This window comes from Triticum urartu, chromosome 7A (genome assembly GCF_056163025.1).
Source record: "Triticum urartu cultivar PI428250 chromosome 7A, HENAU_Tu73, whole genome shotgun sequence".
Taxonomy (NCBI): Eukaryota; Viridiplantae; Streptophyta; class Magnoliopsida; order Poales; family Poaceae; genus Triticum; species Triticum urartu.
In genome coordinates this window covers 156,490,453-156,562,541 of record NC_141879.1, presented here as the reverse complement: position 1 = coordinate 156,562,541, position 72,089 = coordinate 156,490,453, and the positions used below count along the sequence as shown (strand labels likewise).

The 72,089-nt window shown below is 45.1% G+C and overlaps 3 protein-coding genes, 1 non-coding gene and 1 pseudogene across 4 annotated transcripts; 2 read left to right on the top strand and 3 right to left on the bottom strand.

Annotated features, from left to right (window-relative positions):
- Window positions 1–562: 562 nt before the first annotated feature.
- TRNAW-CCA (transfer RNA tryptophan (anticodon CCA)) lies at window positions 563–634 on the bottom strand. Its single transcript has one exon. It is a non-coding gene; the product is annotated as a tRNA-Trp (tRNA).
- A 13,387-nt stretch (window positions 635–14,021) lies between these two features.
- CSI1 (binding protein) lies at window positions 14,022–26,990 on the top strand. Its single transcript, XM_048684617.2, has 8 exons — window positions 14,022–14,298; window positions 14,686–14,818; window positions 16,115–16,170; window positions 17,832–20,880; window positions 22,349–24,887; window positions 25,206–25,660; window positions 26,398–26,514; window positions 26,623–26,990. Exons 2-8 carry the CDS (start codon window positions 14,765–14,767, stop codon window positions 26,761–26,763), a joined length of 6,411 nt encoding a protein of 2,136 aa, XP_048540574.2. The 5' UTR covers window positions 14,022–14,298; window positions 14,686–14,764; the 3' UTR covers window positions 26,764–26,990.
- A 17,895-nt stretch (window positions 26,991–44,885) lies between these two features.
- Window positions 44,886–46,127, bottom strand: LOC147958719 (protein FAR-RED IMPAIRED RESPONSE 1-like; annotated as a pseudogene).
- A 48-nt stretch (window positions 46,128–46,175) lies between these two features.
- On the bottom strand, window positions 46,176–47,125 carry LOC147958718 (protein FAR1-RELATED SEQUENCE 5-like; the record flags this gene model as incomplete). The annotated part of the gene is made up of 1 exon (XM_087532262.1): window positions 46,176–47,125. A coding segment is annotated over exon 1 (900 nt), but the record flags the coding sequence as incomplete, so codon positions are not given.
- A 22,452-nt stretch (window positions 47,126–69,577) lies between these two features.
- On the top strand, window positions 69,578–71,118 carry LOC125522459 (uncharacterized). The gene is made up of 2 exons (XM_048687516.2): window positions 69,578–69,997; window positions 70,626–71,118. Exons 1-2 carry the CDS (start codon window positions 69,717–69,719, stop codon window positions 70,759–70,761), a joined length of 417 nt encoding a protein of 138 aa, XP_048543473.1. The 5' UTR covers window positions 69,578–69,716; the 3' UTR covers window positions 70,762–71,118.
- Window positions 71,119–72,089: the final 971 nt, after the last annotated feature.

Genomic DNA, 72,089 nt, shown 5'->3' with positions numbered 1-72,089 from the left:
TTGTCTTTTTTTGACAAGCTTGTTTGACAAAAAAAGTGGACAGACCTAAACTGGCACAAGGCCAACATCTGTTCCCAATCCTTTTATTTACAACAAACAAATTATTTACAAAAAACAATAAACAAACAACTAAGCCCACAAACACAACGCCCAGGCCCAGGAAAGTGGAGGTGGGGGAGGGTCACGGGTGCAGCCCAGACTTGGAAGCGACAAACAAGATGACGAGGCCCAGAGGGAGGAAGCGCAGGATGACAAACAATACACGAGAGAACAAACAGATCGATCAGGAGGGCAATAGAGGGTGACGTCACATCTAGATGTGTCCTAAACAGACATCAAAAATTATACTGCAATAAAAGAAAATAAAAAAACAGATATTTGTTCAGGATTTTGAACCCTACATGAATCGAACACGCAACCTTCTGATCTGGAGTCAAACACGCTACCATTGCGCCAAGGATCCGATGTAATGTGTTGCTATAATTAACATTTTTAACACATAGTCTAGGATTTAAATTATAATACAAAAAGAAAAAAAGAATCGGATATTTGTTCGGGATTTTGAACCCTACGTGAATCGAACACGCAACCTTCTGATCTGGAGTCAGACGCGCTACCATTGCGCCAAGGATCCGATGTGCTATCTACTACAAACTTACGTATTTATCAGCAGGAGCGTCAGTCTGGGGGAGGACTCCATGGGCCCCCTTCGTGGCTCCAATCTGTCCTAATACGGCCCACTACAAGTAGGATATCATACTTTCGCTGGCATGGGCCATCATTTAGCGTACCGCTGCTGTTAGCACACAGCCCATGTACTTCGGCACCAGTAAAATGCGCTTACTGCTGGCCTCTGGCGGTTGGAGACATCCATCATGAATTGCAAAAGCTGCATGCGCAGCGCAGGCAGCACGCGGGCGGAAGATTCTATTCGGCGCTGCTGCGGCTGTCACCGTCAGCTGTACCTGCACGTTCCACGAGGTCGGTGCGGTGGCCGCCGGAGCCGCGAGGCCCCCACACCACATGCACACAGATGCTACTCTACTCTATTTGCTCATCACAGGGAGAAAAGACCAGAGCAGCAGCAGCAGGCGGCATCAATCAGCGGCCACTGCTGGATCCTGGAGCGGCGTACAGTTTGGCCACGTTTAACAGACAGGCACGCGAGAAGAGATGACCTGGAGTGCATGATACTCACTATTGATGCTCTCGCAAGGAGATGATCGATCTCGTGTCAGCGGAATGTTTTGGGGCAGGGGTTCTCTCGGTTCAGATGCGTGCGTGCGGAGCAAAGGATGTCCCAGGCCGAAGCGGGTGATGTTACTGCTGGTCAGCATGTCAATTCTTCGGTATGGCACCTGGGCCTCATTCGATTTGAAGGATTTCTATAGAAAAAACGTAGGAATAAGGATTTATAGAAAAATTTCCTATAGATGCATTTGGTTTGTAGGAAACGCATACAGAAATTTCATAGAAATACTATTCATTTCCTCCATTTTTGGAGGAATCTACACATCCAGTCAAAGCTCATTTTATACATAGAAACGAGGCAAGACAATTTCTTAGAATGGCAAGTGCCATTCTATCAAATTCTTATACTACTACTAATTCCTACATTTTGGTTTTCTCCAAACCGAATAAGGCCCTATACTCCAACGACGGGGATGTGATGACTCTCGTATGCAAAGTTCTTCTATTTGTTGAGAAACAAAATGTCCCATCATGGAACTTCCACGAGTCCGATATATGTCAATTGGTCTGAAAAGGGGACGGTACATATTGCTAACCTCTTAACAAACTAGCTTAGCACATACTCCAGTGTTGCATCACAAGAAGCTCGAATTGATCTCTCGCCGTCACGCGCAAGGAAGACTTGGAGTCTGTGATGAACTAGCTAGATACAATTACCTCGGTCCAGGTTTACTAGGTTCCCTTTTATTTCGGGCTAAACTTTGATCATAAATTCAACTAATAAAATGCAAACTATATGTCACAAAAATTACACTATGAGGAAGCTCTTCCAAATACAAACCCAACAATATTTTTTATTATATAATTTATATTTTGTTAGTTTTATAGATGGTCAAAATTTGACCCAGAATTCGAGGGGCTCAATAAACCCAGACTAGCTCATGCAGTCAATGAGTGTCATGTTTATGCATCGCAGATGATCCCCTCACCCGGATTTACAAGGCACAATTCACATGTATTATTAATTCAATTCTTTTAAAATTTAATTGAGTTAACACGAATAAATTATACAATAGAATATATACTTCGGTATAACTATCTAGAGTTATTGTTTATTTTTTTTCTCTTGATAAACTCACTCAAACTTTTTAAATTTGTCTTTCTTTTAAATGTGGTTCAACCATTTCACTATGGCTTTCTTCCAATTTCTTCCAGGGAATCCGGATCAAAACTTATAAACCTGACTAGGGGAAACAAACTCAACCCATAGTTAATTTAAGCTAGCAAATCTTGCTTTCCGTAGGTAGACATTATTGGGTCAAAAGGATTTTAATTTATGCTAGAACATTATGGATCTTAATTTATACTATCATTTTTTGTAGAAACCGCGCAGAGTGTGACCATAAAATAGTTCATTATATTGTTTTCCTACACTAAAATTTCTTAGGATTCAGTGCTGCTTCTGCAGGAGCTCTCGCTTGGTGCCAACAATCACAAGCCGATTTAGCGTATTTTTGTTGAGCAAGCTGCGGAATAGATTTGGAGAATTTTTGTTGATCAAGCTTTGGAATAAATTTGGAGTATTTTTGTTGATCAAGCATTAGTATATTTAATTTGTGGACCTCGTATCCAGACATCCAGTACTCTTCCGTCGGCACTGGCCGTCACGGTTCGGCCCTTCATGCTGCTCCTCATTTTGTGGAAGATTTGGGATGCTATAAACAAGAAAGCGTTCCAATTTAATTAAATAAGACACTATGAGGATGCACCGGTTTGTAGCGCGAATTCCTCTCTTCTCGCAATCTGTAACCCCCCCCCCCCCCCCACCCCCCCCCCCCCACCCCCAACACACACACACACACAACCATTTCAAAAAGAAAATCTAGAGGTCTCGAGGAGTCTACTCCCTCTACTTCTAGTGTGCACCTAAAGATGCTGCTAGTACAACTCAAAAGAAAAATGAAGTGCGGCATTTCGGTGCTTAGACTCATCTGCATCCGGTTAAGAATTACTTTCTTTTTGCAGAGTAGAAAATTTATTGCATGAGGTCCGCTTTAATTTTCAGATCATTTAGACATCTGAATAGTTTTCAGCAAAAAAGACAAATCAGGTCTGAACAATAAACATTTTTACAGGCTCCAAATTTGTCTTTTTTACCAAGAGCTACTCAAATGTTTAAATGATTTGAAAATTGAAGCGGATCTCATGCATCAATTTATCTACCATGAAAAAAATATTTTTTTAAAATTAATATTTGTTTTGATTTTTTTCCGCAAAAAAAAAAGTAGGATGGATGCAGATGAGCTGGACTCAAAAATGGATTATGGAGCAAAATGCTGCTAGTACTACACTCAATGTACTAGTACCCCGTGAAATTTAAAATCCGTCACCCTCTATCGTCTGGACTGCCGAAGCTGGCGGCCGTCGCACGGCGCGGAGTCAAACGCCGAACCGACATATGCATGCCCTCATAAACACACACAATCAAGTCCATCCACAAATAATCAATCCGTTAAGTACGCGCAGCTGATAAGCTAGCCATGCATGCACTGGCAGTTTAAGCGGTTGCGCCGTCGCATTCGGCCGAAGAAACAACGTCGCCACCGGCCGCTGCGCCGTCGACGTCCTGCCGTCGTGAGAGAGCAGGAAAAACGCGGTGGCTTCACCGTCAATCCTCACCCAATCTCTCCCTTTTCGGCTTTTCCCCGTGGATCGGGGATTCTCCCATTTTCCGTCCACTCAACAAAACACGCCGCATGGCAGGACAAAACTAACACCCGCAGAACTCAAAAGGATCGATCGAGCCGGTCTCGAGTTAAAAACTTGCACCGAAGGGCGTTGGCCACTGGCGCTTGCTTTCCGTAGATTAATCTGGAGCTGTCGTCAATAATTGGGTGATCATCCTGCACATGGGGGGTGGGAACGCCGGTTGCCAGGTCGGATTGCAGCTCCCGGGGGCTGCGTCGTCTTTTTACTCTGTGTGGTCCGAGTTGTCAAAAAAGAAAAAGAAAAACACACACTCTGTGTGGCCCGAGGCGCATAGTAGCCCGCTGATTAGGCAATCCCAGCAAGCATATGCATTGTTACATGTGTACATGTGCGTACGTCTAAGTTTTGTATGCAGTATTTGTAGTGTCTGTCTTTCTTTGTATGTACGTGTATTTTAGAAGACAAGATACTGATCGCACCCCTTATACATATATATATATAGTGTTACTATTCATCACCCAAGGTGCAGAATAAGTTATTCTTCACCCGAGGTAATCTTACGATCATTTCATAATTAAATTACATTTGGAATTCAAATAGTTACATTTCTATTGATTCACTACGTAAAATTTGACATAAGAAAATAAAAATATAGGTCATAAGACAAGAAAATTTGCAGTTTATGTGTATTTTAGACTATGTTTTTACGTTTGTAATTTTACATAGCATAAAATATTTTTTACGGCGAATATATATTTTCTTACGATCTCTTTTTGCGTCAGAAATAAGACAAAAACTTACGGAACGTAAAATTACAGTGCATTGATGGTAAAATAGAAAGGGGTGAAGAATAACTATTCCCCACCCAGTGTGACGAATAGCGCGACCCTATATATATGGTATCTGTCGCGTGTGTGTGCGCGCGCGCTTAATGCACGATTAATTATTATCGATGCACCAAATCATTCTCTACATGGTATCTGTCGCAAATTGATCCTCTCCCGCTTCTGCCTAACCCTAGCCGCCGCTGCCCCGCGCCGTGCATCCCCTCCCACGCCGCGCCCGTCCGCTCCCGCTAGCCGCTAGCTCGATCTCAGCCTCGCTAACCCGTCCGTGCGCCAGCCCGCCTCGCTCCCCCATCCCGCCTTGCTACCCGCGCCGTGCGCTAGCCCGCCGCTTCCCGCTACGCCGCTCGCCCCGATCCTGCACGCCCACTACGTCGCTTGCCTCGCCAGCTGCCAAGCCGCCCCGCGTACGCATCACCCGTCGTCCCGCCATCTTCGCTGCTAGTGTCGATCTTTGGCACGTCCGCCTCGGCCATCCCAACTCCACCGTTATGCGTCAGATTTTTCAAAGTTTTTCTTTCTCATGTAATAAGGTTGACGACCACTCTTGTGAGGCTTGCCGCCTTGGCAAGCACGTTCATCTTCCCTTTAGCGAGTCTACAAACATTTCCACTTTTTCGTTTCAGTTATTGCATAGTGATGTTTGGACGTCCCCAGTTGCGAGCAACACGGATTATTTATACTATTTGGTGATATTGGATAATTTCTCTCATTATGTGTGGACATTTCCTCTCCGTCGCAAGTTCGATGCTTTTGCCACATTCACAGCTTTTTATTCATATGTCACCACACAGTTCAGTCATCCTATTCTTGTCTTGCAAACTGACAACGGAAAGGAATTTGACAATGTCGCCGCCCGCAATCTTCTTGCGGCGCACGTCACCATCTTTCGCCTCACTTGCCCCTACACGCCACAGCAGAATGGTCGCGCCAAGTGCGTCATTCACACTCTTGATGTCTGTGTCCGCACGTTGCTCTTCCACTCCTACATGCCTCCTTGGTTCTGGCCGGACGCGCTCGCGACCGCCAGCCTCCTCATAAACATTCGCCCGTGTCGTCCACGTTGGAACTACACTCCTCACCAGCTCCTCTTCGGTGCGGTTCCATCTTATGATGGTCTTCGCATTTTCGGGTGTCTTTGTTATCCTAGCACCGCGTCCACTGCACCTCACAAACTCGCTCCCCGATCGCTTCCTTGCATCTTCCTTGGTTATCCTCCCAACACCAAAGGTTACCGGTGCTATGATCCAGTGTCCCACCGCGTTTTCACCTCGCGGCACGTGTACTTTGATGAGGTGGTGTTCCCGATTCAGCAGGTACCATCACCCTCGGCATCCCCCGCGGCGCGGTTCGCCCCTGCCTCCACCTCTGGCGAATCGCCCTGCCGTGCATCGGGCTTGGTGCCTGCCCGCGCTCCCGGCGGCGGCGGCCCCCGTCGTCGCGGCCCCCTCGGCCGTCCCCGCCGTCGCGGCCCATGGCGCCCCCTCGGCTGCCCCTGGCGCCGCGGCCCCACCGGCCGCCCCCAACGCCCCGGCCCCTTCGGTCGCTCTGGAGACCGGCTCAAGCTCATCATCGCCGGTCCCCCTCTTCGCTCCGCCGGCTGCCGCCACACCTCTCACCGGTGTGGTCACTCGGGCTCGGACTGGGACGTTTCGTCCTAGCACGCGCTACACCTTCAGCGAGTACACGTGTGCCGCGTCCACCTCGACCCCGTCCCCGCTCCCCACCTCTGTTCGCATAGCCCTTCGGGATCCGAACTGGCTTGCTGCCATGCGTGAGGAGTTCGACGCCCTGCGGCGCAACCGTACGTGGCAGCTTGTCTTGCGGCCTCCCCATGCCAACGTCATCACTGGCAAGTGGGTCTTCCGCCACAGGACTTGCCCCGACGGTTCCCTTGAGCGCTACAAGGCGCATTGGGTCGTCTGCGGCTTTCGCCAGCGCGCCGGCGTGGACTTCATCGACACCTTCGCCCCATTTGTCAAACTGGGCATGATTCGCGCTGTTCTCCAACTCGCTGTCTCTCGCGCCTGGCCCGTTCACTAGCTCGACGTGTCCAATGCTTTTCTGCATGACCACCTCAACGAGCAGGTGTCCTGTCAGCAGCCTACTGGTTTCGTCGACATCGATCATCCAGACCATGTGTGCTTGCTCTCCCGTTCTCTCTACGCGTTGAAGCAGGCGCCTCGGGTCTGGTACCAGCGGATCGCGGCCTTCCTTTAGTAGCAGGGGTTCCGGTCCACACGGTCCGATGTCTTCCTATTTGTTTATCACCAGGGCACCGCCACCGCGTACCTCCTCCTCTACGTCGACGACATCATCCTGACTGCGTCCTCGCCAGCGCTGCTTCAACAGATCACAGCTCGCCTCGGCACCGAGTTCACCCTCAAGGACTTGGGGGCTCTCCACTACTTCCTCGGCATCGAGGTTGTTCGTCGGGCCACTGGCTTCTTCCTGCATCAGCAGAAGTATGCCTACGAGCTTCTAGAGTGAGCCAGCATGCTTAACTGTAAGCCTGCTCCTACGCCGTTGACAAGAAGGCTAAGGTGTCTGTCGTCGAGGGTTCTCCAGCGTCTGACGCTCCCTTCTACCGCTCCATCGTCGGTGCTCTTCAGTACCTCACGCTGACGCGTCCGGACATTCAGTACGCTGTCCAGTAGGTGTGCCTTCACATGCATGCTCCTCGTGACACTCATTGGGCTCTGGTGAAATGTATTCTCCGATACATACGCGGCACCACAGCTATGGGTCTCACCCTGACGGCATCACCTGACACCAGCCTTGTCGCCTACTCTGACGCCGACTGAGCTGGGTGTCCCGACACTCGACGCTCCACTTCCGGCTACTACGTCTACCTCGGGCCCTCTATGATTTCGTGGTCGTCTAAACGACAACCCACGGTCTCATGATCGAGCGCCGAGGCTGAGTACAGGGTTGTGGCCAACGTCGTCGCGAAGTGCTTTTGGCTACGACAGCTACTTCAGGAGTTGCTATGTGAGGTTACCAAGGCGACACTTGTCTACTGTGACAACGTCTCCGCGGTGTACCTCGCTGCCAACCCTGTCCATCACCAACGGACGAAGCATATTGAGCTCGACATTCACTTCGTCAGGGAGAACGTCGCCCTTGGTCGTGTTTGCGTTCTACATGTGCCCACCGATCAGCAGTTCGCCGATGTTATGACAAAGGGACTACCCACCTCGGGCGACGCTTCGACTGCGGGGGGGGGGGTGTTGAACATGCGTACATGTACGTAGGTCTGGGTTTCGTATGCAATACCTGTAGTGTCTGTCTCCCTCTGTATGTACGTGTATCTTAGGAGACAAGATACCGATCGCACCCCTTGTACCTATATATATGTGCCTAGTGCACGATCAATTATTATCGATGAACCAAATCATTCTCTACATGCATAACCACTTTCCCCTCCACCTTTCTTTCTCATTATCGACTTGAGAGTCACCCGAAGCTCCCCCCTCTTCCTCGGGTGGCGTCGCCGGCGACGGTGGTTGAGAGAGGTGGTAGGGTTTGAAGGAAATATGCCCTAGAGGCAATAATAAAGTTATTATTTATTTCCTTATATCATGATAAATGTTTATTATTCATGCTAGAATTGTATTAACCGGAAACGTAATACTTGTGTGAATACATAGACAAACAAAGTGTCACTAGTATGCCTCTACTTGACTAGCTCGTTAATCGAAGATGGTTATGTTTCCTAACCATAGACATGAGCTGTCATTTGATTAACGGGATCACATCATTAGGAGAATGATGTGATTGACATGACCCATTTCATTAGCTTAGCACCCGATCGTTTAGTATGTTGCTATTGCTTTCTTCATGACTTATACATGTTCCTATGTCTATGAGATTATGCAACTCCCTTTTACCGGAGGAACACTTTGTGTGCTACCAAACATCACAACGTAACTGGGTGATTATAAAGGTGCTCTACAGGTGTCTCCAAAGGTACATGTTGGGTTGGTGTATTTCGAGATTACGATTTGTCGCTCCGATTGTCGGAGAGGTATCTCTGGGCCCTCTCGGCAATACACATCACTTAAGCCTTGCAAGCAATGCAACTAATAAGTTAGTTGCAAGATGATGTATTACGGAACAAGTAAAGAGACTTGCCGGTAACGAGATTGAACTAGGTATTGAGATACCGACGATCGAATCTCGGGCAAGTAACATACCGATGACAAAGGGAACAACATATGTTGTTATGCGGTCTGACCGATAAAGATCTTCGTAGAATATGTAGGAGCCAATATGAGCATCCAGGTTCCGCTATTGGTTATTGACCAGAGACGTGTCTCGGTCATGTCTACATTGTTCTCGAACCCGTAGGGTCCGCACGCTTAACGTTATGATGACAGTTTCATTATGAGTTTATATATTTTGATGTACCGAAGGTTGTTCGGAGTCCCGGATGTGATCACGGACTTGACGAAGAGTCTCAAAATGATCGAGACATAAAGATCAATATATTGGATGACTATATTTGGACACCGGAAAGGTTCCGGGGTAAGATTGGGACAATACCGGATCACCGGGAGGTTATCGGAACCCCCCGGGAGGTATATGGGCCTTATTGGGCCTTAGTGGAAAGGAGGGGAAAGGAGCAAGGGAGGGGGCGCCCCCCCCCCCAAGCCCAATCTGAATTTGGAGGCCCCCCTTTCCTTCCTCCCTCTTTCCTCTTCCTTCCCTCTCCTACTCCTAATAGGAAAAGGGGGAGTCCTACTCCCGGTGGGAGTTGGACTCCCCCCTTGGGCGCGCCACCCTCCTTGGCCGGCCCCCTCCTCCACTCCTTTATATATGGGGGCAGGGGGGCACCCTAGAGACACAACAATTGATCATTGATCTCTTAGCCGTGTGCGGTGCCCCCCTCCACCATAATCCTCGATAATATTGTAGCGGTGCTTAGGCAAAGCCCTGCGACGGTAGAACATCAAGATCGTCACCACGCCGTCGTGCTGACGGAACTCATCCCCGACACGTTGCTGGATCGGAGTCCGGGGATCGTCATCGAGCTGAACGTGTGCAAAAACTCGGAGGTGCCGTAGTTTCGGTGCTTGATCGGTCGGGCCGTGAAGACGTACGACTACATCAACCGCATTGTTATAACGCTTCCGCTTCCGGTCTACGAGGGTACGTAGACAACACTCTCCCCTCTCGTTGCTGTGCATCACCATGATCTTGCGTGTGCGTAGGAATTTTTTTGAAATTACTACGTTCCCCAACAGGGTTGTCGCGGTAGACGTTAGGGTGAGATTTAGGTCTAGTTTAGGATTGCCCTCAAGCCGTTTGGTGTCATGTTGTGTCGGATTGGCGTCATGATATGTTGCTTTCTCTCAGTGTCCGTGGTGGCCAATAGAGCAGGAAGAAAGATTCAACGTCCTCTCCTTCCATAAGCTACGGAGCGCGCTACGGAGCGGCGGGTCGGGTGCAACTCGCATCTTGTCCCCTCGTTCTCCGTCACCATGGATGCAAAAGAAGGAGCACTGAATCGGTTTGTTGCTCACTCAAATATGGAGTTCTAGGGGATTTGGAAAATGCCTACAAAGGATAAAAAAAGCAAGTGGTTTCAGCAAGCCTACTTCAACCTCTTGTTCAAATAAATAAACAAATAAGCGTATGAACTAGCATGACTTTTAATAATCAATCATGGCAATGAAAGTACCACCAAATACTTTAATTGGATTCCCACAAGAGAAAACTAGTATATTCAACTCGATTTAACTGTGAATTACACCACTGGTATGCATCTATAGTATAATATACTCCCTCCGTCTTACAGTATAAGATGTTTTTGCAAGCTGGCTTGCAAAAACATCTTGTATTATGGGACGGAGGGAGTACTTTAGTTACTATGTCCAAGAGACTAATAAACACTTTTTAGGGGTAAACATGCTTTACATTATTCAATAATCAAGTCTAGAGGAATAATCTTAGGATCATGAGGGTTTACAAGCCAAAAATGGCGACCCTCATCAAGATGTAAATCATGTTTAGCTAAGTAACGTGCTTTCATATTGGATAGCCGCCCTTCATGCACAAAAGTAACTGAAGCAAAATCTTTCATAGTCTCCTTGATCTCTTCAACCACCTTGTTGGTAATGCCCTTCATACTCGTGTTGATGTCAGTGACAACACCTTGACAATCCTGATGCAGCTATGATGTTATGTAGGAGGAGGTCCTTTGCAAGTGACGGTGCCTAATAAACACTTGAAAATAATAGAGGCGTTGAGCCAAAGATCAACATAAAAACATACAATTTGCATGAGTAAGCCCACACTAGAAATTAATAGCTTGCACCACCAAGAGAAAATGATATTTTGACATGTGGCAATTAGTTTAGCTAGATTGTTAGCCTATCTCTGATGGATGCCATATGTGTTATATTGAAGGCTATCTTAGGTACAATGATTTTATTGAAGTACCGAATATGCAACCCGTACATGTATTAGTTGATTATTTAATATGTTTGTAACATGTGAGATACATTGACCCAAAAAGGTAAAGCAACACATTAATGATACGGTAACAGGCTCCTCAAAGACACTTTATATACTCTAGAATCTACGATCAAGATATTTCTGAGACCACAAGTTTAGAAATCTTTAACATGATATATATGTCTCACAGAGATATATACATTTTATCATGTGATTATCACAAACCTATGAAGAGAAATGTAATGAAAGAAAAAACCAAAAAACAATGCAATTTTTTATTAATGAAAATTTTCAAATTTGGCATAGTGCATGCTCATTTCAACAACAACAAGAAAGTACAATTGTAGCACAAAACATTATTATTAAAATTTAGCAACATTATCATATGAGTTGACTTGTATAACTATGTCGTAGACAATACACGTCAATAATTAAATGGATTTTGTCATAAATAAGTATAAAATTTTAGTATAAATGTTTAATTTATTTATTTTTACAGGGAACTACAACACGAATAAAATAATTATTGTTTTTTCAAAATAAAAGACCATAAAAAACTAATTAGAAAACTATATTATCACAAAGTACCGTGGCGAGTAACATTTAGCAGAGAAATGTTCCATATATAGACAAGTTGAATTAGATCAAAAAAGTCGTTCGACTCCCTCCCGCAATTTGGTGGAATTTTTAAAATACCACCCAGGTCATCATTTATTGATTATATTTTTAATAAAGAATGATTTATTGCTCAGACATCACATTGTTAAGTGTTAGTTCGATAAAATTAATAATCATCAACAATGATGATTTTGTAGGAGTTATTCTTTAACTCTATCATTTATGAATATCTTTTTTCATGTGGGGATTATTTTTCTTAAGTCATATGCCTGATCGCTATTTCAGCGGGTCTATTTACAAAAATATGCATTGTCTGTGCAAGATAATGAATGATGCACAACTTAACCTTTTATTTTACAATAGTGTTATGCTAGGTAACTGATAATTCATTACACTTTTATTGTAAATTCAAATGAATTACACTTCTATTGTAAATTCATATGAACCCATCAAAGATGATACTAATTTACAGAATCAACTATTCATACATGATAACTTATGATAATTTAAGTGCACTGGACCAACCATGTTTTGGTTATTTTTTCTCGTTTGTATATTTCGATCGGACGCGGCGTTTTGGCTCTCGGGTGTGCACCCGAGGTGAACAATAAATTCATTTGAAATAGTAAATAAATTCAAAAAATTCTATTTTTTCGTGATGCTAGATGCTCGTGTGCGTGAAGTCCGTGCCAAATTTCGTGAAGTTTGGACATTTCAGTAGCTCTCAACAGAAAAGACAATTTTTGGGGCTATAAGAAAGTTTACTGTTCATCTACTGTTTTGAACGATTTTGTCTTCTTTCCATGAGCTCATCAGATGTCCGAACAAGCTGAAATTTGGCATGAACATTACGGGTTGGAATATCTTCCACCTAAAATATTTCAAAGTTATTTGAATTTTTTAGTATTTTTTGAATTTACTGTTCATCGGATGCGGATGAGCCTGGGCACCAAATTGAATATCCGGTTTGGATCCATCTATTTTAAGGGTAACATTTCAGATCAGACTATCAAAAAGATCAGTACATACATCACAGTTCCACAGCCTCAACATCAAGCTCAACTGAGTTGTTTGTATGAACTTGTCACGGCAAGCCGCTGCCGTGGGAGTGTCTGCACAGTTTAGTGTTTTGTACCGCAAACCAGAACGTAGCTTAAATAACGCCCCATACACCAAACCAAGAACAGTACACTCAGCACACAATTAGAGACTTTTTCTATTTTTCTGTGGCCAAATGGGATTTTAGACTGTACCAAAATCAGACCCACCGCAATGCCAAACACAATGTAACAACAGCCATACTATATAACAGAGCTGACTACCCGACGGCATGTTCCATACTCACGTAAAACCATATCTAACGCCCAATTCGTGGAAAATAATGAAGTTCCATACAAATGGAAAACGGCGCGCCACAAATGAAGGGAAGAAAATAGGCGTGGTGACTGACGCAAACTAATCAGCTCGTGCAGATGCTCTGCTGAAGAAAGGGGATGGTACGAAAACACCCTCCACTAGTTTTACAGCTATGCACAAGTTGGCGGATACCTCTCCCCTCCTACCCTACCCTACCCTACCTGTTGATTTTCTTGGCTCCGCAAGACAAAACCCCTCCAGCCCATGCAGACTGGCACTAATCAACAAACGCCGTACCTCTACCAGCTTACAATCCGTTTTGTTTAGTCCAATCGACACAGCTTAAATTAGAATAATCAAAACATTGCATATACACCCTTTGGAATCTAGACATCTTATGCAGTACCCTTTGCTACCTCTTTTGATGGAAGTATAGTTACCTATAAAATCTAGCTTGAGCTGTTAAGCTCACCCTGAGCAAAGTATTTCTTTTCATAGGGCCAAAATTTTATAATTACTTTTGTACAACAATTACCTCTGAAATTTCTGCAACACCGTCCCAAAATTCTTGTCTGAAATTTATCTAGATATGGATACATCTAATACTAAAATATGGCTTGATACATCCGTATTTAGACAAATCTAAGACAAGAATTTTAGGACGGAGGGAGTATTTATCCGAGAATTCCTGAATGTGCAAACAAAAAATAAAACTTGGTCCTTTTTCCTGTAAATAGGAAACAGGCCAAGGGTGTTGGTGCAAGAGCGCCAGTACAGACTACAGAGCTCCAAACCGAGTTGCTCGCTCCCCACTGCCAGCCACTGTCGGCGGTAGGTCGCTGCGCTGCGCCGGGAAGAAGAGAAGAGGGGCGCTCACTCACTGGCTATATAAATTGCGGCTCCCTTTTAGGCCCCCGATAATTAGCGTTAATAATAAAATTCCGCGCCACGAGAGGGAAAAGAGACGAGAGCGTAACAGACGACGCCTCTCTCTCTTTCGTCTGCCTGTGCATGGGCGGCGCCCCCCTCCCCACTGGATCTGCACTGCCGGCGTAGCAGCAGGAAGGCCGGCGAACCCCCGGAGATTCCTCGCGAAAATCTCGCGCCGCTTCCATGAGAGGTTTGCGACAATCTTCCGACTCTCCTTTGGTTTTTCTTCCGCGGTGATTCCGGCTGTGGCGGGTACCAGTGGCGTGCTGCTCCAGTCGAGCTCCGGGATTGCGCGCGAGGGCGCGTGATCTAGCTGGTCGCTCGAGGGATTCGCGGGCTAATTAGCGTCCAATGAGGCGATTCGTGGGAGCTGGTGTGGGAAATTGGGAGTGTCGGTGATCCGCCTGTCGGCGGTAGCTGCCGCGTCCGTCCGCGGCTAGATCTGGGGCCGCGCGCCGGTGGTCAGCTACGCCAGAGGCGAAATCCGGCATAGTTCAGTGCCGAATGGGATTTCTCTTCACTGGGTGGATCTGACGCAGCCGTTTTTTGTTTTCTTCTCTTTTACTGTCGGTTTCAGGTTGAGAGCTCGGAGGCAGTGAGGAAGAAGCGGGTAGCCTGATCTGCTCGGCTCGAGGAGGCCACGGAAGACACCTAACATGGCGGCGGCATTAGCGTGGAGGTTCAATGGAACCAACGGCGGCGCAGATCTGGTAGGTGCCCCTCTTGCTGCTGGACGTCGTGGTTCTGAGTACTAGACACTGGCAGGCAGCCTGTCGCTTTCAGAGTCTTTCTTCAACTGCAATCTTCGCTTCCGTGATTAAATAGTGAAGTAGTGGGATAAGGATACTCTTTGAGAGTGAGATCGGTTGTCATTTGTCAGCCTTCTTGATACAGGTCCATCCTTGGGCATCGTATCCGTCGAATTTTATGCTTTGGGGGTTCCTTTCAACTAGGTCTGTCGACTTTTACTGTCAACAGACAATAGTTTGCGCGATGTCTATCTTGAGATCAGGGAGCTAGGAAGCTGTTACCTTCATTTGGCATTAGTGGCAGTAGCATTCTTCATTTCTTCTGGTCTGGGCCATGCATGTTCACTCGGGTGATGGTGAAAAATGGGCTCAATAAGTCCATATGCTTATATTGTGTGAACTTTTGGCATTTATAGGCATTGGAAAGCTTTCTTGTGCCGTAGGCATGTAGCTATTTTGGATGAAGCAAAAGCGTGTAAAAGATGCACTGATTGAATGGCTGGAGTTTTGTTGCCGCATCTTTTGCCTGGTCTTGATGTACTGAATCTCAAGTTCATTTTTGTGTGGACCTATGTTTGATGGACAATACACGCCTTTTTGTTTCTTCATCTCTGTGGATTTCCCTAACTTTTATCTTGTTCCATCTTAGCTTTTTGTGTATTAAGTCACGCCATGTAAGTAATTTGACCAACTATAATCTGGAGATGTTATTCTGGAACTTGCAAAAGTGAATGGAGTCATGCCATAGAAAATTCTGTTATGCTTCTGTGTGATTAGAGGGAGTCCTGATAAAGTGCTTGTCATGAAACTTCAATGGTGTTGTTATCACTACATATTTTTTTCATAATTGCTTCTATAGTTCTTTCTGAACTGTCCATAACCATGTGATTTCCATCAACTAGATACATATTCTTGAGACTTCACGTACTAGAGAACAGTGATTTATCATACTGCAAGAATGATGATTGTTTTCAGTCTTGCTTGCACTTTGAGGAAAATATGGGATTGACCTGACAACATGATCATCAGTTTGAACACCCGACCTATGTTTTGGAGTCATTAAATTGTATCCACTGTTGTAATTTTGTACATTTTAAAGTATTGTAATGATTATTTGATGTTCAAAAGCCTTCATTTGAATCTAGTACTTATGGTGTTCAACATTTTGTGCAATGCAATGCTATCAGCTCATGTAAAGTTCAAAAAACTATGTCTTGGAGTCTTTAATGCTAATCACTCCTGCTTGGCTATTAACAGGATAAGGTTCAAGATTCAGAGCCACCAACTCCTGTCTCGGTCATGAGAATGGGCAAGTAAGTTGTGATTCTCTCTTGGTTTGTACTCTGTAGTGCAAAATGCTCGTAGTTATAGGATTGATGAAATGTGATTTACCACAACAACATTTTCACTACCCTTACCTTCTCTTATTGTTTTTCTGTTTGATATGTCTCCGTTGCATCTCTTGGACTTTTCTTTCATACAACATCATGCAATATAACAACTGTAAAATCGTCACAAGGTGATCTTAGAATTCCTGAATATCAAATGGGAAAAAGACATGACTACTAAAATGTCCATTTTGTTCCCTTAAGGGATATGTTTTTAGAAGTGACTTATATGTCAACCAAACTAGTAGGGAGGTGGAAATTAATAGTCTATAACAACTACCCTGCAACTCAATAAATTTCTGCTCCAAATAAAATGACCCCTAAATAAAAGTTATCTGATGCCCTGGTTTTTAACATTACTTGGATGTGTAAGAAATTACGAAAGCAAGAAAAGTCAACACCTACACCTAAATTTAGATACACAATTGCATTGGTTATTTGATTTGTGATACTGCAATTGTAATAAGGTGCTATTATAGATTTAAATAAGTCCTGCAATTTTATATTCAAAGGCAGGGATTGAATTTGGATTTTTTTTGAACCTGTCCTTACTTCAGAAAGAGAGGAACTTGAGCGTTGCTCAGTCGCCTAGAACGGGAGTGCATGCCTAGTCTACCCAGGTCCAAGGCTTCGCCTCCGCGGAGTGTGCTCCTTGTAGTTTCTTTTGAATTAAAATCCCATGGATGCTAGTGCCGGTTGGCCGAGTTCTTTTTTTACCTCATGAGAGAGTAAAGGGCAGGGATAGTGCATCTCGAAGGAAATGAGATACTTGAATATGGAGAAATTGATCACATATGGGAGAGAAGTTTTTTCATGAGCAAAATTCTAACTATTCCTTCTTCCTTGATCTCATAAGTAAAAATGCAAACGCATTGACTTGTCACTTAAGAGTAACTCAATCTCAAACTCAAATCTAACTTGAACATTTTTTAAAGGGATAAATTCCTAATCAAACTAACAGATCAAGATCAAAGCAAAATAACGTGCAGCAGCCAATGGGCATTCCAGGAAACATGTTAGAATCAAGAGATCACATAACCTTTTTTTTTTTCCAAATCATGCAGGAGAACTGCATAGACAACTGAGCGATAAACACAAAGAGGGGGTAATCTAAACCTAAAACGACAAATACATAGATGCAAGAGCTATGGGAGAGCGTGGGAAACAGCCAAGCACCGTTGCTTGCAGGCTGTCTTAAGTTTGTTGACCATTGCGTTAAGCCATTAAGCAAAGTCATCTTGGCAGAAGATCACACAACATTTATAAATCATCTGGTACACCTGTTTAATGAAAATGCCATGTGGATTTGACCATCTATAAGAAAAGAATCACCAGCATCCAAAACATCAAATTGATATCACTAGATTTATCATGAAATACACTTATATAATTATTTCTCTGTGAGGCGACATTTTTATAAAGAAATTGATGGTCAGAGTATCATCTTGAATACATTTTGGATCAGATGAAGTAGTATCTTAGCTGTGAACTTTTGATAAACTACTATGCTCTTGTAAATTATACCACATCAAAATCATTGTGAAGTATTGGACACTAGAACTAAGTCTGATCATATGTAATTGCAGGAACCGAGTCAATATGGAGGATGAGGAGACACTTTCAAGTGTTGCTCATTGTATTGAGCAGTTGCGGCAGAGTTCTTCGTCCACTCAAGAAAAAGAAAGCTCATTGAAGCAGTTATTGGATCTTGTTCAAACACGTGATACTGCATTTGGAGCTGTTGCATCACATTCACAAGCTGTTCCAATACTTGTTTCTCTCCTCAGATCTGGCTCATCTGGAATTAAGATGCTGTCTGCTACTGTTCTTGGTTCTCTTTGCAAGGAAGAGGAGCTAAGGGTGAAGGTTCTGCTTGGTGGTTGCATCCCTCCATTGCTTGCTCTTCTCAGGTCCAAGTCAGCTGAAAGTCAGACTGCAGCTGCCAAAACAATTTATGCTGTTTCTCAAGGTGGGATAAGGGATCATGTTGGTTCAAAGATATTCTCAACAGAAAATGTTGTCCCAGTACTGTGGGAGCAACTCAAAGTTAGCCTCAAGAATGAGAGTTTGGTGGATGGCCTGCTAACCGGAGCACTGAAGAACTTGTCAAAAAGCACAGAGGGGTTTTGGTCGTCAACTGTGCGATGTGGTGGAGTTGATATACTTATAAAGCTGATTGGTTCTGGACAGACAAATACCCTAGCAAATGTGTGCAATCTTCTTGGGGCCTTAATGATGGAAGACTCATCAGTTTGTTCAAAAGTTTTATCAGGAGAAACAACAAAACAGCTCCTAAAGTTGCTTGGTCCTGGTAATGAAACATCTATTAGAGCAGAAGCTGCTGGTGCTCTGAAATCCCTTTCTGCGCAGAGTAAAGAAGCTCGGCGTGAGGTAGCTAGTTCTAATGGGATTCCTGCTCTTATAAATGCTACTATTGCTCCATCAAAAGAGTTCATGCACGGAGAATCTGCCCAAGCACTGCAAGAAAATGCGATGTGTGCATTAGCAAATATTTCTGGTGGTTTATCTTATGTAATCTCAAGCCTCGGTGAAAGTCTTGAATCATGCTCTTCCTCTGCACAGATTGCTGACACTCTTGGTGCATTAGCCTCAGCGTTGATGATATATGACATAAATGCAGAATCAATCAGTGCATCAGACCCTCTGGTCATTGAGAAGACATTAATGAAACAGTTCAAGCCTAAGGCGCCCTTCCTTGTACAGGAGCGTGTAATTGAAGCTTTGGCCAGCTTGTATAGTAACCCAGTTCTCTGCAAGACGCTTGCAGATTCTGATGCAAAACGTTTGCTTGTTGGTTTGATAACCATGGCAGGCACTGAGGTGCAAGATGACCTGATGACATCACTCTTTGCTCTCTGCAAGAAAGATTGTGATTTATGGCAAGCTCTGCAAGGCCGTGAGGGTGTTCAGCTATTGATTTCCTTACTTGGTCTATCCTCAGAACAGCAGCAGGAATGTGCTGTTGCTCTGCTCGCTCTTCTGTCAAAGGAGAATGATGAGTGCAAATGGGCTATCACTGCTGCTGGTGGTATACCTCCTCTTGTTCAAATATTAGAAACTGGTTCTCCGAAAGCTAAAGAAGATTCAGCAACCATCATTGGCAATTTATGCAATCACAGTGAAGACATACGAGCATGTGTTGAAAGTGCTGATGCAGTTCCTGCTTTGCTATGGCTTCTCAAAAACGGAAGTGACAACGGCAAAGAGATAGCATCCAAAACACTGAATCATCTCATTCACAAGTCAGATACTGGAACTATTAGTCAGTTATCTGCTCTGTTGACAAGTGAACAGCCTGAATCAAAAATTTATGTTCTTGATGCTTTGAAAAGCTTGCTTTCTGTTGCACCACTTAATGATATTCTGCATGAAGGAAGTGCTGCAAATGATGCAGTTGAGACAATGATCAAAATTCTAAGCTCCCCAAAAGAAGAAACTCAGGCTACATCAGCATCTGCTCTTGCTGGTCTATTCCATTGCCGCAAAGACTTGCGAGAAACACATATTGCAGTGAAGACACTTTGGTCAGTCATGAAACTGATTGACGTGCAGTCCGACAGAATACTAATGGAGGCCTCATGTTGCCTTGCTGCCATTTTTCTTTCGGTCAAGCAAAATAAGGAGGTTGCTGCAGTTGGACGTGATGCACTTGCTCCACTAGTCTCACTTGCAAGTTCAACAGTTCTTGAAGTAGCAGAGCAAGCAACCCGAGCTTTGGCAAACCTTTTTCTTGATCATGAATTGTCTGCGCTGGTATCTTTTGAAGAAATTATGTTCCCTATAACTCGTGTTCTTAAGGAGGGTACTCTTGATGGAAGAATTCATGGAGCAGCAGCAATAGCTCGCCTGTTGCAGTGCCGACCCATTAACCAAGCTATCTCAGATACTATTAATCGCTCTGGTGCTGTCCTTGCTCTAGCTGGTCTCTTGGAAGCTGCTGATGGTGATGCTTTGGCAACATCAGAAGTTCTTGATGCACTGGTGCTATTATCAAGATCGAAGGTGTCAAGTGGGCATACCAAGGCTCCCTGGACAGCTCTTGCAGAAAATCCCCACACCATACTTCCCCTTGTTTCTTGTGTAGCTGATGCAGTACCCGCCTTGCAAGATAAAGCCATAGAAGTTTTGTCAAGGCTCTGTTTGGACCAACATGATGTTGTGGGTGGTTTGGTTTCTGAAATCCCAGGTTGCATATCATCAGCAGCACGGCGGGTCATTGGTTCTAACCTTCTGAAAGTTAAAGTTGGTGGATGTGCTCTTCTTGTTTGTGCAGCAAAAGAGCATTGTCAAAAGCAGATTGAGATACTGAGTGATTCAAGCTTGTACATTCAGCTAATTCATTCTCTAGTTGGTATGATCAATACAGCAAACTTACCTTCTGAAAATGGAGATGGTGAAAGTATAGCAGACATTAAAATTTCCAGGCACTCAAAAGAAAATAGCAGTGATGCTGAAATGGTGCCCCACACTGCTGTTATCTCGGGTAACATGATTCCACTCTGGCTACTTGCTGTCTTTGCTCGCCATGACGACAAAACAAGAGCAGAAATTCTAGAAGCTGGAGCAGTTCAAATGCTCACTGAGAAGATTTCTCAAAATGCATTTCTATATGTGGTATGTGGATGCTAGTTATTCCATTTTCCCTTATTCTTTGTACATATGCCAGTTGGTATGTGAATGTTATTATCTCTTACACACTTCATTATCTTGCATTACATACACAGTTTACATTCAGAGCTTCTTTGTTTTTGAATTTTGCTCCTAAATTTGCTTATAGACTGAATAATCTTTAGGTTTTAGGTAGGCAATAACTTATTCTAGATTGGATGGATCACTTCGTACCTAGCTGATTTCTACCATTCCATCTATTGTACAGCTATAAGGAACATTGATTTAATTATCACCTGCTAAGTCTCAGTGCCTTGAGTAAAGTTTCATACTTTTCCATGAAACATTAGCTTGTGTTGATTCATCTTCACAATTCCAGGGATTAGTGTTTCCTTGGCACAATCATTGCCTGTGCATACGATCCCATGTTTGTCCTTTTTGTTACTCTTCATTGTAATGCACATTATTTTGTATAAAGGTTCCAGAGGAACCAAAGGCCTACATAACCTGGCATGACTAAACAAAAGAGCTAATGAAAAGTTAACAGAAATGAAGCGCTTCCTTTAAATGGATATTTCCAAAACCAATCAGTTCTCCCATTCTTCTTCTGAGATGGGCTTTAAGCCATACCGAACCAATCACATATCCCCTGGCACATTTAGTCACTTCAGTTCGCAGTATGAACCATTGTTGAGGAGTTCTAATTTTCTAAGCTAGTTGTCTTTGCCATCTATTTTATTTGGGGTTTCTTTTTGAACTTGCATTCGTTTCGTTGTGTCCAAATATTCAAAACTTGAATTGTAGCAACTAACTGAATTGACACTCAAAAGAAAAGATTTGTGGTATCTTCGACCATACTTGCGTTGTGAAGTACACGATCAACTGAATCAACTCTCAGGTTCTATTTGGATAGCATAGCTATGTCACTGAGTTCTCCATACAACATAACGATAATAAAATTCTGTGCTCGATTAGACATGATAAGTTCTGTTTGGTATTTTGCTTTTGAGACTTGTCTGATACTACTTCTGGAGACCCATCGTATATCTTACTCCTGCACTGGTCTCCAAATTCTTATCAGATAGAAGACTTATTTTGGTATTCACATCGAAAGATAGTTTACACCCTTTAATGCCTCACATACTTCAAAATTAGATATAATCAAAAGTAACTTTACATTGTGATTCTTTTGGTTGGACATCATGATTGGCATTTGGAAGTTCTCATGGTATTCATTTTTGTCTGTGTTAATTTTTTGGCATTATATTGCGCTGCAGCTGACTAGTTCAGTTCCCTAAATTTTTCATTTTGACGAGGAAAGATCCACCGCAAATTATCTAATAAAACTTAAATTATTCATTTGCTAGTTTTTATGTACACATAATGCATTGTCTTGTTGCTCATAGCTTGTTAAGTTTTTGTTTTCCTTTCAATTTCTGGGACTGCTCGTAATGTATCTTTATGCTTTTATCAGGGTGAAGAAGATAATACCGCATGGGTCTGTGCCTTACTTCTTGCATTGCTATTTCAAGAAAGAGAGGTCAATCGATCTAATTCAGCATCCCATTCAATTCCTGTGCTCTCAAACTTGTTAAGGTCAGACGAGCCAGCATACAGGTACTTTGCTGCACAAGCTTTGGCAAGTCTGGTTAGTAACGGTAGCAGAGGAACTCTTCTGGCCGTTGCTAATTCTGGAGCAGCCACCGGACTTATATCTTTGCTTGGATGTGCTAATGTTGATATAGCTGATCTCTTAGAGTTATCAGAGGAATTCATGTTGGTGCCTAATCCTGATGAAACTACGCTGGAAAGGCTATTCAGAGTTGATGATATCAGGGTTGGTTCAACTTCCAGAAAATCCATTCCTCTTCTTGTTGATCTACTTAAACCCATTCCAGAAAGACCTGGTGCTCCTTTCTTGGCATTGGGTCTTTTGACACAATTGGCTGTTGATTGTGTTCCAAACATGCTGCTGATGGCTGAAGTTGGAATCCTAGAAGCACTTACCAAATACCTATCACTTAGCCCACAAGACGCAACAGAAGAAGCTACAACTGAGTTGTTGGGCATTCTTTTTAGTTGTGCGGAAATAAGGCAACATGAATCAGCACTTGGTACTGTAAACCAACTTGTGGCAGTCCTTCGTCTAGGAGGAAGAAATTCACGCTATAGCGCGGCAAAGGCATTAGAAAGTTTGTTTTGTGCAGACCATGTCAGGAACAGTGAGTCAGCTCGACAGGCTATTCAGCCGCTTGTAGAAGTTCTGAGTACTGGCATGGAGAGGGAGCAGCATGCAGCCATATCAGCACTTGTTAGACTGCTTTGTGACAATCCGTCAAGAGCACTTGCAGTTGCCGATGTTGAGATGAACGCAGTGGATGTTCTGTGCCGGATTCTGTCCTCAGATTGTTCAGCTGAGTTGAAAGGTGATTCCGCTGAACTGTGCGGTGTTCTGTTTGCAAATACAAGGATCCGCTCTACAATGGCTGCAGCCCGTTGTGTGGAACCTTTGGTCGGTTTACTGGTTAGTGAAGCTAACCCGGCCCAGCTTTCTGTAGTCCGTGCACTGGATAAGCTCCTAGATGATGAACAACTCGCTGAATTAGTGGCAGCGCATGGGGCAGTCGTTCCTCTTGTTGGGCTTTTGTTTGGCAAAAATTTCATGCTTCATGAGGCAGTTGCCAGAGCTTTGGTGAAGATTGGAAAAGATAGGCCGGCTTGCAAATTGGAAATGGTTAAAGCTGGTGTAATTGAGAGCATTCTTGATATTCTTCATGATGCTCCAGATTTTCTTTGCACTGCATTGGCGGAAATGCTTCGGATTTTGACAAATAATGCTAGCATAGCAAAAGGCCCATCTGCAGCCAAAGTAGTACAGCCTCTTTTCTCTCTGCTATCAAAGGCAGATACTGGTCCTGAGGGGCAGTATAGCACTTTGCAGGTTCTTGTCAATATTTTGGAGCATCCTGAATGCCGAGCTGATTACAACTTGACACCCCGCCAAACAATTGAGCCAGTCATTACTTTACTGAATTCATCTCCACCAGCTGTGCAACAATTGGCTGCGGAGCTCCTATCTCATCTTCTCCTGGAAGAACACCTCCAGAAGGATACAGTAGCAGAGCAATCCATCCCTGCCCTCATTCAAATTCTCTCATCAGGTTTGCCAAATTTACAGCAGAGAGCTATAAAAGCTCTTGCTAATCTTGCATTAGCCTGGCCAAATACAATTGCAAAGGAGGGTGGTGTGTTTGAGTTGTCCAAGGTGCTGCTGCAATCTGATCCTCCTTTGCCTCATGTTGTATGGGAATCTGCAGCAGCTGTCCTGTCTAGCATTTTGCAGTACAGTACCGAGTTTTTCCTTGAGGTTCCTGTTGCGGTACTAGTGCAGTTGCTCAGATCAGGGACTGAAAGTACCGTTGTGGGTGCACTGAATGCCCTGCTTGTATTGGAGAGTGATGATTCAACAAGTGCAGAAGCAATGGCTGAGAGTGGTGCTGTAGAAGCTCTTCTGGATCTCTTGAGGAGTCATCAGTGTGAGGAAGCTGCTGCAAGACTCATTGAGGCATTGCTGAACAACATAAGAATAAGGGAGGCGAAGGCTGCTAAAAATGCTATTGCACCTTTATCCATGTACCTTCTGGATCCACAGACGCAGTCTCAACAGGGAAGATTGCTTGCTGCTCTTGCTCTTGGAGATCTTTTCCAAAATGAAGGTCTTGCTCGTTCTACTGATGCCGTCGCAGCATGCCGTGCTCTGGTCAATCTTCTTGAAGACCAGCCAACCGAAGAGATGAAAGTGGTAGCCATTTGTGCCTTGCAGAATCTAGTCATGTACAGCCGAGCAAATAAAAGAGCAGTTGCAGAATCTGGTGGCGTCCAGGTCTTGCTGGACCTTATCAGTTCAAGCAATCCTGATACTTCTGTTCAGGCAGCAATGTTTGTCAAACTTCTGTTCAACAACCACACCATCCAAGAGTATGCCACGAGTGAAACAGTCAGAGTTATAACAGGTAAAGCAGTACCCCCTTCTTGTTTGTGTTGGATCACTTGCATTAGTCACTTGTTGTGTTTCAGTGCCTTTCATGCTATATAAGTCAAAGTTTACCTTCAATATTAACAAGTCAAACAAAATGATAGTATATAGCAAAGCGAAGCAACGTGTTTGAAAAAAAGATAGTATTATATTTTAGTGGTTCTCTACACAAAATAGGCATTGTTTTTAACTCTTATTTTCTAGTTGTAAGAACAATTTATTTCTGGCATCCTGGAATGTGGTTTTATTTTTCTACGCAGAGTTTATGTACCTGATGATGGTGCTTTGTATGCAGCTTCAATTGAGAAGGATATATGGGCATCTGGGAGTGCTAATGAGGAGTATCTTAAAGCACTTAATGCTTTACTTAGCAATTTCCCTCGTCTGAGAGTCACTGAACCTGCTACAATATGTATTCCGCATCTTGTAACATCCCTTAAAACTGGTTCTGAAGCAACTCAAGAAGCAGCACTGGATTCACTATATCTGCTAAGACAAGCATGGACGGCTTGCCCAGCAGAAGTATTTAAAGCTCAATCAGTTGCTGCGTCAGAGGCTATTCCTCTACTTCAGTACTTGATACAGTCTGGCCCACCACGGTTTCAAGAGAAGGCAGAGTTGCTACTTCAGTGCTTGCCTGGGACACTTACAGTTACTATAAAGCGTGGCAACAATCTGAGGCAATCAGTGGGAAATGCTAGTGCATTCTGCAAGCTTACTCTTGGAAATAATCCAGCAAGGCTGACAAAGGTATGTCTATATTGTTTGTGCATCTCATTTTAGGGATATAAGTCCATAGCACAATTTAGTACTTCCATGCTGGCAATAAATAATTGCTATGCCTGCAGTTAATATTGTTTACCTTTTTCTTATTTATTTGTTTTTATGTGCACTTCTATGATCTATTAGCAAGATCATAGTTCGACAGTCCATATCAAAGGGTTAATTAGGATCCTATCAGTTCTTGTGCTGTGGTGCTTCCAAGTATTTATTTTAGCCTCTGATGTTTGGAAGAGAGATATTTCTTGGTAAACCTTCGGTATCTAGTCCTATCAGGGGCTTGCTAGTCCTGTACATACGGTACCCTGATGCAAAAGCACTATGCTGTAGTGAATAGTACTCCCTCCGTCCCATAATATAAGAGCGTTTTTGACACTGCACTAGTGTCAAAAACGCTCTTATATTATGGGACGGAGGGAGTAGAACATAGGGGCTGTATTTTACCGCTACTGCTAGACACCGGAGCATTGAAATACGGTACATCAGTCTCCAGTGTTACCATTAACAGCAGAAATTGCAATACCTCCTAATTGTAATGCCTGCATTTGGTGCTTAACTTGAAGCATGAATATTTGCTAGTTTATTTTCTTAATGATGCTGTATATAGGTATATTTGGTTTTGAGCTTCTTTTTGCACTTAACCAAGTGCGCACATGCACACAGTGTAACAAAGTTAATTGACCTGAATCACATGATACTGTACGCAGATTGTCTCGACTGGTGAGTCACCTGAATGGGACGAGGCCTTTGCATGGGCTTTTGACAGCCCTCCCAAGGGTCAGAAGCTTCATATCTCTTGCAAAAACAACAGCAAATTCGGAAAGGTACTGAAATGTGATATACATGCATCATATTTATCACTTCATATCCTTTTGCTGCTGTTTCTCGCGTCACTGTATTTGCATCCTCAATCTCCCTGCCTGTTGTTGCAGAAATCGTTTGGCAAGGTGACGATCCAGATCGACCGGGTCGTCATGCTGGGGTCAGTCGCCGGAGAGTACACCCTGCTGCCGGAGAGCAAAAGCGGTCCGAATAGGAACCTGGAAATCGAATTCCAATGGTCGAACAAATGACAGCATCTACAGAATTAGGCGCCCGTGTAAGTTAAAATATATAAAGTTACGAGTGGCTTTCTTGTTCCATATCCTCTGCTAAATGTTACCCTGTTTGTGCATCAGTGTAAATAGCCGGCAGAGAAAGTTGTTTTTTGTTGTTGTACCTTTTTGTGAGATAAAAACAGATGAGATCAGTTGTTTTTTGTACTGATTGTAATGGACCGACCGATTCATTATTTTTTCGATGGGATTTTTTCGTTTGTATAATCTTTGTAAGGCAATGCATGCTTGGAAGCAAGGGAACTGGGTGTGTTTGGTTGTTGGGGATTCAAGTGGCACAAGAGGGAGAGTGTCCAATTTTTTGGGTCATCCAGTTGCTTGGTTTGCGGAACGAAACCGAATCGGAATTGGTCGGATTCGGTTTGTTGATGGCCGTGGTTCCAGTGTCTGAATGCCTGGCTGAAGGATTGGCATCATCCTCTGCGTCTGTGGACGACAAGTGCTCCCTAATGGTGGATGACCAGATAGCAAATCTCTTCAGGCAATGTCATGATGCAAGGTACGTGTGAGGTTATAGATATACTGAGATCGATCAATGGTAGGAGGATACCGTGACAGTAGTATGAGCTTCTTGACTTCTGTTGATCTATGAGCTCAAGTAGTATAAAGCTTGATCACAAGCTACCGTCAAACTGCATTTCTCCTCTTATCTTTATCTGCCTCAGCGCCATGTCGTCGCTAGTATTGTGTATAATTGTCAACCTTGTCAGATGGACGACGTCCCTGTTGGCGCCGTTCCTCTTGGTTACCTCGGCCTACACTGACGGTGCTATTGCGAGCACACTACCAAGAACTTTACTATAACTCGGTGTGTCATGTGTAGGTGTTAACTCTTAATCACACTGCCTGTATGCAACCACACACCTCGGTGTGTCATGTGTAGGTGTTAACTCTTAATCACATTGCCTGTATGCAACCAAACACCGGGCACTTGCATCTGCCAAGCCAATGCACGCAACCAAGCGACAGACAATTTTTTCCCCTAAAGGCAGCCTATATGCAGGCAATCAAACTAAGTGTAGATGATGGTTTTTTGCCTGCATTAGCTCAACCAGGCCCATCTGGGACAAGTATGTAAAAGGGTAAAAAACGATGTGGGTAACCAAACATGCCTTTTATGCCTTCCATTTCCAATGATGAGTGGCTCAATCAAACACATATTCGGCATGGCCTATCCGTGCTCCACATATAAGAAATTAAATGAAAATTCAAATGCCTCTTGCCTACAAGATGATCTGTGGGCACTTGATAGATTGGAGCGATCATGGTTGCCTAAAATGCAACCTTTGTCAGCTTTGCAAAAGAGAGAGAGAGAGAGCTGGAGATGGTGGCGCATATCATGTTTAAATGTTGCTACAGTTCAAGGATTTGGATCATGGTCAATGAGTAATGAGTGGTGAGCTTATAAGGCCTCGACACCAACTCATGAAATAATCTACCAACAGTCATGGCATGGCGACTTTGTGTGTCGAGAATTACCAGCATCCACATAAAGGCCATGGACTCCCTCACCATCCTAGGAGGTTTGGTGCGAGTGTTCCTATTCTTCAACAACATCGCCACCTTGCCTTCCATCAAGAATGACATCGAAACTGGAGCATTATGGGCACTAAACACTTGAGTGCTATTTTACCAGAGATTAATCCCTTTGTATTGGCCTTTGTTGTCTTGCTCTGCAAACTTCTCCTTGATGAGATGAGGCAAATATTTCGTCTCTGTTTGGAATGAAAAAAAAACACAATTACCTTTTCAATTTTTTTTAAAAAAGTTTGATTTTTTAGGGGTCCATAAAAAGATTGAATGCAATATATCCTTTCGCTAAACCCCTTTCCCTATAACCGGTAGATATACAACTAAAGGAGCACATTTGTAGACCCACACTAGGCCCTGATGGCAGAGCCATTCCACAATGAAGAAGGTGAAGATCAATCATTTGGGTGCGTCTATGCCTCGCTCTTAGCGGGTAATAGGTAGCGCCCACCCTCTGTCGTTCCTGTCTCTATCGGCCCAAACAATAGTTTTTCTCATTTTCTAGCACTCGTTGGCTCCAGTGTGAACTGGTGGGTTTCCACTTTCCCGTCGATCACTCGCCACTGCGTGAAGCGTAACCAACACAGTAAAACAATATAATCTATTTATTTATTTAGTTTCTATTTGTGTTTTCCACCCCTTTTCCTTTTATTTTTCATTTTTTGGTTTTCCATTATTTATGTTTCTTTTTTCCTTTCCCCCTTTTCTACTTGTTTGCCTTTTGGTTTTATTTTTTATTTTCATTTTGATTCTGTCTTTTTTCCTTCTTCCTTTCACATTTAGTTTTTTTGTTTCTTTTTCCTCTGTCCTCTTGGATACACATGAGTATTGTTTCTACGAGATTCATATATGCCTTTTAATATGTGAATATATTTATTTTAAACATGAAAAAATATATTCTATATATGTATGAATATATTTTAATAGATAATTTTTCTAAATACCTTTTTAATAAAAAACAAACATTTTTCTAGTTGCACGGGAAATATTTTAAAAATTACCTAAGAATTTTTAAAATATTCCAACCCTTTTTTAATTAGACGAGTATTTTTAGTAATGTGTGATTTTTTTAAAAATGGATGGAAATTTCTTTTAACATATGGAACATTTTAATAAATTTCATGAACATTTGTTTTTTCATATATAATTTTTTTAAAATATTTGGATGGATTTTTAAAAGAACGGATGGAAATTTGTTTTAACATATGGAAACATAACCTTTTTACATACACATTTTTTTTGCATGAATATGTTTTACCTATGCGTTGACATATTTCTTTCCATATATTTGATTTCTCTTTTTTTCTGTTCTTTTAGATAAAATATATTTATATTTTCACAAGATAAATGATTTTTATAAAAAAATAAGTGAACATTATTTTCCAAAACATAAGCACCTTTTCTGAGATATATGAACATTTCTTTCCATATTCAATATTTTGATGAATATAAATTTTAAACATTTACTTCATATATTGCTTGATTTTTTTATTACTCATGTACACTTTTTTGCAAATATTTGTTGAATCAAATATATGTGCATTTCTTGAACGCATGGAAAAAAATTACGTGATTGGTTTATTATTTCTAAATATGTCAAAAGACAAAAGTCATGTGTTTGTATGTTAACAAATGTTCATATATCTTAAAGACATGTTCATGCTTTAAAAAAATCATTCATCGGATGATAATATAATGTACTACTCCCATAAAAATAATTAAAATAAGAAAGAACATAGAAAAAAGGAAAAATGTGAAACAAGAAAATAAAAAATCAGAGAAAACATGAAATAAAAATAAATAAATAAATAAAGAGAAATGAAAAATAAAAGAATAAAAATGAAACAACAAAAGAACAGGAAAATAAAAGGAAAGAAAGGAAAATAAGTCGAAACAGAAAAACAAAAACAAGAACTTCTCCAATCCACCCTAGGAGGGGCTGAGCGCCTACAAGAAAACAAAAAGAATACCAACGTACTTCTCGGGTCGAAGCTAGGAGAGTGACTACGAAAAAGCAAATAAAGAAACATATTGGACCAGCCCATGCGTGGAGTTTCTGTTAACGAGCGCTAGCTATTGCTCGCCAAAGAGCGAAATATAGAGTCTGTTTGCAATGCAGCCGGGCTGCCCTACCTAAATTGTGGCGGTGAGCTAGCATGAGCAAGTGTTTGGATCGGAGCACCTTTTCTATCCACACTAATTTTTCATCCACTTGGTTCATCTTTTATGCCTGCTTGTTGGCATGAGCCGCACGATGGTGGTGACGAAATAGTTTGGCAAATTATTGGCATGCCTGATTTTGACACGCTGACTATGGGCACAATCCAAACAGACCCATAGCCTAACGGTTTTTAAATAATGAAATTTCCTTATTTAGTTTGTCATTAATTAAGAAATTTTGGGTCAACCACTTGATGCATGCAGTTCTTAAAAAGTATACGGTTGAAATTTTTTGGATGTAAGGTGGAGCATGTGTTATTAGATCTTTTCGTTGCAACAAAGTATGGTATCATTGGCGTGTAGCCTCGACAGTTGACTGTGCGTGTACATGTTTCTATAGATGTGTCAGCTATATAATAAAATATGGCGTGCAGCCTTGACAGTTGACGATGTGTACTTTTGTTTTGAGGCAAGAGTGCATAGTGTGAGGGACTCTACATGGGATACTACGAGGTCAACTTTTGCTTGTTACTAAGTACTCTACATGAGGAGTTACTGGTTTATAAAGCTTAAATCCAGCATTTACATGAGTAGTTTTTAGGTCTCGAAGCTACCTGACCCAGAGGTAACCATTTACAATTTGCTATTCTACAAACTCATCGTCAGATGTAGACCTTCAGTATGATACTACAATCCACTCGGCAGTTCAAGTCTCATTCACCAAAATATTCCAAGTTCGTGAGCTTTGAATTCAACAGTAATCTAAATGAATGTTGACTGGTCACTAAACATTTATAAACACGGTGCCACTTGCACTACTAGAATATGTATACCTCATCACCGATCGACGTAGAAGCGTATGAATATGAAAGTATATTTTTATGTTTCGATATGTACATGCATGAGTGTACACATGTGCAGAGCTCGCAATCGTACTATCTTGGATCTCGGATACACAATTCACGCCTTGACGCGTAGAATGACCTACACAGTCAGTTTGTGATTTATAAAATTTGCTACTGTATTTGCTTTATAAAAAGAAAGAAAGAATCATGTGTGGTCTCAACGGAAAAACAGTATCCTGCCTCTTGAAATAAGAGAAAGGGCAGCCCATTTATGGAAAGAAATAATGGGCAGAACATTTGGGTGGTTGGAATCCTTTTAGAAAATGTTGGTAGTTAGAATCCTGTCCTTTTCAGATATTAAAGCTCTGAGCTAAGCAACAAAGAAACTTACCAAATATGGCCCCTGATGACAGATGACATTCCAGTAGAGGATCCACACGGGTCACATCCAAATACAACTATACTTGTTGGGTGCAAATTTCAGGAGAAGTCTGCCCTATAGCAAAGAGAGATGCTATACAGTTATACTACAACCATTAACCAGGAGCAAACATAGATATAAACCACATGCTATCGTAGTGAAATGTAGACAAATCGAATACATATATAAATACTCTCTCTGTCTCAAAATTCTTGTCTTAGATTTGTCTAGATACGGATATATCGAGTTTTGAGACCGAGGTAATACATCACTAGCATGCTAGATGGACCAGCTTGGACCAAAAATGACTATTTCAAAGTTGGCAAGGAATACTCACACTTCAAGTGCCTGGAACTATCGGTGGCATCACCAAAGAGATATGATACGGTACTAGATACTTCTACACATTGCAATACTTAATGTAGACAGTGAGATGATGTACACATTGCAATACTTTATGCAGCCACTTGCAAGCTGCAAGTGAAAGACCGGGACCTCGAGCTGAGCAAGCAACAACCAACACACAATATTTCTTTCCCTGTCACGTATAGCTATGTTCCACCCGTTTCCACTCCATCTTGTTACTCTTCCCTCCTGTTGCTATCTTTCAGGTGATGTAAACCTAGGAAAACTACCTTGAACTAGAAGCCAACATATGTTAGGAATTGCTTATGTATATTTAGATCAAGTTGTGATTGAGGAACGGGATCGTCAATCGGGATGGTTGATAGAAATATGGGTTTGCCCGCCATAATCTAGGGCGTTAATTAATAGAAATATGGGTGTCTCTAAAGCATTAATATAGTATGAAAATCAGTTTTGCTAAAGCACATCTAGATATGCCATAAGTATTGCACATCTAAGTTCTATGTCATTGATCTTACATCGAGATTCGTGTGGATATTTTCTTTTTCTTTTTTTTTCTTTTTCCTCTTTGTGCTTGATTCACTCACTTAGATGTATAATAATTAGGGCACATCTAGATGTGCCCTAGACACACCCTATGAAAATTATGTTGTCATATTGCCTAATCTAGGGCATCATACTCTGAACTATCTAAACTGGTTTGATGTGCGTAAAAGGGATCTAAGGGCGTCTCCAACATCGACTATCCGTCCGCGGATTGATTCAGAGCAGTCCGCGGACAGTGATGCAGGAGTCGGCCATCCAACCTTGTTCCCTAAAACTTCCGCCCCTTCTTAAAGTCCATGAGCTTAAAATAATGGTATATCAAATCGTCGATGATTAAAAACTATTTAAATGTGGACTTCTGCTTCGGTACACCCTCCTTAAACATCAAGGGCTGAGATTCCCCCATACCCCTTCGCTGCCAGGGGCACGATCGTCTTATTTAAAAAAAATTACCCCCCGCGCATCCACGCCGATACTCCGCGCGCCTGTGTGTACGCGGCTGCGGGACGAGCCGAGCCGCTTGGCAGCCGTGAGCACACGAGCCGAGCCGAGCAGTTAGCATCCACGGGCCCAGTATGTTAGATGCAGGGCGTGTTTTATTAAAAAAAAAGTCGGCGTTGACCGGTGGGGCTTACGTGTGGATGTGACGCGGACGGCCGTATCGCCGTGCAATTAACTGCTTTGCAGTAATGGCGGCGTGCATGCAGGCGCCGACTGCTCGCGGCTGATCTTCTACCGCCCGCCTGCTACCCTCGTAGTCCGCGCCCTCCACTGCCACGCATGCGGCGACCGGGCGCCTGCCGCCAGCCTTCCGCCTCGGGCCGGCAGTTGGCGCGACCAGTCGGCTGCCGCCGCTGCGGCGACCGCCCGCCCGCCTTCACCCGCCACCGACGCATCGCCTGCCGCGCCTGCCGTCTCCGTGCCTTCCCACGCCACCGCTGCCGCGCCCAGACGCCAGGGATGCCTCGGCTGCCGCGCCGCGCCTTCACACGCCGCCGCTGCCTCGCTTTCACACGCCACCGCGTGTGCTGCCAGCCGCCCGCCTCTCCCTCGGGGCGCGCGCCACCGATGGCTCGCCCGGCCACCTCCCTCCCCCGCCGTCTATAAAAGGCCGCGCCAGCCCCTCACCACGCCGTGCCATCTCCCTCGCCCCGCCCATCTCTCTTCCTTTCCTCGCCCGCCCATCCCCCCTCCTCGCCGGCAATGTCTTCCAGCGACTCCGACGAGGGCGCGTGGCCGAGCGGCGTCTGGCCGCTGAGCCTGACCATCGGCGACACGGAGGATCTGGCCCGGTACGGCCTGATGGTGCCGCCGGCAGCCAAGTTGCCGAGGCCATGGCGGATCGGGGCGGACGGCATCCCAACCATGGGACCGCCGCCGACGAGGGAGTAGCTCCGCGTGTTCCCTGGCGGCCTGTACAGCCGGAGGGCCCGACACAGGTTCTGGCGCGGGAAGAACTTCGATATCGTCCTCGGCGCGTTCAGGGACGCGGTGGCCGGCCGCACCGTCGGGGACATTACCGGCGAGGCCGGCACTTTCCGTGGTCGCCGCCGCCACAGCCCACCTCCAGCCGCCCCCACTGCCCTGGCACAGCAGGCGCCCCCTACCCCGGCGCTGGTCGAGATCCCGCCGGCGCAGGCCGCCCTCGCGCAAGACGGAGACCCCAACGACATGCCGGGGCTACTTGCGGTGCTGGCCCGGCCGGCAGAGGAGGAGGCGGCGGCGGCCACTCGTGAGGAACGAGAGCGGCTGGCGGCCATAGCGGCGGTGCAGGAGCAGCAGGCGCGGGAAGACAACTGGTGGGATTTCAGCGACGACAACGACGACGACGGTGGCGACGACGACGGCGAAGGAGAGACCGCCGGTATGGCCCCGGTCGTCGACCTCACTGGCGCCAGCGACAACGAGTAGTCTAGTGTTAGGGTTTTTATTTAAATTTCGGTCTAAGTTATGTAAGAGCAGTGCTCGGTTATGTTTAGGGTTATGTAAAATATTTTGAATTATGAATGAACTCGGAATCGCTTATCTGAAGAAAAAAATCCGTATGTTTAATTTGATGTTAGTTGTGCAACTTAAAAAAATAAACGGAAAGATACATTTCAACGTTACGAGACGATAATCGACACAGAAATTGTAGAAAAATCAGTCGCAAAACGCATGCATGGGACCTTCTCTCATACCCGAACGGTCTCCGGAGAACTTGTCATGCATGCACACCAAAAACATATTACGTCACATCCGGGGTGTGGTATGTGGTGTTTTCACGAAAAAATTATGAAAAAATCTTAAAGCGATAAAAAATCCAGAAAACTTTTCATGCATCCTAATGATGATGGTGGAACACTACAAAAAATGTGGGTACATTTCAAGGCTGTCCGAAAAAAACTACTTTCGTGCGGGGCCTTCAGTCCTGGCCGAACGGTCTCCGAAGAAGGAGGCCAATTTGTCGACATATTCGGAATGACCTCAATTTTTGCAAGTCAGTTGGTATGCCCACCCCCACAGTCAATACAAGAACCGAACGTATTTGGACATCAAAAACATGTTGCATCACGTCCGGGGGTGTGGTATGTGATGTTTTCACCAAAAAAATATAGAAAATTCATAAAGTAAAAAAAGCCACAAAACTTGGCATGCATCCTAGTGATGATGGTGGAACACTATAAAAAAATTTGAGTTCATCTCAAGGATGTCGAAAAAAAACTCCTTTCGGACGGGTCCTTCAGTCCTGCCCAAACGGTCTCCGGAGAAGGAGGTCAATTTTTCGACATATTCGGAATGAACTCAACTTTTGCAAGTGAGTTGGTGGGTCACCCTGGCATTCAATCCAAGAATTGAACGTATTTGAACACCAACAACATGTTGTGTCACGTCCGGGGTGTGCTATGTGCTGTTTTCACAGAAAAAATTATAGAAAATTCATAAAGCGATAAAAAAGATACAAAACTTGGCATGCATCCTAGTGATGATGGAGGAACACTATAAAAAAATTTGATTTCATTTCAAGGATGTCGAAAAAAACTCCTTTCGGACGGGTGCTTCAGTCCTGCCCGAACGGTCTCCGGAGAAGGAGGTCAATTTTTCGACATATTCGGAATGACCTCAACTTTTGCAAGTGAGTTGGTATGGTCACCCTGACATTCAATCCAAGAATTGAACGTATTTGAACACCAAAAACATGTTCTGTCACGTCCGAGGTGTGCTATGTGCTGTTTTCACAGAAAAATTTATAGAAAATTCATAAAGCAATAAAAAAAGATAGATAACTTGGCATGCATCCTAGTGATGATGGAGGAACACTATAAAAAAATTGAGTTCATTTCAAGGATGTCGAGAAAAAACTCCTTTCGGACGGGTCCTTCAGTCCTCTGCCCGAACGGTCTCCGGAGAAGGAGGTCAATTTTTCGACATATTCGGAATGACCTCAACTTTTGCAAGTGAGTTGGTATGGTGACCCTGACATTCAATCCAAGAATTGAACATATTTGAACACCAAAAACATGTTGTGTCACGTTTGGGGTGTGCTATGTGCTGTTTTCACAGAAAAATTATAGAAAATTCATAAAGCGATAAAAAAGATACAAAACTTGGCATGCATCTTAGTGATGATGGTGGAACACTATAAAAAAAATTGAGTTTATTTCAAGGATGTCGAAAATAAATTAATAAGTTTATTGCTATAACTAATAATTTGGAAACGACCGTTAATAAAAAACAGTACTTCACATAGAATTAAAAACACTACATAATACAGAATTTATTAAGTAATTATATTTCAAAGAGTACTTAATACAGAATTTATTTCTTATTGACATTATACATATGATGGTAGATATCACTAATGTAATTTGGGTTCATTTGAAGGATGTCAAAAAAATATTGTAGATACTACTTATGAAATTTGCATAGTGTGGCAAATAATAAAAAATAAGACAGATAGTAATGATATGATTTGATTTTACACTGCTAGCAGTACACGGCCGCACTGCCCGGACAATGTAATGAGCTTACACTGACCGGGCAGTGCGGCAGTGCCGCCGCTAGCAGTGTAAAGTCAAACCAAATTATTACTAACTGTCTCATATAACAATGTGCGAACACGGGTAAATAAGCCGGTCGTGGCGTCCCTCGGCGCGCGAGGTGGGACTAAAAAAGCGCCCCTTCCACCTCCCCCGCGCCGTGACTCATAGAAGGCAATAAAATTGTAATGCAAAAAAAAGCCCACCTGTGCTTGCATGCCGCAACTGCGCTTAATCGGTCCGGCCCGATCAAGCCGGGTGGCGAAAGGGCCAGCCTTCCGGCCCAGCTACGGCCTGCAGCACAGGCCAACGGGGCAGTGGCGGGACGGGGCGGGGATGAGAGGAGTTTGAAACGGTGGTGGGAGGTTGGTATATAAGTCGGTCGCGGCGTCGTTCGGCGGGCGAGGTGGGACTAAACTTTAGTCGTCACCCCCGCCGACCCTGCCCCCGCACCGCACGCACACTCAATGGGTCGGCCCACGCGCGCCGTCGCGCACAGTCACTGGGCCGTCCAACGCCCGGTGTCATTGTTTTTTTGTTATGTGTTTATTGTTTCAAAAATAATAGTAAATTTTTAATAAATGTTGTATTGTATAAATAATAATGAAAAGTCTTACATATTGTATAAATGTTCAATAATTTATGTAATGTTCATTAGTTTTTTATGTGTTTTGCATTAATGGCTAAAGTAGTTTTCGTAATAGTAAAGAGGTTTTTGTTATAATTTAGAAGTAATAATAATTTGGAAAATACCCTTTTTTAAAAACAGTATTTGATATAGAATTTATTTAGTAGTTATGTTAAAAATACTTAATATATAATTTATTATGTAATTATATTAAAAACACTACTTAATATAGAATTGAATTCACGGAAAAAATTATAAAAAATTCATATCCGATCAATGCCGTTTGCATGGGTAGTACGAGGTGGCATGCACGAAACGTCATCCAATTTTGGGAGGCAGTGGGCAAGCCCATCTTAGGGCCCCACGCAAGATTTGAACGACGTCGAACACCAAACGCACGTTGCGTCACGCCCGGTCAGTGTTTTCGGTGTGTTTGACGGAGAAAACCATAGGAAATTCATACTGTGCCGAAAAATTATGAAAACTTGCACGCATGGACATGTCGATGAGTGCGTGTGCAAAAAGTTTGGGGTACACCGGCTGAGTCCGAAAAAAGAACGCAGTACGTGGCTAATATCGTTCATATCCGAACAGTGCCGGTTGCATTGGTGGTACGAGGTGGCATGCACGAAACGTCACCCAATTTTGGGAGGCAGTGGGCATGCCCATCTTAGTGCCCCATGCAAGATTTGAACGACGCCGGACACCAAACGCACGTTGCGTCACGCCCGGTCAGTGTTTTCGGTGCGTTTGACGGAGAAAACCATAGGAAATTCATACAGTGCCGGAAAATTATGAAAACTTGCACGCATGATGGACCTCTCGATGAGTGCGTGTGCAAAAAGTTTGGGGTCCACCGGCTGAGTCCAAAAAGAGAACGCAGTACGGGGCTGACATCGTTCATATCCGATCAGTGACGGTTGCATTGGTGGTACGAGGTGGCATGCACGAAGCGTCACCCTATTTTGGGAGGCAGTGGGCATGCCCATCTTAGGGCCCCACGCAAGATTTGAACGACGTCGGACACCAAACGCACGCTGCGTCATGCCCGGTCAATGTTTTCGGTGCTTTTGACGAAGAAAACCATAGGAAATTCATACGGTGCCGGAAAATTATGAAAACTTGCACGCATGATGGACCTGTCGATGAGTGCGTGTGCAAAAAGTTTGGGGTCCACCGGCTGAGTCCGAAAAGAGAACGCAGTACGGGGCTGACATCGTTCATATCCAATCAGTGTCGGTTGCATTGGTGGTACGAGGTGGCATGCATGAAACGTCACCCAATTTTGGGAGGCAGTGGGCATGCCCATCTTAGGGCCCCACGCAAGATTTGAACGACGTCGGACACCAAACGCACGTTGTGTCACGCCCGGTCAGTGTTTTTGGTGCGTTTGACGGAGAAAACCATAGGAAATTCATACGGTGCCGGAAAATTATGAAAACTTGCACGCATGATGGACCTGTCGATGAGTGCGTGTGCAAAAAGTTTGGGGTCCACCGACTGAGTCCGAAAAGAGAACACAGTACGGGGCTGACATCGTTCATATCCTATCAGTGCCGGTTGCATTGGTGGTACGAGGTGGCATGCACGAAACGTCACCCAATTTTGGGAGGCAGTGGGCATGCCCATCTTAGGGCCCCATGCAAGATTTGAACGACGTCGGACACCAAACGCACGTTGCGTCACGCCTGGTCAGTGTTTTCGGTGTGTTTGACGGAGAAAACCATAGGAAATTCATACGGTGCCGGAAAATTATGGAAACTTGTACGCATGATGGACCTGTCGATGAGTGCGTGTGCAAAAAGTTTGGGGTCCACCGGCTGAGTCCGAAAAGAGAACGCAGTACGGGGCTGACATCGTTCATATCCGATCAGTGCCGATTGCATTGGTGGTAGGAGGTGGCATGCACGAAACGTCACCCAATTTTGGGAGACAGTGGGCATGCCCATCTTAGGGCCCCACGCAAGATTTGAACGACGTCGGACACCAAACGCACGTTGCGTCACGCCCGGTCAGTGTTTTCGGTGCGTTTGACGGAGAAAACCATAGGAAATTCATACGGTGCCGGAAAATTATGAAAACTTGCACGCATGATGGACCTGTCGATGAGTGCGTGTGCAAAAAGTTTAGGGTCCACCGGCTGAGTCCGAAAAGAGAACGCAGTACGGGGCTGACATCGTTCATATCCGATCAGTGCCGGTTGCATTGGTGGTACAAGGTGGCATGCACGAAACGTCACCCAATTTTGGGAGGCAGTGGGCATGCCCATCTTAGGGCCCCACGCAAGATTTGAACGACATCGGACACCAAACGCATGTTGCGTCACGCCCGGTCAGTGTTTTCGGTGCGTTTGACGGAGAAAACCATGGGAAATTCATACGGTGCCGGAAAATTATGAAAACTTGCACGCATGATGGACCTGTCGATGAGTGCGTGTGCAAAAAGTTTGGGGTCCACCGGCTGAGTCCGAAAAAAAGAACGCATGATGGCCCTGATGATGAGTGCGTGTGCAAAAAATTTGAATGATTGCATTAAAAAAATGCATTAATATTTTCTGACGTTAAAACAACATCGGAGATAATGGCTCTCTTTTTTAAGAATATGCATGATCCATGTGAACCTTCACAAGCTCAGAGCAGGTGAAGACTCACATCGATCCTGCATATCCTCCAAATAGAGTCCCACAAACTGAGATGTTTGTGCATTGACCAAAAGAAAATTATATAAAGGAGTCAACGGCGCGCCGGCTTAGCGATGTAGTATTAAACTGAAATGTTAACATACAATGCATGTTTTTAATAAATGCATCGTGGGCCAGCCGGCGGTAGTTTTACGGGACGGACCAAGTGGCCCACTATGGCGTGACCACGTCTATGACGCCGTACGTGCGTGCATGGCATGGAAACCAGGCCGCCATTACCTCGCCCCAGGACCGCCTAACCCCGCCGCCTCCATGCACGTCCTCACCCCTCCCCGATCCGACGGTCGCACCGCCGTGGCCGTCCCAACTCCCTTCCCTGACGGCCTGACGACGGCCATACAATCCGGCATCTGCGCGCGACTTGGATCTCAGGCCCGGCCGTGCCGTCTCGGCAAAGTCGCCGGCACCCTAAACCCTAGGACGGGCCGTCGGCTAGCCCGTTGGTGTGGGCAGAGGGCGCGCGGCTGCCACGACTAACCCACACCGGGTGGGGTTAGGCAACGGGGGCTGCCGGTGCACGTCGAGACGCCGGAAGGTATGGTATTAAACCATATGTAATGTTTTTTGAATCTCGTAACTAGTTAGATAACTGTCATCTTATTTAGAATGCAAGAATTGGGATATGTGTACTGCACGGTTGAGAAGTGGTGCGAATTGGTGGGAAAATTCACACCCAGACAGCGCATGATGCTACGTGGCACAAATTTGGACAGTATGTTGAGAATTCCTTCAGTGAAAATGAGGAAAAATTTATTGGAATTTATGATTACAACGTATGATAGTAGTAGAAAGCGATTTATTATTCGGTCAAATACCGACGGCATCAGTGTGCTTAATGAAGATGTTTATGACATATTCGAACTACGTAACGAGGGTGATGATGTCAGTAGCATGATAGCAACAGTACAACTAGATGCCAATTTTTTTCCAAATCGGTTTCTAGACAAAAGAACAGGCCTAATCCTCATCGATGAGTTGATAAAAAATATTGTTGATACTCAGTCATATGATGATGATTTTGTGAGAAGGGCCATACTGGTTCTTATGGGTACAGTCTTAGCACCACAATCCACCAAGTTTGTTCCTTATCGTTATTACAAAATGGTGGAGGACGTGAACGCTATCAAGTCATACAATTGGAACGATTTCATGTTGGGGGTGTGCATGGATGCTATTAAAAATCGGTCAAAGATCTTGAAAAATTCAAGTGGCCTATCGGGAACTTGGCTCTTCTTCAGGTACAAGTCATTTCATAATAGTTGTATGTACATATGATTTTTATGTGATCTATGTGTCTGACTAGTTGTGTTTACAATCATGTAGTATATATACTGGGAAAAAGTTGAGCCAATTGGTGTGGATGCATTTGATCCTTTGTCTCGTGAATACCCACTAATGCTTAACTGGCCAGAAACGGAAGGGAAAAAGCGAGACGACTATGACAACATGCATGGGCGTGGCACCGGCAATGTAAGTCAATAAGTAAAGTCCTTATTGGTTGCACATAGTAATTAATTATATTTGTTATTTAATTTATTTTTTTGTTTGTTGTACAGACTGAAAATTGCGTTAGCGAAGAGTACAGACGTGCTAAGGTAGCACGTGAAAGGACTGTCCCAGAGGAAGAAACGAAGAAATCTAAACGGAAAGGTGGTGGCAGGAGTAGAAAGCCAAGCACGTCCACGGTTTCATCGAACACGACTTGTAGTATGGACCGTGTGATGACATACATAAAGCTACTTCACAAGGAGGTTCTCAATATACCCGAAAGATGTGCACAGGTAATTTAGAAGTTGTATTGAACATGGTTTAATTGTTCAACTACTTATCGTGTTTCATTTGTGTTTGTAGATGGTAATGGAAAGGTTGAACACGCAAGGTGTGCTGTACAAACCCAATAAGAGGGACAACAATGACGAATTTGATAATGTAGGTGAAGGAGTTGGGATGGAGAATGGCCAGTACAAGTCATCAAAATATTGGCCAAATATTGATTCACCTACCGACGTAAAGGTACGAACATCTTTCACGGGTATCAATGATACCTCCGTGCCCGTTGATGACACGGGTGCTCCGGCGACGACACCGGGTAAAGGTGAAGCTACTGATCCTTTCATTATAGACGATAATGAAAACTCTCCATCTTCGGCATCAACTGTACGTACAAAAGACTTTCCGTCTATGTCCCGAACCCCGCAGAATGCTGATATTTCTGGTGAGTCTATGGATGCTTTGTCACCAACAAAGTCCGAAGACACGTTTGAGAGTTTCCCGGCAAAGAGCAACATAGGTAATGGTGAAGGCAGTCAGGAAAATGATGGTAAGCGCAAAAGAAAAAATTCAAAATATTGCCAATCCCCCTACGACATTCTCATTACCCGCAAGAAACGTGTTAAAAAAAGTAAGTCAAGTACTACTTTATAATTCATTCACTCGTTATGTAAATTTTTTATTATTTTTAATGACTGTAGCTGCATTGTTTTAGATCTGTTTGCATCGTCACCACATTCAATTCTAGCAAGTTCTCTTAATATGACTCCGGATCACATAGAGGCAGCCAGAGTTTTTGTTGAGACTCTAGCATCGACAAAGAAGCATGCACACCGAACCATGGTCGATATGCCGCCACCAGATGGGGACATATGCACGCCATCTATGCTTCACGATGTCCTGACGTTTAAATGGTTGCATGGCGCTGTAAGTATGAGTTTGGTTTTAACAAATCTCTCTTTTGTACTTCACAAGTTGATAGAAATTTTTTGTTTATGTATGCAGATCATCAATGCATATTGTAAACACCTACAACACCGTGATTTTTCTGATCGTTACATATCAACAACGTGGTTCCCTAAATTTATGTTGAGTAGGGCAAGGGGAAAGACCAAGTCAGTAAATGATTTAGACTCGGAACATGTTACAAAGAAAACAAAAGTCATCGCAAGAGTAATGGATGAGTATTTCAGACGGGACAAGGTATTGCTTTCATATTTATTTGTTTTTATTAGACATTACTATTTAATTGCACTAACATCATTTGGTTACTATGTAGGCGTATTTTCCTATGCACGTTAATGATAATCATTGAATAACCATAGTGATGCACACCGTCAAGGAGGAGTTTCAAGTTCTTGACTCAAATTCTAAAGGCGCAATTAGCCAAAGAATTCGCAATATGATTGCCACCCTGGTACGCTATAATTTTCACACTCGCATTCAGAAAAATATTGAGTCATACATTAAATTCTGGTTTGTTAATTTGTTTTAGAGAGCTGAAATTTCTAACGATATTATGGAGGCCAACTCAACTCTTGAATCAAAAAAATTTCCAGATGTCTCATCGTGGCCAATTAATGAGTATAAAATGCCGAGACAAAACGATGGGTAAGTTAAATGAGTACAAGGAAGTGCATGCTATATCCTAAGCTGATCACACATGTTTATTGCAGAGTGTCTTGTGGACTTTTTGTGATGTGGTGCATAAAATACTGGAACGGAGATCGCTGGACACATGAATTTGACCAGAAAGAGATTAATGAGTCAAGGCCACGTATTGTCGCGGAAATTATTTTTTTAGAGGTGAACAAATTAGAGAAGGTCAAGATGAAAATTGTTAAAATCATAGAGAAGGAATAGGTATTAGCATCGGTAGGGTTTTAGTCCCGTAGAAGGTTTCCCTACCGTTGTTGGATACTTTGAACGATTGTAGTGCGACATGGCATTGGGATAGATTTCGACAATTTTTCACGTTTTATTTATCGCTTTCGTGTGAGACTAAACATTTAAACACGTGTGGGCAAGTAAAATTTTTGCTGTCCTAAAATGTATCGGTTTGCGGCTGCGATGTTATATGTATTGTTGTTGTTTCTACTCGCGGCGGTCATTTATTTATTAGAAAATATCCCCGCCGTCCTAAGTTGGCGCGATGTGGACAAAACCTGCACAATTTCCCACGTCGATTGTGCTGGCAGCAACGGCGCTGGATCCGACGAGGCAGTGGCAGGCCCGCGCAGTCCAGCTAGTGCGGGCTGGCGCGATTCGCCGTGCGCCAGGCGCGGGTCTGCTGGCCCAGCAACCGACCGACCGATAGCCGCGCGCCCGGTGGCAGAGGTCTCGTCCCGCCCCACCCAGCGGGCACATGCAATGATCCCGAAGGGGAATATGGCGATCTGTCGGCCCATAAACGACGCGCGTCGGGTGCGTGGGCCGATCCTCTTCTTGTGCGGATAGGGACGCTGGCGCGTTGTGCCAACTAAGTTTAGTCCCACCTCGCCCGCGGAGAGACGCGCCGACCGGTTTATATACCCGCGTCTTCGCCTTCTCACAAGCTCGCTACAGAACACTAATGAATGCCCTGTTGTACGCCGTGGCCTCCCCGCTCGCCGGCCGAAAAGCCTCCCACAAGGCATTGTAGTATACTGTCCGTGCGTGCTCCCGGCCACGGCTGGGCTTTTTTTTCAAATATTTTTTTCACATACATTAAATTAAAAAAATATTAATCAGTTAACAAAGTCATGACAACAGTAACACACTCATACAAATATATCATGTTTCACACATAATAATAGAAATCACGTGTCTCATAACATCGAACAAGGTGGCATAAAGATTAACTCAAAGTGCCATGTCTTCAATCCTTAAACAAATAAACTAAAAGTGCCAGTGCCTTCCATCGAACAAGGTGGCTTAAAGAATAAACTCAAAGTGCCATGTCTCTTATCCTTAAACAAATAAACTGAAATTGCGAGTGCCTTCAATTGATTAAGAATACTTCATCTTTATGCCCGGTTTCTACATAACAAATTATAAAAAACTCATCAGACAATTGTAAAGAGAGAACCAAAAAATAATTAAAATAATGTAAAACTTACTTTTCATTCTCAGCGCACGTTTGCTGTCTATGGCCCTCTTTCTTACAAATGCCACAAAGAGGACCGGGTTTTTTCTCAAAAAATGATTTTGGTCTTCCATTTTTTGTAACATTTGGATCTTTCTTTGCCCGCCCTATCGTGCTCTGTTTAGGGGCGCCCTTCATGGAAACTTTCACGGGATCACCTATGACATCAACATGTTGTTACGGCTGACGTGGCTCCTCATGCACATTTCTTCTACTACCAACAGCATCATTATCAGGGACCTTTTTCTTCGCTATTATATTCTGCAGACACTGCATCAACTCATCAAAGACGAATGGATCATTTGAAGCAACATGAAAAGCTTCAGCTCCTGTTATACTGAGTTGACTATAGCGAGCACGCTGCTCTGCCCCTGTCCAACCCCAGCCAAACATGTCACTCTTTCACTGTGCAGGCAGCCCACCTCTCGCAACTTTCGACATCCTCTTAAGGATGCAACACCTAGGTATTTTAGATATTTTCAGATGAACCAACACATACAGAATGTGTTTGCAAGGCAATCCTTTCCGAAGCATTCGTCCACAACTGCAGTCTATCGTATTCTCAGAGTTTTCAGCTCGATAATTCACATTGAACTGAAATTTGCGGTTATTTCTCCATGTCACGACGAAGGTGTGGCAGTTAACTCCCACTAGCGTCTCAAAAATCTCAAGCTCTCCCGTCTTCTTCAGATCTTGTTGAAGAATATAAAAATTGGAATGAGTGAACACTTCAGCAGCATGCTTCTCAATATCCTTATATTCTGTGACTGATGGTGGCAATGACTGATTTGAAACACAGTCATCATGCGCCTCGTTCTCACGTAGTCGAACTATGCAATTCTCATAATGCACAACTAGGTCAACAATAGTCATACCGCCGTCCAAGTGAAGGTGAAGACAAGAGTTAAGGCTTTCACTCCTCTGATTACTGCGCATACCCAGAAAAAAACCATCTGACAGATATGATGCTGCCCACAGACTCCTCTTCCTGTACATCCTACTCAGCCACTCTTCTGTTTTATCAGTCTTCCATTTATGGACGAAAGCGTGCCATCTCGCCTCAAAGTTGGCTGGAGAGGTGGAGTAGTAAAAGAGTGCCCTGAACTCATTTAGCGATTTGTAATTAAGGTGCTTCTGCATGTTTTTTTCCACGTGCCATGAGCAGAGATGGTGCAACACATCAACCAAAACCAACCGAATAGCTCGTATCATTGCAGCGTCTCCATCTGTGATGATTGACCTTGGTTTTTTCTGACAATTGGCCTTCAGAAATGTCTGGAGCAGCCACACGTACGCCGCTTCGGTCTCGTCGGACACAATGGCACAACCAAAAACTGTGGTGCAACGGTGATTATTTACACCAACAAAGGGGATGAACGGCATACCATATCTATTCATCTTATACGTGCTGTCGAACACAGTCACATCTCCATACAACTGATAGTCCCGCCGCGATTGTGCATCGCACCAGAACATGCTCTTCAAACGGTCCTCCTTATCAAGCACGTACTCAAAGAAAAAGTCTGGATCCTTCTCCTTTCTGCTCCTCATAATCCCGATTGCCGTGTTAGCATCACCCTTCGCAATCAACTTCATTTTTTCTCGGCAACATAGGTTGTACACGTCTCGTCTCAGAAACCCACACTTATCATACGAGCCATACCTGCTAATGAAGTTGTCGACGATGATATGCTTTCTGATCCCAGCTCCTTCCATCGTCAAGATCTCAGCTATCTGGTGATCTCCCATCACTCGATGTGACCGTAGAAATACCACCTCATCTGGTCTAGCTAACAAATGGTTGTGATCATCCATAAAAGCTGCCACGAACCAAACTCCACGTCCTTTGTCCAACTTCACGACTAAATGTGCGCCACACTCGCAACGAGTCTCAGGTCTTAGCCTGCGGGTACGGCCCTCCGGGTTTAAAAATTTACTGAGACGTTTTCCTGCCCTCGAGCAAACGTATCGCCTATACCGAATAGTGGTTGAAAGTCCTCTTCCTCGTTTCACCTTATCTTTTCTGATACTGAATCCACGGTCTTTGGCGTAGTTATTATAGAACATGTAGGCCTCCCATTGTGATGCAAATGTCATACCCATAACCTTCAACTGTGTCTCCAGCGCACGTTGCTGGATTTCAGCTTTCTCAATGTCCATATTAGCTCCATCCTCATGCTCATATTCATCATCACCACTCCAACCATCAAAGTTAGCCTACAATATTTCACCTTATCATTAACAAGTTTTTATTATTCAATGACATCTTAAATTTTGGACCGAACCTGGCTTATGTTATCCGCGAAAGATTCAACACCATGATTTTCCTCGTTCTGGACGTCAATATCCTCCTGCACATAAAAAAAATCATATGCACATGTAAGTACCATATGGTTCTTCATCCGACGAAAATATTGTACACAACACTTACGTTTTCACTACAAGCACCCTCCTCCTTCTTTTCAAAGTCCTCCTCGGGTAAATTATCGTACGACGACCAGGATTCATTGTCGCTGCCATCATCATCATCTTTACTATCATTACCATTCGTACGATCAACACCATCGCTAACATCCCACTCACTCGTGTCCAAAAACAGATCCGTAAATGCAGTTTCTTTATCCATTGAATGATCTCACAACCAACACTGCAATATTATAATAAAAATTGATCTATCAATTTTAAATCAAATTAAATGTACTACGATCATACAGATAATAACTTCTTATCTAACAAGTGATTGCACATAATTATTTACAGATGTAATTTTTTTGACAAACTAGACAACTTACATGGCGTGCACGTGCACCTCGGCCGGCCTGGCGTGGCTGCGGACGGCGAGGACGTTCCCGGAGAGTTTGATCACGGAGTTGCGGGTGGCGACGGCGTCCACGTAGGCCACGTCACCGCGACGACCTGCACGGAGGCGACATCACGTACGGCGGGCGACTCCAACAACGTCTGCGCCGGCCAGATCCCGGGTGAAGACGGGGAAAATGGTCGGCGATCGGCGGGGAAAGGCGGCGATCGGCCGGACGGGAAGACGTTGGAATTGGCAGCGTGATCACGGCTAGATCGGCGGGGAAAGGCGGCGATCGGCAGGGCGGGGCGACGTTGGAACGGGCCGCGTGTCAACACAGGTCGTGGTTTTTTTGTTTCGCACGACAGGGAGAGGGTAGATGCGAGCCGGCCGTATTGGCTCGAGCCGTGCGCTCGGCTCTACCTGTATGGGCACGCCGCATACGGCGCGGGATACGTTCACTACTAGGGAAAAGCCTACCAGCAGCGAGGGTTTTGGGCTTCTCAGTAGCGCGGGCACCGGCGCTACTAATAAGGCGCTACAGCTAACGTATAGCAGTAGCGCCGGTTGTCCCACGCTACTGCTATACATGAATAGCTGTAGCGCTCTTTGGGAAAGGGCGCTACTGATATTATCTGCAGCGCTATTTGCTGGGACGCGCTACTGACAATGCGGCGCTACTGCTAAATTTCCCCCCTCGCTACTACTAGTTTATTTATTAGTTTTTTTCCTGCATATTTGTTTTGTATTTGAATAGGCTTTATACAATAATCTTTAGCATATCATACACATACAAATGTAATCATAGCATATACATACAATTAGTCTCATCAAATCATGTCATCATCATAATCATTATCCAACACAAAGTGGTCTCTCGTCATCATCTCGAAAATAGCGATACAAGTCTCGAATGATATGCAAATACATCGTCATCCATCTAAACAATGATATACGCGAGAAGAGATATCACTTTGAGAACATGAGTTCGTATCCCTCTTTCGCATTAGCGTGAACCTCTAAACTAACTGCTGCTTGTCGCTCGAAAACCGGAAGGGCCTGACACTCCGGCCACTTGTCGTATATATACTCCTGGCATAGCACTTCTTCGCCATCTATGATCTATGCACTTGCATCATCACATGAGTCGATGATATGCAACATATATAGTTGAGCAACAGAAAGAGACAGACTTGGCAAAAATAAAAACAACATATCATAAGCATAAATAACAAAGTTCATCGTACCCCAAAATGCCCTAACTAGAGTGATTTTCGCTAGTCGAGGAGGAGGACGGTTTAATTACATCAAAAATAAAGTTTCACCGTGCATAACTCAAAGTTTTGTCATACAGAAAGTATGGACTAAAACGGACACATTGTCATATATCGACAATCACTCCAACATGTCGTTCCATCCATCCAAGTCAGGGAGATAGTCCCCGAGCCTAGTGAAAGGCTTCAGGCCGAGACGCTGAGAGGCTATCCATGTTCGGACGTCTTCCCGCGACATTTGTCCTTCTCCGTAGAACATCCCTGTTTTTCCGACGACCTCCTTCATGATGATTTGGGCAAGTTCACGCTGGATGTTATAGAACTCAGCTCGAAGTCGATGATCCCTGATATCTCCTATGTCCTTTGCCCATTGCAGAATATGGGCATCGCCGGATCTAGGTGACATGCGAAGGTTCTGGGATGGACTCCTCGATATCTCCTGCGGGACGGTGAACTCCGCCAAGGGGTCTGGGATGCCCAGACTCGCGGCTTCCGCGTCCTCCTTGGCCCATTTGGACATCTTTCCGTCGTAACCACGGCTTCCGAGGTGGTGGCTCCCAATGTTCCTCTCTTGAAGCCCCTTCATGTACTTAGACTTTTCTTTGGCATCTTCGGCCTCGCGAGCCTCCTTGAATATTTGAAACTACTCTTCCGTGATTGTCGGATTATCCTTTACAATTTCGGAGTAGGGTTCCTTCTTGTCGATGATCCTTGCTTTCACTCGATTTTTCCAGGCGGCCAACGCGTCGCTAAACTTGGTCATGGCGTGTTTGTTTATCTTCTTCATTGTCGGGTCCTCATCTGGATCTTTATAATCCTTCTCATTCCGTCCCGGGAACAAGAATATCTGGTGAAACTTCTTTAGGAGGGAGCTCCTCATATTTTCTATCTTCTGTAGTTTCTCATCGTTGATGGTGGCGGTTGTCCGTACGATGCAGCCTATTTGATTGCCGTAGCATCGACGCGCTTCCTCGGGCGCCGTTGGCTCAAAATTGCCGTCGTCCACCTCCGTGACCACCACTCTAGTAGTCCTGAGTTTGTTAGGAACATGTTGCCTCTTTGCTTTCGGTTCTACACCGGCTCCGCTCCCCGAGGCAGCGCCGGTCTCAGTCTCAGCGCCGGTCTCGATGCCGGTCTGAGTCTGAGCGCCGGTCTCAGTCTCAGCGCCGGTCTCGATGCCGGTCTGAGTCTAAGCGCCGGTCTCAGTCTCAGCACCGGTCTACGTGTCGGTCTCTGTCCCCAATGCCACCGGTGGGCCCAGCAATAACATCGGTTGATCATCGGTAAGGCTAAAAAATTCGTCTGTCGCCCGGTAGGCATCGTCGCAATCACCAGAACCCTGTCCTTCATCGTTGCTAGCCATGTTTCCTATGATTAAATCTAGTCAATTAATTCTAGACCTAATAAAATGAATAATGACATAAAAAAGGCCTATTTTTTTGCAAGAATGTTGACTCCTTCCTGGTGCGGCAAATCACGGGCACTCGATATGTCCTAGTTTGTAGCACAAGTCATGCCGAAATTCACGGAAAATTTTGGCATGAGCTTTGCTAAAAAGTGGACAAATCGAGAACCTGAAATTTGCTGGAAAAGAAATGAATCAACATTCCGGCAAAACATAGGCCACTAAGCATCATTCCTTGCAAACAGTGTCCAAATATACACGATCAACCACATGTGCAAACAATGTAGAAGAAAATTTATTTAACTACTAATAGAACAAAATTCAGTTAACTTTAGTGCTCTATAATGATGAAAGGAAAAAAAATTCAGTTAACTACTAATTTCATTCATTTAGGTTATTCATTTAACATCACCTAATTAACCTACTGTACCAATACTACTAGCAGCACTACTAACCTAATTAACCTAGCAAAACTCTAGTGCCCTAACTGAAAAACATCTAATTAACATCTACTAGTACCACTATTGCCCTAACCTAATTAACATCTACTAGTATCACTATATACTATACAAGAAGCATCTACCCTAATTAAACCCTACTGCCCTAACTAACTTTTGTTGTAAACCAAATTTTTTGCTCTAAACTAATTTTTGCTCTAACATCTACTACTTAACATCCTTTGCTCTAAACTAAATTTTTTGCTATAAACAAACTTTTGCTCTACTAATTTTTTCTCTAGAATACAGAGAGAGATGAGTGGGGGAGGGGTGGGGGACTTACAGAGAGGGGATAGACGGTGGCGGGGAGGTGCTAGGTGATGGAGGCAGGGGCGGAGAGGGCGGGCTCGGGCGGCGATGAGGTGGAGGGCGCCGACGGTGACGTCGAGGGCGGTCTCGGGCGGCGGCGGTGAGGCCGAGGGCGGCCTCGGGCGGCGGCGGTGAGGATGACGGCGGCCTCGGGGGGAGACGGTGAGGTTGCGGGCGTCCACGCCGGCAGGAGACGGCGGCGAAGTGGGGCGACGGCGAATTGGGGAGACGGCGGCGAGGGCGAGGGATTTGGGGAAGAAGTGGTGGCCGGGGGGCCGGGGGGGAACCGCTGTTTAAGTGAAACGTAACGGTAGCGCGAAAACGCGCTATAGTTAAGTTAGCTATAGCGCGTTTCCTGAAACCCGCTACTACTATTCCTTTCTCCTTTTTTCCCTTTTTTCTTTTATTTTTCTTTACATTTTATTTTTTTCCTTTCTCCTTTTTCTATTTCTTCCATTTTCATTTACTTTTCTACTTGTTTTTCACTTTATTTTATTTCCGGTAGCAGCAGCGCCTTACACGTAAGCGCGCTACAACTAAGGAGAGTAGCAGTAGCGCTGGGCCAGTATACGCGCTACTGCTAGGTTGGGCTAGCCATGCGCGCCCAGTTCAAACATAGCAGCAGCGCTTTTCGTCAGTACGCGCTACTGCAAAAGTCATAGCAGTAGCGCGGTTTATTTACGCGCGCTGCTACTAAGTAGCAGTAGCGTTTGATTTTGTACAGCGCTACTGGTAAGATTCTGTGTATAGGTTTTTCCCTAGTAGTGGTTAAGCACCGTATGCCCAAAATGCCCTTGTACGTTAAGCGAGGGAGGTACCGAAACAGACCTCTTAAATGTGATAGTATTTCTAATTTTATATATCACAATCCAACTAAGTTTTCAAATACAATAGTTCAAAATACGTTGGATGCTAGCTGTGTGGTGTGGTGACGCCCCGGATGGTATTTGCGTGATGGACGGACGAGAGGTTTGGACCGGCGGTGGAGGACAAGCGGCGTGGCGACTGGGTGTAGCGGTGGAGGTCGCGGAGGCCCGGGAAGGGCTTAGCGGACGGCCAGGGTGGTAGAGCGGTGGCGTCGGTGAGGGAGGAAGCGGACGTAGAGAAAGAAGGAAGGATGGAGATACGGTCCAGGCAGGGTTTTGGATTATCTGGTGGTGTCAAAGTCATGTGTGACGGCGGTGCGTAATCTCGCAAAGCCCCTAGTTTGCTTTCAGTTTATAGCAAAACAGATTAGTCCACGGACCGATGCAGGACGATGTTGGATGGCAAACTGCATCCAAACAGTTTGGTTCATATGTTTGCGGAAAATTTGAGTGCCCGCTTTGAAGATGCCGTAAGATAGACCCGGCTTCCCAGCGCCCGCACATACGCGTCCTCTCTGGCAAACATTTTGTATGGACGAGTCAACAAAATGTCGACATGCCATCCTAGATGGCAGAAAACTACTCACACGTACTTGCATACCTCGACACTAGACGAGATGGGCACGCCCACATCGATGACACAGATGCAAACAATATAAAACGGAGCGGTCTCCCCATCCACGGCAAGGCGGTGACGCCGGCGTGATGCCCAGACCCGGGAGACGGGGGCACACGCGCAGACGCGCTGCCCCCGATCGAAAACCACTGACATGATACCAACCACAAACACCCTCACCGGTGACGTACGTGAGCCAACAGAGCTAGCCAAAGTGATAATAAGTATAGTAGTAATCTAATCCAAGTGGTTGCGGCTTACGAGGTATTGGTGCACGCACTGAAGAGAGGCCGGAAACTGAGAGGCGAGCGTGTCCTGGTCGATGTGGCATCATGGCATGGTCACGTACGTTTCGCGTCCGGATTGGCCTCCTGGTGCCGCCAGAGGGAACAATGTTATATTTTATGCTTCGCCTGAGAGAGAGCAGCATGGATCGATCAAAGCCTAGGGCGCAAAGCATACCATCCAACTTGCTCGAATTAATCGTCTACTTTACGTGCCCTACTCTCACTTTACTCCAGCATTCTAATTAACCTGGTCGATCGAACAGATTCTAAAGCAAAGCAAATGTGGTTGCTGATTGATCGCTCTAGCGCGGCACACTATACTATGCTACTCTAAGTACTAGCTAAGCCATCGATCACTACCTCATATGATTGGTTCATGACATGGTACAATCCCCATCCATCGGCCCAACCATTTTTTCAGTATTAATCTTCCAAAATATGAACATCTTTTCTGAGATTTTTTTACAACGCACATGGACGCTTCTTTTTGCAAATATTTTTTGAATGAAACATATATACATTTCTTACATGCACGAAAAACAATTATGAGCTTGGTTTAGCATTTCTAACAGTGACGGTTGCATTGTTCATACTTTTTTAAAAGTATTTTGTGTGTTAACAAATGTTCATATATATCTTAAAGACATGTTCATGCTTAAAAAAAATCATCTCTTCCGAAAATGTGTTCATTTATCATATGAAAATATACATGTACCACTCGCATAATAATAATTAAAATAAGAAACAACATAAGAAAAAAGGAAAAGGTGAAAAAAGAGAGAAAAAACAGAGAAAATAGAAGAGCAAAAATATAAATGAAGGTAAATTTAAAACAAAATGAAGCAACAAAAGAAAAGGAAAACAAAAATAAGAATGAAAAAATGAAATAGAAATACAAAAAAAAACTTCTCCAATCCACGCAGGAAGGTGAGTGCCTACAAGAAAACAAAAATAATACCAAAGTACTTCTCTAGTCCAAAACCGAAAATAATACCAAATCTAGGAGTGACTACAAAATTTCAAAAAACAAAACCGGCATATTGGGCCTGCACGTTGACACGAGCCGCGCGAGGAGGTGACGAAATCCTTCGCCAATTTATTGGCGAGCCTGATCTGACGGGCTGACGCGGGCGTGATCGAAACAGGCCTATATGTTAACAGTTTATTATAATTATGAAATTTTCTTGTTTTGTTTGTCATTAATTAAGAATTTTTTGGTCAACAACTTGATACATGCAGCTTCTAAAAAGTATATGGTTGGAAAAAAAAGATGTAAAGTGGAGCATGTCTTATAGATCTTTTCCTTGCAAGAAAGTATGGGATTATTGGCGTGTAGCCTCGACAATTGACAGTGCTTGTACATGTTTCTGTAGATTTTTGAGAAAAGAAGGATGATTCCGGCCTCTACATCTGGGAGATGCATATGACCACTTTATTGATTATTCTTGAGGACCTTACAAAGTATTACAACAATGTGCCTGAATCTATCATCTTGGCAACACATGCCGCTACTCCTATTCAAAAAGATGAAGGGGTGCTGGCTGGGCCACTATCCAAACCACTCACCTAAGCCTAACATCAAAAGCCGGAAGCCGAAACATATTCGGAAGCCCCAGCCGAGCCGCATACCGGGTCTGGGGCACAATCCGGTCAGACGCACTCGTGTGTCGTCGTCGCCATCTTCCACAGGTCCGTATTCAGATCATATTGAGGCTTCTACCTTGTCTGGCCACTCTCCCATCGACGTCACCATGACGCCAGACAACAACCTCCTTCTGCGCGAGTCCATCTCCGTGCATCGGACGCGAGCCTCCACAGCGCCAATGCCGCCGATATCCGCCGCCATCGATGTGTGAGATGAAGTACCGCTCCACCATCCGCCCAGCCAGCACTTACTCCAAAACGATGCCCCCAAGAGGGAAATAATCATCGTCCGATCCGGAAGACCCAGATCTAGGGTTTCCCCCAGAGCATCCCGAGCCTGATGACGCAGACTGTAACGACGATGCCTCGACAAGGGAACGACATCTAAGACGCCGCCATCGTCCGCCATGACCGTAGTCGTCGTGATTTTTATCGGTAGTTGTTCCACCAGACGTGCGTCGCCGACGTCGCTAGTCTCTTCAACCGGAGCAAACTCCAAAACAATGCCCTAAAGAGGGACTACAACGCAGAAGCGCCGCCATCGCTCGATCCCAAAGAGATCTAGGGTTTCCCATGTAGTTGCCCGCGCTGTCAAGGGCCAGACAAGGATAGAGTCCCGCGGATCTGCCCAGCTGCCGAAGAGTCGCACCCTCCACCGTGCCGACGGCCGACCAGTAATCCGGCCGCGTCGCCGCGAACCGATCCGGACACGCCGCTGCCGTCCCTGGCGGCCGCGACGCACCAGATCGCAAGGCCTCCTGCCGCGAGGAATCAACGTCGCCGAGGCGCCGCCACCACCCGCCGTGGCGACCGGCCCGCCGCCACGCTCCGGCCCGGCGGCGCCGGCCCGCGCCAGCCCCACTCGAGCGAGAGGGCCCGAGTCCCTGCCGCTGCCATCGACGGCTAGGCTTCGCCTGGCCGCGCCCTTGGGCGTGGGCGAGGGAGGAGGAGTAGGAGTGGGGGAGATTCGGCGGCGATGGGATCTGGGGCCTCCCGGTCGCCCACGTGGGGGGCGGCTTGGGAGGGACGACACATGTTTCTGTAGATGTTTCAGTATAATAAAATGTGGCGTACAGCCTTGACAGTTGACGTTTTGTGCTTATGTTTTGAGGCAAGAGTGTATAGTGTATGCGATTCTACATGAGTAGTTGGGACTCTACGAGGTCAACTTTTGCTTGTTACAACATGAGTAGTTACTATTTATAAAGCTTCAAATCCAGCAAAATGCCAGCTGCACCCGTGGTTCCCTGCCATGAGACAAATATAACTAAGCAAACGATTTGACCAAAGGTTTACATAGGCCGGCTAGGTTCAATGCAAATCTTCTTATTTTTTAGGTCTCGAAGCTACCTGACCCATAGGTAAATATTTGGAACTTGCTCCAAAGTCATCGTGAGATGTAGGCATGTAGGAGTAGTATTTTACAATCTACTCGGCAGTTCAAGTCTCATCCACCAAAAAATTCCAAGTTTGCGAGCGTTGAATTCACCGGTATCTAAATGAATGTTGACTATAGTCACTACACAATTATAAACACAGTCCTACTTGCACTACTAGAATACGTATAGATCGATGTAGAAGCGCATGAAGTATATTTTTATGTTTGGAGATGTACATGCATGAATGTACACATGTGCATGCAGAGCTGGAATCATGCCATCTTGGATCTAGGGACTAGGGTGACCTACACAGTCAGTTTGTGATTAAAAAAAATTGCCATTGCTTTACGTAGGAAGTATGCGAATAAGGTGGCCCTCTTCGGAAGTTAACAAGAAAGAAAGAATCATGTGTGTTTTCAACGATAAAAAGTGTTTGAAAGGATGGCACTTGGTTTTTTTTCGAAAAGGGGGTTCACCCTGGCCTTTGCATCAGAACGATGCATACAACCCTCTTATTAAAACAAATAAAGAGGTTCCAACAAGGTTTTAAAAGTCTCGAACTGTAAAGAAAGGCTCACACAGAGCCATAAAGGCTAGAACGACAAACTAGCCAAAAAAGGAACGCCACAACCGACTGGCTAAAGACAGATAGGTAAACTAATTGCCTATCCTATTACATGACCGCCATCCAAACCGGTTGAAGATATACCGAGCTACCATCTCCCAACGGATAGATCCAGTAACCAAATGCTCCCTGGCCTTCATCGAAGTGAGTAGCGACCACGAATGGATCAATGCCGTGGCCCGGAAGATAACCTGCAAAAAATGAATGCATGATGTTCTGTTAAAAACCAATCATTTATGCAATTCCATATAGTCCACAGCAACACGCATACTCCCACATGAATATGTCTCGCTAAGTCAGGCTCAATCCCATTAAGCCACACCCCAAATAACGTGCTAACAGTATGCGGTGGCGTAATATTGAAAGCAATGTGTACTGTCCGCCAAAGAACTTTGGCTAGCGGGCAATCAAGAAAAAGGTGCTTAATCGTCTCATCCCGATCACAGAAGCTACACCTAATAGATCTTGTCCAATTACGCTTAGTCAGGTTGTCCTTGGTTAATATAACTTGTTTATGGACAAACCACATAAACACTTTTATCTTCAAAGGTACTTTGACAGCCCAAACGTGCTTAGAGGTAGGAATGAAGCTCGAGTTGATGACATCAACATACATTGATTTAACTGTGAATACTCCAGACCTAGTAAGCTTCCAACGTAATTCATCGGGTTGTTGGGAAAGCTGAACCTCCATCAATCTCCTAACGAGATGGAGCCATTTTTCCCAACGATTGCCCGCTAGCGACCGTTGAAATAAGAGAAAGGGCAGCCCATTTGTGGAAAGAAATGGACCCAACATTTGGGTAGTTGGAATCCTTTTTCAAAATGCTGGTAGTTAGAATCCTGTCCTTTTCAGGTATTAAAGCTCCGAGCTAATAAGCAACAGAGAAACTTATCAAATAGGGCCTACAATGACATCGCAGTAGAGGATCCACATGGGTCACATCCAAATTAAGACTATATGTTGGTGCAAATTCCAACAGAAGTCTGCCTACAGCAAAGAGAGATGCTATAGAGTTATACTGCAACCATTAACCAGGGGTGAACATAGATATATACCACATGCGAACATAGTGACATTACATAAATACTTCACTAGCAAGTTTCATTATGGACTAGCTTCGACCAAAAATGACCATTTCAAAGTTGGCAAGCAATACTCACATTTCGAGTGGCTGGAATTATCGGTGGCATCGCCAAAGAGATATGATACGGTACTAGATAATTATACACATTGCAATACTCAATGCAGACATTGAGATGGAGTCCACGTCCAAAATACTTAATGCAGCCACTTGCAAGCTGCAAGTGGAGGACAGGGACCTTGATCAAGCAACAATCAACACACAATATTTCTTTCCCCGTCACGTATAGCTATGTTCCACCCGTTGCCACTCCATCTTATTACTCCTCTCACCCTTTGCCTTGCGCTGGTCCTATCTTTCAGGTGATGTAAACCTAGGAAAATTGCCTTGAACTAGAAGCCAACATATGCTATGAATAGTTTATGTATATTTACATCAAGTTGTGATTGAGGACTGGGATCTTGAATGGGGATGGTTGATAGATATATGGGTTCGCCCGATAGATGGTGGACACGTCAGTGCAATATATGCAGATGATAAAAGTACATTTCTTGAGCTCTTTTAAGATGCTCCAACAGTCCAACTTATCACTTAGGTGCTATAAGAGCACCAAACATGAGGTGTGTTTAGCTATTTCCGTTTGTACTTTAACCTGCTGTAGCAGGTTGTCCTCTTCCATCCTGCAATTTTCATGCGAGGAAAAATATCCATTTTCTCAAAATCTTGTAGTCTTTGCTACAATATTTCGATACGCACATGATCTCACTGTCGTATGAGTGTGAAAAATTGTATATGTAATCGAATGGTCAATGTTGCTAGTTATGAATTATTATTTCTCTTTCAACAAACTGAGTGAGTTCACGCGTTATCGATTTTTTACCGTGTCACATTAAAATATTACCGCGTTACAATATTTACTGTGTCATGTACAGTTACAAGATTATTATTACTATGTCTTCTTTGCTAGTCATGCGACAAGGTGAAGAGCCAAATGCTTTCACATTAAGTTGTCATGCTACAAGCTAATCTCCTGAACCATATGAGGAGGAAACTTGTGTCGTAGTGTTTCCAATGGAACACAACAAAGCTTCAGGATCAAACTGCTTTTTGATGGAGTTTTAACAGTGTTCTGGACTTGCAGCCCTCGGACTGATGCCCTCCGCGCCACAGCAAACACGACCCACTGGGAACGAGCACTCCTTTGAGATGTGGCAGTCGTGCACGTAGTTTTAGCAGTTGCCTCACATGCCCGCTGGCAGCTGCTTGTTGGGGGGCCAGGCAGCCCTAGGAGACACCGGAGGAGAGAAAGATGGGGGACGCCAGGGCCAGGGTGGCAGCCGGCGGCTCGTTGGCTGAACGCTGGTGCCGAGGTGGCAACCGGCAGGAAGAACTCTCCTGTGATCAGTGCTAGACAGCTCCAAGGCAAGCTATCGCCAACCTAAATTCGAGAACTCATCCTTCTACAAGATTCATTATGAATTACTCTCCGGTCATTTTTAGTCTGCATATAAATTTTGTCTGAAGTCAAAGCATCTATACTTTAACCAAATTTATAGAAAAAAGTATCAATATTCACAATGCGAAATCAATATTGTTAGATTCCTTATAAATTGTAGTTTCATAGTATATTTATTTAGTATTGTAGATGTTGATATTTTTTAATATAAATCTGGTCAAAGTTTACAAAGTTTGACTTGACACAAATTTGATACGCGTAGTAAAAAGGACAGGCGGGAGTATTGTCTAAATATGGGCCGTTAAACTATATAGACAAACTAAAATAATCTAATGTACCGTAGAATGGCTCAAAGACAATACAGTGATACCATCACACAACAGTTGAAGAGCCCTCGCCCCACACCACCCACACATATGCGTCCTCTCTCACAAACGTTTTTTATGGAGGTGTCAGCATAATGTCGACATACCATCCTATATGGCACAAAACTACTCCGGCCAACTTGTGCATACACCAACACTAGACAAGATGCGCGCGCCACCCTGTCCCGCCACCCACCCACCCCCGCCACATCGGTGACATGCACGCAAACAATATAAAACGGAGCGGCCTCCCCATCCACGGCAGCCGGTGACTCCCCGCCGGTGGTGGTGCCCAGCCCCGGGGGACGAGGGGCACACGAGCGCACGCTCCCCCCGATCGAAAACCACTTGACATGATGCCAACCACAAGCACTCCACCGGTGACGTGAGCCAACAAAGGTGACGGACGCTTAAGCTAATTAACCAAAGTGCATGTACCAGAGATTAGCATAGTACAGTAGTAATCTAATCCAAGTGGCTGCGGCTTACGAGGTGTGCTCTGCTTTGCTTTGCTCTGTTTGTGCACGGCGCCACCATGGTTAAAAGGGGGCCTGAAATTGAGAGGCGAGCATCGGACATACTATACTACTCTATGTAGTACTACTACTACATAGCTAGACCATGGATCACTAACTCATATGATTGGTTCATGACATGGTACAATCTTAGCAGCTTGCAGCTAATCAACCTTTGCTGGACTAATCGTAACAGATTCCGTAAATTTGACGTTGCACTCGAGTGCGAGAGGCCCCATCGATGGATCGGCCCAACCATTCATGCGCTCCCTCCGGCGACGAATCAGAGTACTCCGATCTTGAGATGATAGACCGTCGTGAGTCGTGACAAGGTGAGCAAACCTTGGAATTTGGAAATAAAAAACCCTCACGCGGTGCGGCCGATGGGTTCGTTCCCCGCCGCCGCCCGGGAGTATCTACGGACGACGCAGACAAGACGCCGCAGGCAGAGAAGGTTCGATGCCAGGCGGCAATGCTGCGCTTCCGAGCCATGGCACGCCGTCTGCGTGTCACGACGGACGTACGGCGCACTGCGGCCTCTGGTGAGCCTCTCCTTTCCCTCCTTTGTCGTCTCGCGGAAGAGTCGGCTGACGCCTCGCCTGGGCATGCCCTACCACGCTGCATATGCGCCTCCGCTCAGCAGGTCGGCCATTTGACAGGCCGCCACCACACGGACGGACGGGCGCCTCGTAACAGAAAAGTGACCGCCGGCCCCTACCGAGCAGTAGCACGCCCGGCGTCGCGCCGCCAGCGGATTCGCCGAGACGACCCTCTCTCTCTCCGCACGAACGCGCGCTTGGCATCCACCTCCCGGTCCCCGCGCACCTGCCCTCCTCCTCCTGCCGCGCGCCACGTCCCGATAAACAAACGCCCGAGATTGGAGACATTGAACGGCCGGAGTGAATGGGATCCGCCGCCCTTCTGCTCTCTCCCGTGGTGACGGGCCGACGACGTTCCGTATCCACGGTGGAGGAAGCAAAGCAACGAACGAGGTCTCCCCGGGGCGGGCGTCCGGTCGTTCACGTCGAGGTCGTGAAGCAAATCACACATAATTCCAGCAGACATCGTCGAGGCAAATGCATGTACAAAAAGGAGAACGACAGCAACGATTAGGATCTTATTTAACTGTGTGCATCTTAGTCATGCAGAGGCCGGATGTAATGCTTAAATCTTTTAAGTAATAAAGCGCCCCTCTTCAAAAAGGAACCGTACCACGCATCGGCTCAAAAGAGGGGCGCACCTGACCTGACCTGACCTGGGAGCATTTCCTTTCCCGCGTTCCCGTCGATTTCCGTCAGCGTCGTCGCCGCTGCAGCACGGTTTGGAAGCGGGCGTCCGCTAGACGACGCTTTCTTTTTCCGCCTGAAGATATTACTCGCCAGATCTCCTCTCCTGGATACGTTTTTTATCGCTGTCACAAGCACCAGATTCTTTCCGCAAATGTTGCACTATGCCCAAGTGCTGCAAATGTTTAATCGAGCGGCTGTCTCAGGAGGGTTTGTTTACGAAAACCTGCAAACTGGGATCCCATCTGAATTCAGCAGTAGCTGGGCTCTGATCAAGCACCACCAGATTTAGTAAGCCACTAGTGGCAGGTTGTACATCACCACATACCTGTGAGATTCTACTAATATGTTGTTGCCTCATGCAGGCAGATGCAGGACAGGTCGACGCCTGGGCAGATCTTGAATCCTGACCTAATCAAGCGCCACATAATTTGGCAGCATGATCCCACATGCCAGTGTCATGGTGCGCATACAACCAGCCTCTTTGTAACAGCAGGCGACCAAATTGGGAGATGGGATGTGAGCACCATCTGATGAGTGATCCATGGATCGCTTAATTGCTAAGGTTAACTGTAAAATTCTGGCTGAAGCGGTTAAGAAGGAAAAAAGGAGCTTTGTGGAAGGGTCAACAAACCCCTAATTATCTACCTCGGGATTCTACGGAACAAAAACTGCAACAGGTAGGTGGCAGACTTTCAGACAGCTCGGAGCGCTTAAGTTCATTTGGGAAAATTTAACAGTAGCAGCTCAAATCTCATGACCGAATTTTGCACCATGATACAATTTATTATTATTATTATTATTCATTCCCTCATACCAAAACAATTATGCCCTTCGTACCAATCCACTTTGGCTTGTTTTGTTTGCCTAAGAGAACTCTGAGATCATTACATTTACCTATACTCATAAAGGAAGATTGACTGGTATTTATATGATTTTCCACTTTTAAAGTTATTTCTTTCTAAAACGATACCCACTCGCACTGGCAGTGAAGAAGGAGAACATCTACGGCTGGATACACCAAATCCGAGCGCCCGCAGATAGGCGCATCCGCGGACAGTGACCGGTCACGCCGCAAAAAATATCTTCCACAACGGGATACCCAATTAAGAAACCTCAAATCCATACTGTTACATGCAACATGAAACCTAATCTAAAGTGGAGCTCGTCCGGCTGCGCCGTGGCCATGCCCGGCAGACGGCTACATCCCTTGGAAGTGTTGCGCCAATTGCCGACAAGGTGGAGCAAGACATGGGACACGCACCGACTCATGGGACTCGAGGCACTGTTGTATCTCATGCCCCATGCTTCCTCGTCGGAGCCCGTCGCTTGCACATCGGCGATGGACATGAGATCGATGATGGATCCGTCGTGGAAGAAGCCAGCGATGTCCACCACGACGCGGTTGTGGCACCTGGGGTGACCGTGCACCATACGGGACGCCGGAGACTGCGACTCCACCTTGCTAACGTCCGCCGGCACCTCCCGCACTTGCTGCCTCGCATGATGGGCACGCCGCACTATATTTGCGTCGAATAACGCCCATGTGTTCACCTCCGCCTCGACGTGCCAGCGAAGCGGTTGCGTATTCTTCGCTGTGTTCGGACGCCAGATGAACTCGGTGAGGCAGCGGGACACACCTCGCACCGGATCCATGCCCCATTTGGGCGGGCGTAGTGGATTTCCGACGGAAGGAGTCCGAGCGCTACCGTCGGCTCCTCCCGGGAGCGGCGGAGTGCAAGGCAGATGGTCATCTCCTCCTCGGGGCTGCGTGGGATGAGCTACGGTTCAATGGGTTGGAGGTGTAGGACTCGGATCCGCTGCCCGCCATGCTGGAGAAGGTAGAGGATCGTCGGAGGGGAGCTTGGGTAGCAGAGTGCACTGGAGGGGAGGAGAGTGGAGTGGCTAAGGTTTGGTCCGGGAGTGAATGGGGACGAATATATGTGGGGTCGAATGGGTGAACGTTGGCCGGGTCTGACGTGGCGAACGTGCCCGGTCATGCCTGGGCCACCCAATATCCGCCCTAGTTTGGGCTGGATATGAAGGTGACGGTTAGCCCGGGCGTCTGAGGTACTCGTCTGGGTTGGTTTTTTTACCGGTCAGTGACCGGACCGTCCGCGGAAGGGAGTTTGAGACGAGTTCGGTTGTAGATGCTCTTAGTCACACATCATGGTGTTGTAGCGAATATTGGGTCCTGGAGACGCTTTTAATAAAATGGTTGTACTCCCTCCGTTCGGAAATACTTGTCTTAAAATGGATAAAATAGATGAATCTATAACTAAAATAAGTTTAGATACAACCATTCTTAGGATAAGTATTTTCAGACGAAGGGAGTATGCATCAAGAGATGGAGAGGTTGGGGTTCTCCTCCTTTAAAAAAGAAAAATCATGGTGCTGTGGCGGCCATGTGTCGTGGACCAGCTGGCCGGTGCAACGAGTGAGTGTGCAGGCCATCCCATCATTCAGTAAGTCAGCCACTCACCACCCAAGCAGTCCAGCACCTTCATCATCTACTTCCTCTTTTTGAAATTACTTGTCGTAAAAATGAATGTATCTAGATGTATTTTAGTTCTAGATATATTCATATCCGAGACAAGTAATTCCGAACGAAGGGAGTAGAAAAGGAAGAGAGAAAGCAGTCCTCCAACGAAAGCAGATCATCGGCATTCTCAGTGACGACAACTCCCCAATGGCTGCTCTGCTACGTGATTTCTTTTCCATCCCCTACGATGCACGCATCCTAGCTTTCCGATCCATCCAGTCCATGCTCCGACGATCCTTCTCGTCGTCGGCGACCATCTCTTTTGCAAAGCAGCCGCCGGGAGTAGTGGAGCTTCTTCATGCATGGTGACACCACCAGATCCAGCGATCGGCTACCCATTGGCGGAGTAGGGGATGGATGGAAAGTGATGCTCGGGTGGTCAGGTGAACTCAGCCGAGCTTTTCGTGTGGGTGCCAGCCTTTTCACGTAGCTAGATCCACAGTCCGCGTGTACGTACGTGTGGATCGGATTTTACAAGGCCCTCGTGCGCCTTGATAGGTTAAGGCCTCTTTTGGTTCATAGGATAGGATTATTATAGGAATAGAAATTTTGTAGGAAATGAGATGACATGTATCTTAAATTCTATGAGTAGGAATAACGAGATGTCATTTAGTTGACACCAAAGAAAATTTTTCATTGAGTTTAGGCTCATTTTTATTTTCCCATGAAATGTGAAGGATAGGAACCAATCCTATGTAGGAATATGAATCTATTCTTATGAACCAAAGGGCTCTAAAAGAAAATATCCTATAAAAAATCCTATCCTCTAAAATTCCTATAAAATTCCTCCAAACTAAAGGAGGCCTAAATTTACGTCGTTCAATGCCTGTATTATGCCATCGTCATTTTCCTTGGTAGAACGTGTGGTTTATGACTAGGACAACATTACCTCGTCCTCAGTAGAGGTCCTCACCGTCGGTTGATTGTTGTGTGGTTTGCCATATCGTCGGTCTGGAGGGAGCATGTATCATAGTACGTTTGGTACGGTGGGTGTGTTTGATGGATGTGGCTGGTAATCCTCGGATTGACGTTGTAATGGACGAAAGGCCTTGTATCAAGCTTCTTTGTCGCTTCTTTTCTGAAGGCATTGCTGTTGAAGAACATTATTAATAATATGGTGCCATGAGATTGTTGGTGCAGATATGGTCGTGCTTGTAATTTGCCGATCATGGATTTGATCGAGATTTTTTCTCGTCAGAGCATAGTTTTGGTCTTATATGACTTTGCTATTTCCCGACGTGTTTTTGTGTGGGTGTGTTGATTTTCGCCGTGTGCATTTTAGCCATGCAGAGGCCGGGTGCGTATTCTTTGTGTTTGTATCTTCTTGATGCTTTATTTTAAGATAATAAAATTCATCCTTTGTCAAAAAAGAAAACATGATACACATGCTTATGCATGTTTTAGAGGAAGAAAACAATACCTCGTGCAACGTTATTACCTAGAATTATTGAATGTTTGTTCTTAATAAGAATCAATTTGTGGTTGAATAGTTACAAGGACAACGATAACCTAAGTTCGTCAGGCATCAAACCGTATTTGATGCTTTGGTGCGTCATAGAGACGGAAGATTCTTTCAGCGGGATATTAGATGCACCTGTCAAGCTTCTGCGAGATTTTGCGTTTTTGTGGCATGTTCCAAAAGTTCAAATTTAGAGCACATGAAGATGATGTTATAATCCGCCATGCTTGTATTTTGTGTAGACCACAAATGAACTCACCATTTTGCCCCCAAAGCTTCGCAAGTGAGCAGTTCATTCTAACATCTACTCTCTCTATTCCTAAATATAAGTCTTTTTACATATTTCATTATAGACTACATACAGAGCAAAATGAATAAATCTACACTCTAAAATATGACTATACACATTCGTATGTAGTTTGTAGTAGAATCTCTAAAGAGGCTTACATTTGGGAACGGAGGGAGTACAAGCAAAATGTTTGAAATTTTTTCAATAAAACTTCAAAAAATCTCCGAAAACAAGAAGGGCACATGTCTTTGACGGCAAAAAATGCATGTCTAGTTGAACCCCTAAAATTTGGATAGCTGCATTTTAACAAGTTCTAAGAGAGCGGTCATGTTTTTCTATACAAGATGTGCTTGAAAGATCCTTTTTCTTTGCGGGGGTTAAAAGATCTTTGATGACAAAAGGACTTTTTTACTAGGAATTTTGGTGGAAAAATATATATTAAGACAGATATGTAATATCACAAAGTTCAAGCCCAAATTAAGTAAGCGCAACTCGATAAACAAAAAAGACATGTGATTGCAAATTGGGTTGCAGATCAAACCCACTATCTAGTTATTCTCGTGTGTGTATTCCTGCCCTTTAAACCCCGAATGCCCTCCCCTCTGGTCAACCTTTGATCATTACCTTGGAAATTCCTAACAAATTCTTAGAAAAATGTAATTAAGATATTGAAATGTTCAGAGAAATATCACCTGTATGTGTATGCTATTTGCATTCATGACAAAAGCACTGTTTAAAGCATTTTAGGGTTTATAACATTAAAAACTATTTACGGTGAATGCAAATAAATGCACACATAGGTGATGAATTTAAATGACATGCTCGTATAGGTGATATTTATATGGACATTTTAATATCGTGTTTGCATCTTCTGAGTTCATATAAATTTGTTATGAATTTTCAAAGTAATTTTCAAACTACTTTGATCAGATGAAGGGGCATTCTAGCGACCTAAATTGCTTTTTAGGGACAAATTTGAGCACATAAAAAATTTAGGAGTAAATGTGAGTAGTAGGTTCAAATTAGAGGCACAAATGTAAATGTCCCTAGTATTAAATTCAAACGAACTTTGCTTCAGTACACCCCCTAGGATGCAGATTATAAATTACACCTTTCAATAAAAAAAGGTGATATATTCCTTTGTATCCAAATCAATCTATTCAATGCGTTTGATATGTATTCTAAGAAAAGATACATCTGATATGCATGCTAATATGGCGATAGCCTCATTAAGTAACTTTAAGATTTGTGTAAAATTTTAGGTGTGTATGAAGGGGTCGGGGGATGTATGGAGCAAAACTCAAACTAAAATACTTTGCCAACATTGGATCATGATGTATCTTCTACAATGTGAAGAAGAATTCATATCCAAATTTGATTTACACGTTAGGTAAAAAACCACGGGCTGCTTTGAGTACATAGTTGGTACGCCGCACACCAACTCTAGTGGCTCTATACTCTCGCGGGACACGCGATTCGATCTGCTCGCGTCCTGTTGGTGCCGCCGCAGATCTACCTTATCTTATGTGGCCTTAGGCCACGCATATGTTGTGAATCTCGGTCTTTGCCAATGTGAGGGCTTATGCTCAGTTTATAGATGTCTTTTTTGTATTTATGTCATGCTTAGAAAGACGAGACGATGATGGCTTTCTAAAGATGGCATAAACTTCTCCCCGCCCAGTCCTTGCCCTGATGGTGCATCTAGCGTCGCCGAAGGGCATGTGGAGGTATGTCTCTAACGGATCTCGCATGATTCGGTCAGTGTTTGTCTTCGATGGATATATTTGGATCTAGTTTTCGTTCGTCTATGTTGGTATGTCTATAGGTTGGATACTTTTGATCTACGCTTCTCTTTATCGGCGATGATTTCTGTTCTAGCGCGCTGGTCCTTTGGTGTCTTAGCATGTCGACTTCCGGGCTGTCTATCACAACAAGATTTGCTCAGCTTCAGTAAGGGGGGGGGGGTATCTGCGGTGGCCTTCAGCTCGTCCAATGCTTATAGTCATCGCTAGGTGGTCTACGGGGTGAGTATCTGGTGATACCGCGGCTCAGGTGCTACCGTGATACGAGCTCCTGAGCCGTCGGATCTCAGATCGGATGGCATATAAGAGCTTTTGGATTTGCTAGACCTATGTGTAATTTTTGGACTTCTAGAAGGTTTTTCTATAAATGTTACAAAGTTACTAGGAGCCGTCCGATCTGGAAATCCGACGGCCCAGGAGCCTGTATCACGGTAGCACCAAATATTTTCCCGTGGTCTACGAACCTAAATGTAATTTTGTTATTTCTGCTGTTCTTTGTACTGCCATTGGTAATAGATGAATAGATCTAAAGTTTTCCAAGAAAAAAAAAGTAAAAAGCTGGGGGCTGGGGTGAGAATTATGGGCAGTATGCCTGAGGAGAGAGAGGTAAATCAACTATTTACTGAAGAATTTACGAAAAAAAAGAACATCGGGGCTTTTAGCCATTTCCCTCAAAAATAATAGTATGAGCATTGTGTTTCCAACTGAGTTTTTGCAGAGTGCCGGATTGTGTTGGACACCTATATGCACAAGCAAAGTTCGAGAATTCCAAATGATTTTTAGTGGTGCTTTCACGCCTGGGTAGATAGCAAGCAAGCACGGCAACACTCGCACACCAGAACAATCCTCCTCCTCCCGGTCCACGTTGACGGCCGCGAAAGCTGCGCCGTCGCGGTAACTTGCTGCGGCGGCAGCATGTTCTTACCATCACCGTGCCTCCAATGCCTTGGAGACATCCAAGATCTGGCGTTGCCACGCGTCCCAGGATCTTTTGGGGGCGCGCGACGAGCCGACCGATGCGACGGGATGATTGGCGACCGGAGGAGACGTCAATTTGTCGCGACGGCGACAGCTTGGCGTGTTCCCCGACCCCGCCAGCTCACCCGCCTGGCCTGGAGGGACGGTGGCTCGTCGTGCCGTCTCGCCTGGCTGTTCCCCGGTGCTGCCGATCGATCGCGGCCCCGCGCGTGCTCCTCGGCTCCAGCTAGCCGCGTGCCGCACCTGCCCCGGAGACGAGCAGGGGAGGGGGCCTCGGAGGTTCTTCAGTTCCTTTTCCCCAGGTCGATCGATCGGCCGCTCTCCATCGCGCATGGGGAACTGAAGGCTCCTGAGTCTGTGGCCGTTGGAGCGAATGGGAGTTAATTTTATGGTGAAATGACATTCAAGGAGCTCTTAAAAAGGGGGTCTAAACAGTGCTTCTTTCGAAAGCTTCTTTGAGAGCCAATTCTTTTTTGTTTGCCCAGCGCTCCTCGGATGTCAATTTCACCGTAAAATTTGTGCGCGCACCCAGCACACTCAACCATCTTTGATGCCGAAAAAACTTATTTGCTATTTTTTTATTTACTTTTCACGCTCAAGTGCAGATGCACCTGGGCACCAAATCGCCACTTTTCAAACATATTTTTCTCTCGCCATAAACTTTTCAAACATAGAGAAATTTATGACTTTTTTAAAAAATACCCCCTCCGTCCCATAATGTAAGATGTGTTTTGACATTACGGGACGGAGGGAGTATTACGTGAGGGAATGTTAATTTCTTTTCGGCGAGGGGAAAATGTGCTTTCCATACCGACAGTGGAGGAGGGGGAGGAAGACGGTTGATGCTACAGAGAGGGCGGTAAAGGGGCCGCAAATGCAACAGAATCCAGCAAAAGCAGATTCTTCCTTGTGTTGCGAGCTCCGCGTGCGCGTAGCCAAAATAATGCTCCCTGGAAAAAAACGGAGAGGTTCCATTCACAAACTGGCATCGGAGCCATTAAATTGGGAGAGAGAAATGCCCGAGGCCGAGGGCGGCGGGCCCCGCGCCCATGAAGTCAGAATCGCGTCACTGACGAGGAGGGAGGGAGAGGAAAAGTATCCACCGCAGATTCCGACGGATGGACGGCCCGGATCCCCTGATCCCCTCCCACCCCGCCGCCCCTCCTTAACTACCCCCGCCCTCGCTCGCCAGACGGAGCCTCCCTCCTCCCACCTCCCACCTCGCCACTCGCCATCCCCCACTCCCTCTCAGCTCGGCCTCTCCCCCTCTCCGACTCCGTCCGTCCGTCCGGCCGGTGGAACCTAGGCGGGGAGGGGCAGGGATGACGACGCTGGGGAAGAGGCACCGGAACAGCAGCTCCATGCGGCGGACCACCAGCATGTCGGGCTTCGCGGTGCCGCCGGAGGAGGAGGCGGCCGGGCGCCAGCCCACGCGGGCGGCCAGGGGCGCCTCGGCCGCGCCGGCGCAGACGGAGTGGGGCGCCGCCTTCCAGAGGCGCCACTCCGGGGACTTCAACGCCGCCGTCGAGACGGCCGCCTTCCTCAAGGCCTGCGGCCTCTGCTGCCGCCGCCTCGGCCCCGGCCGCGACACCTTCATATACATGTAAGCCTTCCAGAGCTCCGCCTTGAGCCTCCCCTGGTTTTGTTCTCCTCGGACTTGCTCGTCTCCCGTAAAATCTTGCATGATAGCCGCTGCTCTGGGACGTAGAGATCGATCCAACTTTTCTTCGATTTGTTTGTCTATGGGATTTGAGGTTGATGGTTTGATCCTGCGCTTCTTGTTCCGGCCCTGCTTTTGAAGAAATCGTTTTGGTACTTGGGGCTTTAATTTGGTTGAAAGAAACGAACACCGGCTTGATCTGATGGCCTCCTGTTTTTGGCAGAGCAACAATCAAATGCAATAAAAGAAGAATCGGTTGCTTTTAGTTGTTGCATTTCTCCGAACTTTTGGAGGGGAAAAGGGAATCAATTTGTGTGTGTGATGACAAGAACACTCAGCAAACAATAAGTTGTTTCCCTTCCATCCAGCTGTGCACTCTATAACAACCTCTGCATCATTCATAGGATGTCGAGTGGGTCTCCTCCTACCTCCAATAATACGCACCACTCACAGGCCACAGATCTGCATTTCTTGTCCTGGCAGACAGACTGCCGATTAATTGATGGAACGTGCCATCTACAACAACCAATGATCACCGAGCTTAATTAACATCTCTTGTTGCATCCTGCAGGGGCGAGGTGGCCTTCTGCAGCCTGGAGTGCAGGCAGCAGCAGATGAACCTGGACGAGCTCAAGGACAAGAAGTGCTTCCCGGCGACCGGCAGCGGCGGCTCCGACGGCACCAGCGGCACGGTGGCCGCCGCCTAGCATCGACCGACGGAGCAAAAGAACAGAGAATCGTTGGCGCCCTCTACCAGGGAACCAAACCCGTTAATTAGTTTCTGTCAGCATATGTGCATGATATATATATCCTATATGTCGTGTTGTTGTGTATATTGCTGGCTCAGGTTGTGAGCCAGTATTAATGAAAGGGGATGTAGAGATTGGAATTGGGGCTAGGTGAAACCTTGCAGGTGGCTTCGGCGCACCTGTTCTCAGGTGTGCCGAGCAGAATGGGGGGATATTTTGTATCCTGGTGCAGAATTAGGTCATGAGATTTGGAGCTAGTACTGTTAATTTTTTCCAAAATGAATCAAGAACTTCAGCTCTCCAAGTTGTCTGAAATCCTGCCCCCTTGTTGAACTTCTAAAATGTTGTTTGTGTTCTGTAGAATCTTGACAGAGCAGATATTTCCACAAAAGCATTTTTTCCCACCCCACCAGGAATTTCACCATTAACCTTGGCGATTGATTGATCGATGGATCACTCATCACATGGTGCTCCAATATTCCTTGCAATGTTATAAACAGGCTGTATGTGCACTTGTGCAGCATGACACTGACATGTGGGATGATTATGCTAAGCGTTTTTATTATTGACCTTGACTAAGCCACATGCTCCGCAAATTATTTGGCACTTGGTTGTAATTGGATCAAGATCTGCCCATTGATCTGTCCTGCATCTGCCTGCATGAAGCAACAACATGTTAGCAGAATCTCACAGGTAGTAGTACTACCTACTAGTGGCTTACTAAATCTGGTGGTGGTGCTTGACCAGAGCCCAGCTGCTAAATTCAGATGGGATCCCAATTTGCAGGTTTTGGTAAACCCCAAAACCTGAGACAGCAGCTCGATTAAATTATACTGCTACTGCAGCACACTCACTTGGGCATAGTGCAACATTTGCAGGATCTGATGCTTGTGACAGCGGTAGAAACGTATCCAGCAGAGGAGATCTCACCGCCGTCTGAGTAACATGAGAGCCTCCCCTGGTTGGTTCAATGGAGTGCAAAGCAAGTTGCTTGCTTGCGCGATGGTGGAGCGCAAAGCGACACAAATGGCCCCTCCTTTAAAATTGAAGAAATCGATCGCTGTCCCGTGAATATTGTTAGAGCGGCGGATGCTTCCAAACCGTGCTGCAGTGTTGATGACGCCGACCGCGATCGACAGTGAATGAAAATGAAGCACCCAACGCAAGTGAATGAAACAAACCAGGTGCGGTCATGGTGCTCCTCTTTTCGGTGGTTGCATACGACTCCTACGCTGTAAAAGAAAAGTCCGTCTAGGACACATCTAGATGTCAAACTAGGAAGGAAA

Coding starts and splice junctions, on each gene's coding strand:
- CSI1 (XM_048684617.2), top strand. CDS start 14,765: ATGGCGGCGGCATTAGCGTGGAGGTTCAATGGAACCAACGGCGGCGCA. Junction 24,888..25,205: donor AACAGTCAGAGTTATAACAG/GTAAAGCAGTAC, acceptor CTTTGTATGCAG/CTTCAATTGAGAAGGATATA. Junction 25,661..26,397: donor ATCCAGCAAGGCTGACAAAG/GTATGTCTATAT, acceptor TACTGTACGCAG/ATTGTCTCGACTGGTGAGTC.
- LOC125522459 (XM_048687516.2), top strand. CDS start 69,717: ATGACGACGCTGGGGAAGAGGCACCGGAACAGCAGCTCCATGCGGCGG. Junction 69,998..70,625: donor CGCGACACCTTCATATACAT/GTAAGCCTTCCA, acceptor TGCATCCTGCAG/GGGCGAGGTGGCCTTCTGCA.